Source organism: Megascapheus bottae, chromosome 24 (genome assembly GCF_031878675.1).
Source record: "Megascapheus bottae isolate mThoBot1 chromosome 24, mThoBot2.hap1, whole genome shotgun sequence".
NCBI lineage: Eukaryota > Metazoa > Chordata > Mammalia > Rodentia > Geomyidae > Megascapheus > Megascapheus bottae.
The window spans coordinates 842,456-895,920 of record NC_143532.1 but is presented as its reverse complement, the minus strand read 5'-3'; the positions used below and the strand labels follow the sequence as shown (position 1 = coordinate 895,920).

Sequence of the window (53,465 nt, the reverse complement as noted above, 5' to 3'; positions counted from 1 at the left end):
TCCTCTCTAGTGCCAGCCAGCCTCATGAAGCCTCCGACCCAGGCCTGCCCACCCGGGTGCTTCTCATACAGAGGACATTGTCCAAGACCCCCGCCCCTCCCTCCTCCAGGCTGGTCTGTGTGGCATCTCTTTCAGGTTGCTCACAGAGCCTCTGCCTGACACTGGCACCTGTCCTCACCCCATCTCCTGCCTGCTCCGTCCCCAGAAGGACTCAAATCCTGGCCCTTAACTCCACCCCCCCCCATGAGCCCAGGACACAGGGCAACACTCAGGAACACAGCAGACCCGAGTTAGGGGCTGTTTATTACCCCACAGCTATTCGGCCCGAAAGAGACGTCCGCAGGCCACCGTGGGCCAGCTCCCATGTCTCTGTAGGTCAGGTTCTGGAGGCTCTGGCTCTGTCTCAACCACTACCTACTTTTCTCCTGGCCCTGCTCCATCTAGAGGGAGTCTAAGGAGGTGAGAACGGTGTGTGGTGTGTGGTGTGTGTGCCTGTGCTCACGTGTGGCCGGAGACAGCTTGTTCTGGACCCCAAGCCAAGGGCAGGGGAGGCCAGCAGAGTGGTAGCTGAGCCTTCTGAGGTGAACGCGTGCTTGCTTCCATTGCACAGGAACGATCCGGCTGCCTGTCCATCAGTGTGGCGCAGAATTTGCCCTGTGCCAATGACCGTCTCCTCCCAGATCGGATGGGGCTCCCTTGGAAACAGGACCACCGTTCCCCTGCCAGGGAAGCTCCTGCTGGGAAGCCTGCTGCGTGGGCCTTCCTGGTTCTGGCTGGGCCACAGCAGTGGGCTAGGGTCCTCCAAATGCCCAGGAGCCTGCCCACTGCCGGCTCTGGAGAAAGGCCCTCCAGGCTCCGCCTGTCAGGGACCAGGGCAACAGCTGGCTTCTTCGTGCCGGGCCAGGAGGGACATCCGGGAGAAGGCCTTGGAGCAGCCCTTGCACTGGTATTTCTTGGTGCCCAGGTGGGTCTGCAGGTGGGCCCGCAGGTTGGAGCGGTCAGCAAAGGCCCTGCTGCAGTGGGGGCAGGCAAAGGGCTTCTCACCTGCGGGAGGAGGAAGAAAGCAGGTGACTGACTGCAACCAGGACCATGCCACAGACGGCAGCCAAAGGCACAAGGTAGGCACCTGTGGTGAGGGGCCCCTTGCCCCCCAAAGGCTGAGCCCCCTACTCCCCATCTTCCAAGGGCCGTTGGCCCAGCGTGGTCCCCTCGTGTCCAGTCCTCCGGCTTCCTAGGGGCCCAGGGCTCCTGAATCCCCACTAATGGAAGCCTGGCAGGTTCATGGCCTTCTCCCAAATGGAGAGCCTCTGCCTCTTCCAGGCCAGGTGCCCGCTGGCACCACAGTGGTCAGGCTCTCCTGTCTTCCCTCCGCTCCAGTCCTGGAGCTGGAGAGGATGGGCCGAGTCTTGACAAGGTCCTGCATGTTCCAAGCCTTGCCCAGACACGGGAGTTTCGCCCCCCCCCCCCCCCCGAGAACACTGTCCACACTCCAATCCCAGCCTGTGGATGGGGCCCTGTGGAGACAGAGGCAGAGAGGGGAGCGACGGGGAGACAAGCCAAGGACTGAGGCAGGAAGATGCCTTCCCTGCAGCCTGCAGGGAGAGCTCAGACCCGATTTCAGGCTCTGGCCTCTGGCCTGGGAAGGACATGCCCGCTGTTCAAGTTCCCATCTGTGGGGCTCATTCTGGGAGCCCCCAGAGGTACGTGCCACTGGGGGCTGGGGGGTCTATGAGCAGCCCTGTCATGGGTGAGGTCATTCCCCGCCCCCCACCCGCTTCTCCTGAACCCTGGTCCTGCCTGCAGGCCGGCGGCTGGTGGCACCTACCTGTGTGCGTGCGCGCGTGGCCCTGGAGCAACCAGGGCCTGGAGAAGGCCTTGCCGCAGACCTTGCAGACGCAGGGCAGGGTGTGGGTGCGGATGTGCATCTTGAGGGCACCCAGGCTGGCGTATCCCTTGTCACAGTATCTGCAGGTGAAGGTGTGCCCTGCCGGCAGGGGGCAGTGCAGCTGCTGGTGCCTGGCTAGGCCAGCCAGTGTGTGGTAGGGCCTGTGGCAGTGGGCGCATGCAAAGCCCCCTGGGACTCGAGGCATCCCCTCCTCCTCCAGGCCTTTGTTTGGAGCCCCAACCCCATCGGGACCTAGGGCCGGGGGCCACCGAGTGGGAGGCGGCGGCGGCAGGGGCAGGTTGAGGTGGTTCAGGCTGGGTCTGAGGGGCACGCTTGGGCCGTTGCCAGCCCGAGGTCCCGTCCAGCTGGCATCCAGGGGCTCTGGTCTAGACGCCCCCAGAGCCTCCTGGTGGCACGGGAGGAGGGGCAGGGCGATGCGGGTGGTGGTGGAGGTGCGGTTCCAGGGCTCTAGAGGGCGGCTGGGCGTGAGAGCTGCCTCTCCATCCTGGGAGTGGACGGGCACCACCAGTGCCCTGCACTCAGAGCAAGCGCCACAGGTTTCTGGAAGAGCGGAGAAGAGAGAGAGAGCAGAGCTACAGGGCTGAGGTCCTGGGGCTGGCAAGCTTCTATGTCTATCTTCTTCACAATGGCCACCCAGCCGCCATGAAGGAAGACTTTTAGAGACCCAACTTCCGCCATCCTGTAAGAGGCCGGAGAGCCTGCCACCCAGGGCGATGGCATAGCAGCTGAGGACCCGGGTCTGGAGGCTGGATCTCAGCTCCTTATCCACAATGACAACAGCCCAGCAGCATAAACCGTTCCTCACAGGGAGGCCCGGTAGAGCTCACTCCAGCCTAGCACTCTGGTCCTGAGGCAGGTGGAGCTGAGTTCAAAGCCAGTTTGGGCTACAAAGCAACACCTTTACTCGGAATAAAAATGAACAGTGTTCACCTGGCTGGGGCAGGCCTGCCTGCAGAGATCCCATCACCCTAGCGCAGCAGCATGAGGTCAGGACCCCAGGTGCCTGGAGTGAAGCCAGCCCCCTCACGCCCCCTCAGTAATTAGCCTCCTAGCCACCCTGGCGTCCCTTTGTGTGCGTCATGGTGTGCTGGGCTTCAGGGCAGTGCACACTCACCGCCCCTGGAAGGGCCCTAGGCCAGCAGCACCAGACCTGGTCTTGGCTTGGCTAGTTATTGGGCAGTGACTCCTGAATTTGTGACCAGCACGCGATGTGTTTGAACCAGATAGTACTGGTAGTCCCTCCCCACAAAAACGGTCTGTGGACAGATGCGAAGCAAATTCGGGGCACCCCACAGCCCCACTCACTGAGCTTTCTTCCTTGGAAGTGTTGAATTAAATCTCTGGCCCTCGGGCTGGGAGTGGGGCTTAATGGTGGAGTGCTTGCCTGGCATGCATGAAGCCCTGGGTTCAATTCCCCAGAACCACCTACACAGAAAAAAGCCGGAGTGGTGCTGTGGCTCAAGTGCACAGTGGTAGCCTTGAGCAAAAAGTGTCCAAGGACAGTGCCCAGGCCCTGAGTTCAAGTCCCAGGACTGGCAAAAAAAAAAATCTCTGGTTCTGTTTCCGCTGTTGTACTGAGGCTATGGGGAGAAAAGCAACACAGAATACAGAAAATACCACACATTTGCTCAGGAAATAGATCTCAAATATATAAAGAATGTGAGCCAACATCAAAACACGAATTTCAAAATTGGGAAGAAAAAATGAAAAGTTGGAAAGAAATAGAGAAAATTATTTCTCCAAAGAAGGAAGATACAGCAATTATTAACACGCATATAAAGATATATAATATCGCCGGGCACCAGAGGCTCATGTCATCCTAGTTACTCAGGAGGCTGAGCTCTGAGGATCGAGGTTCACAGCCAGCCTGGGCAGGAAAGTCTGAGACTCTTACCTCCAATCAACCACCAGAAAACCGGAAGTGAAAGTGGTGCTGTGGCTCGAGTGGTAGCTCTGAACTGAAGAGCTCAGGGGCGGCACCCCCACCCAGAATTCAAGCCTCATGACTGACAAAAAAAAAAAAAAGACATATAATATCTTAACCAACAAGACAATGCCAATCAAAACCATGGTAAGGCAAAACTTTATGTTCACTAGGCTGGCTATAATTAAGAAAGAGAGAGAGAGAAAAAAGGACAGGAGCAAGTGCTAGTGAGGGTGTGAAAAACAGGAACAACAAAGCCAAAGAGCCTCCGACATCTCCTGCCCTCACCTCTGCTCCCCTAGTTTCCTGCACTGAGGATCAGGTTTCTTAGGCAGAGGTGCAGTTCAGGTGGCAAAGGGACAAGCCAATGACTCCCAGGTCCCACGTTCAAAGCCCTGAGACTGCCAACCACCACAGAACTAGGATTCTGTCCTCGAGAAAGGGTGTATGGCGTGTGGGGCTGTGTAGGTAAAAGATGGAGTGTGCCTGGGCTCTGCAGCCTGGCATAGGGTTCTCCCAACGCCCCCCCATCTCCACTCCAAGACCTGGCTGCCCCCTACCCCTAGGCGTCACCAGAGCTGAACTCCATCTGAGGCCCGTGGTCACCAATGGAATAAAAAGGGCCAATATACACAGGGGGCTAGAGACCATGGCTAGTGCTGGCAATGTCTTGCTGCATGTCTCTGGCTTTTCTGCATATTCTGCAACCTAGGTTTCTTTGGGAAGAGGCTGCAAGTAAATGCCCTCTGCCGTAGTGATTCCTGCACCCTCACAAGGCCTTGTGTGTATATGTATATGTATGCGTGTGCCGGTACTGGGGCTTGAACCTCAGAGCCTGGACACTATCCCTTAGTGTTTATTGTCAAGTCGGCACTCTACCACTTGAGCCACAGGTCCACTTCTGGTTTCATGATGAGTTGGAGATAAGAGTCTCAGGCATTTGTCTGTCCAGGATGGTTTCACACCTCGATCCTTGGAGCTCAGCTTCTGAGTAGTGCCCCACAGGCACTTATGAAAGTGAGGGAACAGGGGCCATACACCTCAGCATCCAAGGCCAATTCTAGGGTGATACTCCAGTGGAAGGAGCCCCACCAGGCCCCTGGAGCACGGGGTGCGGGGAGGGGAAGCCAGGAGGGAGAAAGAGGAATGCTGAAGGAAGAGTGCTTGTCCCGTTTCTACCAGGTGCGTCAGGAGCTAGATCTCAACTCTCAGTTTAGGGGAGGTCCCTAAGGCTGTGGCCTGGAGCTGAAGGTATCCAACGCACTGTGACACCCACTTCCACCTCCAGCACTACAAAAATAAGATAAAGATAGCCAATGGGAGGGAAGGCACGGGACAGAAGGAGGGCACAGACGACCCTGTGTGAAAGCAAATGTAAGCTAGATGTAATTCTACTCAGGACGCTGAGATCTGAGCATCGTGTTCCAGGCCATTCCAGGCACAAAAGTCCTTGAGACTCTTATCCAGTTAACCACCAGAAAACCAGACGTGGTGCTATTGTGACTCAAGGGGTAGGGTGGTAGCTTTGAGCTGAAGAGCTCAGGAACAGTGCCTAGGCCCAGAGTTCAAGTCCCACAATGGACAAAAAAAGGGAGAGGGGATTGTAGCGTAGTGGTGGAGTGCTTGCCTAGCATGCATGAAGACCCAGGTTTGATTCTTCAGTACCACATAGAAAAAAAAAAAACAGAAGTGGTGCTGTGGCTCAAGGAAAACACTCAAGGACAGTGCCCGGGCCCTGAGTCCAGACCCCAGGACTGGAAAAAAAGAAAAGAAAAGAAAAAAGAAAGGACAGGTATTGATTACCTGACGTATGTAAACACCAGCCCACCGTACATCACCTCTAAAATAACAGTAAAGTCAACAGAACTAGCCAGGCCTGTGATTAGCAGCAGACAAACGAGGACACCAGGGCTGTGGTGTGGTGGTAGAGTGCTTGCCTGGCATGCAGGAAGCCCCGGGTTCCATTCCCCGGAATCACACGCACGCGCAGAGCCAAAGACGGCGCTGCGGTGTGGGTGGAGGAGCTCTGGCCTTGAGAATCGCCAGGGCAGCGTCCCGGCCGAGTTCAAGCCTTCGGTAGCAGCGCAGGGACACCACCCCACCGCGCCAGAACCAGAGGGACACCACCCCACCGCGCCAGAACCAGAGGGACACCACCCCACCCCGCCAGAACCAGAGGGACACCACCCCACCGCGCCAGATCCAGAGGGACGACACCACCCCACCGCGCCAGATCCAGAGGGACGACACCACCCCACCGCGCCAGATCCAGAGGGACGACACCACCCCACCGCGCCAGATCCAGAGGGACACCATCCCACCCCGCCAGATCCAGAGGGACGACACCACCCCACCGCGCCAGATCCAGAGGGACACCACCCCCACCCCGCCAGAACCAGAGGGACACCACCCCACCGCGCCAGAACCAGAGGGACACCACCCCACCCCGCCAGAACCAGAGGGACACCACCCCACCGCGCCAGATCCAGAGGGACGACACCACCCCACCGCGCCAGATCCAGAGGGACGACACCACCCCACCGCGCCAGATCCAGAGGGACGACACCACCCCACCGCGCCAGATCCAGAGGGACACCATCCCACCCCGCCAGATCCAGAGGGACGACACCACCCCACCGCGCCAGATCCAGAGGGACACCACCCCCACCCCGCCAGAACCAGAGGGACACCACCCCACCGCGCCAGATCCAGAGGGACTACACCACCCCACCGCGCCAGATCCAGAGGGACGACACCACCCCACCGCGCCAGATCCAGAGGGACACCATCCCACCCCGCCAGAACCAGAGGGACGACACCACCCCACCGCGCCAGATCCAGAGGGACGACACCACCCCACCGCGCCAGATCCAGAGGGACACCACCCCACCGCGCCAGATCCAGAGGGACGACACCACCCCACCGCGCCAGATCCAGAGGGACGACACCACCCCACCGCGCCAGATCCAGAGGGACACCATCCCACCCCGCCAGAACCAGAGGGACGACACCACCCCACCGCGCCAGATCCAGAGGGACGACACCACCCCACCGCGCCAGATCCAGAGGGACACCATCCCACCGCGCCAGATCCAGAGGGACACCACCCCCACCCCGCCAGAACCAGAGGGACACCACCCCACCGCGCCAGATCCAGAGGGACTACACCACCCCACCGCGCCAGATCCAGAGGGACGACACCACCCCACCGCGCCAGATCCAGAGGGACACCATCCCACCCCGCCAGAACCAGAGGGACGACACCACCCCACCGCGCCAGATCCAGAGGGACGACACCACCCCACCGCGCCAGATCCAGAGGGACACCACCCCACCGCGCCAGATCCAGAGGGACGACACCACCCCACCGCGCCAGATCCAGAGGGACGACACCACCCCACCGCGCCAGATCCAGAGGGACACCAGAGGACCAAAGCAGGCCTGGGGCGGTGGCTCGGCGGGAGCCCCTCCCGCAAGGCGGGCTGCCGTGTCGCCCGTGTCGCCCGTGTGGCCCCGTGTGGCCCCGCACCCGCACGCGCTGGAACCCGGTCAGCACCGCAGCTCCGCAGCTCCGCTGTGCGTTACAAACGCCCGGCGGTGTCTCACCGCGTGGCCTGGACGGTCTCCGAGCGGCCTGGCCCGCGGCCCCCGGAGCGCCTGGCGGGGCGGGCGGGGTCCCGGCCGCCCCGGGAGCGCGTTAGCCAGGGCGGGGCCCGGAGGGCCGGGCGGGAGGGCGCGGCGGGTCCCCCGGGGCAGGTGCGCCCGCGGCACAGCCCTACCTACCTCTCCGCGGCTCCAGCCGCCCGTAGTTGGGGACTCGGTGGCCGAGGTGCGTCTTCACCAGGAAGGAGCGCGGCATGGTCCGCGCCGGGCGGGCCGGGCCGGGGCCGGGGCTGGGGCCGGGGACGGGGACGGGGCGGCCGGCGAGCGCGGGCTTCGGCGTCCTCGCAGCGCCCGGGCGGCGCGGCCAGCAGGTGCGGGAAAGGGTCAGGGTCATTAGCATAGCGCGCCGCCTCGGCCAACCAGCGCGCGGTTCGGCGGGGCGGGACCGCGAAGCCACGCCCAGGACAGGTGCGCGGGAGGGGCGGGGCCGGGGGCGGGGCCGGCGGAGGGGCGCCAGGGGGCGCGCGGCCGCGGGTGTCGCCCGGCCCGGCGGGGCTCGGCCGGCGCCCCTCGTCGCGCACCCGCCCCGAGGCGCGGAGGAAAGGGCGGAGGTCGGGGTTGAGCGGAAAGCGGCGGGGGCCGCAGTCGGCGTCGCGCTGCCGGTCCCCGGAGAACCGTCCGCGGCCCCACCTGCCCGCCGGCTCCCCCGACGGCTGGGAGGACGCGCCCGGGCCCGGCGCGGGGCGGGCGCGGCGCGGGCGCGGCGGGCCGGGCCGCCCGAGCTCAGGAATCCCCTGACCTGTCCCTTCTATTTATAGGAAGGGCCGCGGCCCAGAGGCCCCGCTCCGCCAGCCCTGCGGCACCTCCTCCGCCCCGGCCGGCCCGGGTGCCTGGCGGGCTTTGGCTGTCCGGGCCCAGAAGGATGGGAAGGCAGAGGAGCAGACGCAGGCCACGGGAGCCCCGAGATGGGGTAGACCCGGGCCCCCAGCACCGAGGCGCTACGGGCGCAGGACGCAAGCAGCGGGGACAGCCTGCCCCTGCGCTGCACACGAGAAACCCAAGCCTCCGAGAGGTCAGTGGCAGTAGAATGGGGGCCAGCCATGCTTCCGGCAAGCTCGGCACACGGGAGGCAGGGAGGAGGCAGGAGTCTCCTGCATCCATGACCTCCCGTGGGGCTTCTGAAGGCGTCCAGGGACCCAGCCCGCCTGCTGCCCCTCACCTGTCCCTTGGCCATCTGAGGTTTCTGTTTGTGGCTCTTCGGCTCTACCCCGCGTGTCCTCCCTGCGGCCTAGATCAGGCCTGCAGACGCCTGCAACCTCTGCCTGCACCATCCTCACCTGCCACTGTGTGGCCACTGGCCAAGCCCAGCAGGTCACCCCCCTGCTGGCTGATGAGCTCTGAGGAAGCGGTGGTAGCACACCTGTGCAAACCTTACCTGGAGACCCACAGGAGGGTTCTAGGCCCAGCGTTGGAGGAATCAGAGGTCCCTGGACAGCCACGACACTCAGCCCAGCGGGCTGAGCCCACGTCCTCACAGTGTCCTAGAACTCCCCTCCTAGTGGCTGTGGCTGCACAGGTTCCTCTGTCAGCTGTAACTCCGGGCCCAGTTGAGTCTGGATGAGTAGAGCTCACAGAGGAAAATCCAGGCCTCTGCCTCGTCCCCCCACTTGAGGCCCCGGGCAAGGACAGAGACCATCTCCATCTTCTGGGAGTCCTTGGTGAACATTCTCTTTTTACCAGTGGGGTTTCATGACCCGAATCTTGGCAGCCCCTGCTAGACAGCCGGAGAGATGGGCCAGGCAGAGCTCAGGCCTCGTTAAGTGCATCACAGCTTCCTGTGGCCAGATCCACAGCGGCTCATCCACGCTTGTTGAACTGGAGGGAAGAGAATCAGCCTTCTGCTCCCAGATATCCCAGGTTGCCTGGAATGCCTGCCTGTGCCCGGGAGTGCCAGGGCCCTCAGCTCTTCTCTGAGCTCTGCAGCAGGAGCCTGTGGGTGAGGGGGCCGGCAAAGTGGGCATGTGAACCTGCCAGCTTGGGGCTCAGTTGTCTTGGCCCAGTAGGGCAGTGGAGCCCGTGTCTGTGGGCAGAAAGAACGGTATAATTCGACATGCCTGGACTTGGGACGGCCACTGGAGCCGAATGACTGGATCCCACGACCACTGCGTCAGCCACTGAAGGTAGCTGACAGGGCTCCTGAGACCTGTGAGAGGTCATGGTGGCTCCCGGTGAAGTAAGCCTTTCACAAAGCTGAGCAGAGGAGGGATGCCTTGGCTGGCACTGAGGAGGGGTGTGTGGGGTGGGCCGAGCTTGCACAACTGAGCTGGGAGCTGGTCCAGGAGGCCACACGTGTCTACACACGTCTGTACATGTGTGTATCCACCGATGCTTGTGTGATGGTGCAGGAGTGATTGGTACAACATGCAGAAAGCCTGTCAGGGAGAGCCTGTGGGGCTCAAAACATGGTTCTAGGCATCCTCTGGGCCTTGGGTGCGAAGCATGGCAGAACTGACACCTGCTCCCACACAGGGTGTTGGAGAGCCTGAGACATCTGGAGATGTCCCAGGGGACTGTACTGAGGTTCAGTTACTCCACGTCCTGTGCTTCTCTAGTCCAGCCACAAGGGGGACAAAAGCCTCCCTGTCCTCTCAGCCCATCTGTCCCCCATGGTGGCAGAGTGGAGCTTTGTGGCAATTTAGACCCTAAGGCTCACTTGCAGAAGCCAAGCCCTCTGGCTGGGTGGGTGGTATAGCTCAGTGGAAGAGTGCTTGTCCAGCAAACGCAAGGCCCTGAGGTCAATCCCCAGGACCACCAAAGCTGGGCACACACGCACTCAATCACCCAAAACACTCCTGCAGGAGACGTGTGGCCTGAATATGCCAGGCCTTCCGCCAGCCTGCATGCTGGTCATCTGCCTTGTTCAGCAGGTGACCCCAATCCTGCACTAGGTGGAAGTGGGCCACGCTCAGGCCGCTGCAGTGACCTCTGCCCACAAGACTCAGGACATGCCCCTGAGCGGCCAGTGCCCTGGCCAGCGGGAGAGACCCCATGCATCTCTCGCCTATCCCTGTCATGTGCCCCCAGGTAGCACCCACTGGAGCCTCCTTGCTTCACGCCTTGGGGGAACCATGCCAGCTTGTCCACCTCTTGGCCTGGGAGCTGGCAGACAGCGTCTGGGTGAGTTTCTTCCCCTGGAAAGCGGCGTGGTCCTACCCTTTGTGTGGACCTGGTTGAAGTGAGGGCCTCATGGACATTACCAAGCCAAGAGGAGGTCATGAGGGTGAGCCCTGCACTGGAGACGGGGGACCTCATAAGAAGGCGCCTTGGCACAGACACAGGGAGGGGAGAGGATGTGAAGGGTGCAGTAGCCAGGCCTAGGTGACCCTAAGAGGCCTGAACTCCAGTCACTGGGCAAGTTGTGCCACCTGCCCCCACAGCCCTCCACCCCTTGGCTGGCATCCCAGGGAGGGCGGGTGTTTGGCCATGCCTCAAGGACGACCTCTCCCTCCGGTGCTCTGGGGCCGGGTGTGTGCCCCTTTGCCTTTCTGTAGCAGGCTTTGGGCAGGTTCTATGATGTGGGAGCAGAAACTTCTACTTCCGAGGCTCCCCACCTCCAAATGAGGTACCAGTGTCCAGCGGGTAGCAGGCACCCCCTAAATGTGCCTGAGGGCCTAAGGGAGGGCGAGGCAGCTGGGGCCAAGTGTGCTCGATGGATGAGGTGCGGGTAAGGACGTCACACGAGAATTCACATTGTGCTGTACCCATCCTGTGGGTGGAGGTCATGATGAAGGAGAGGCGAGGGAGGGGGAGGAGGGGGGGGGAGGAGGGGGACGAGCACCTAGAGTAGAAATAGGGAAGGTTTTTTTGGAGACTGTGGGGTCAACCAAGGGAGTGAGGCCAGGGGCTGGAGAATCTCTCATGTCTGCCTCAGGCTGGCCGCCTGACTCCTGCCTAGTGGATCAGGTCCCAAGTACCTGGCAACTTTGAGTGCTTTCTAAGAAGTAGGGTATGAGCTCACAACCTGAGACCCAGGGTGCGTCGTCACCAACCTGAGCGTCTGGGTCCCTGGACTCTGCAGGGCCCACGGGCTCGGCCTGGGGGTGGGTGGAAGAGTGAGGCCCGGCTGGCTCCCCATGGCCATAACTCGAGGTAGATGGAGACTCTGGTGTGCAGAGCTTTCCTCTCCAAGAGTGGGTCATGGCCGAGCATCTCCATGCCCACTGCACGCCCACTGACACAACTGGGAACCTTATGGCTGTAGATGCAGGCTGCCCGCTCACCAGGGCTAGAGAGAGTTCTGTCCTCTTCCTAACGACCCTTGGGAGGGGCTGGCTGTGGCCAAGGGTGCAGTCTTGTCCTCTGCAGAGGACATGGGTGTGGTGCCACCCTGGCTCCCACAGAGTTGTCAGGAAATGGGGAAGCTGACGGCTTTCCAGAACCTGAGGCCTCCCCTCCAACGTGGAGGAGCCTGCTGCCTGCCTCGCTGGGGTCTCCTTTTCCCTTGGTATTTGCTATGGATGTGATGTCGCTGAGAGGTGCCATGGCCAGCGGAGGGGAGGAGACTGAGGCCACATCCTCAGCGGGATGCAGGCCCGTGGCCTTGGAGGGCCCCAGAAGCACATGCGAGCATAGACACGCATGGAGGGGAGAAGGTCGGCCCATCCCAGAGTCTCGAAGGGTGGTCTCTGGGGTTCCAGACAGCCCCAAGGGCGGCTCCAATGGCAAGGGCGGTGTTCAGAATAGGGCAGACAGGCTTGGGGCTGAGCTGTGGACATGGCTTCTCTGATGCATGCCCCGTGGGGCCTGTCGAGACCAGGAGGTTGAGGCAGCAGCTCCTCCAGGAGTGCTGCGGCCCTGCTGCACATGACGGTGGCCACAGAGCAGGCTCCCTTCTACCCCAACTTCTGGATCAGTCGGCCCCATCTGGGGACAGGTTCTCTTTCCCACTCCTCCTGGGTTCCATGAGAGATCGAGCCAGACCCCACGCGTGCAGGGATCCCCCTGGAGCCCACATGTACTGTGCTCGGCAGACACCGGGCCTCCTGGGCAACAGCAGTGCCACGGGGTCGCCATGACCTTGACTCCTCCCTCCCTCCTCTGCGGCCATGGCACTCAGGCTCCACAGCTCCAAGTACAGCAGCCTTAGTGCCTCAGCTACTGTGGTTTCCACAGGGGTCTGGAACTTGGGCAATGTCTCCCTGAGGGCAGACGGAAAGATGAGGCGGCCGCTGAGGTCAGAGTGTGCTGAGTCAGGGCCCCAAGCTGCCTCCGGGGCCCTGGACACCAAGAGCCATGCCCGTGCTGGCACCCCACCCCCATCACTCACCATCACTTGTGGGCAGGTCTAGGCCTGCAAGGGCACCACTGGGCAGTGAGCTCCCACCCAAGGGTGACAGGCTTGGCCAAGTGCCAGGAGGCAGCTACAAAGCCTACTGGGCCCTGGCAGACAACCAGCATGGGTGCTATCTCAGGTCTCTCAAAGGCAGTGGGGACGCTGCAGAGCTACAGGTTCCCAGCCACAGCGGCACACAAGCGAGTTGGGGCCTGGCAGTCTTCCAGGAGGTGTCTGCAGGCACCCGTGCTCAGAGCTCAGCCCCCTTCAACTACAGCTAAGGGTGACCTGGCTGGGCCTGGTCCACAGGTCTTTTTTTTTTAACCAGTCCTGGGGCTTATACTCAAGAGCCTAAGCACTGTCCTTGGGCTTTCTCAAGGCTGCAGCTCTACCACTTGAGCCACAGCACCACCTCTGCCTTTTTTCTACATATGTGGTCCTGAGAAATCAAAATGTGTCTTCGTGCATGTTAGGCAAGCTCTCTACCACTAGGCTAAACTCCTGGTCCCAGGCCCCAGGTTTTGTTTCCCTCATGGCAGCTTTTGCTGAAGAAGCCTCTTCCCCTTAGAATAAACTGCCCAGAAGAGAGACCTGCCTCCACTCCATCTGGTAAGAGGGACAGTAAGACAGGTGACAGCAAGGATTGGCCACCAGGTGACTTCCACGGGACCAGGGTACCTGGGGGCCCTGGGGAAGCTTGAAGCAGTGGCCTCAGGCACAGCACCAAGAACCCCAGGCCCTGGTCAGCAGAGACAGGCTCCCCCGGCCGTCCCGGGACCGAGGAGGAAACCCACTTCCAGGCCTGCACAGATGCTTGGAAATATTTTATTTAAACTTTTTTGAAAAGACAGCAATAATTTATGCCATGAACAGAAAAGGAGTGCTGACAGGGTTTTCTGGCCTGCCCCTCTCCAGCTTGGCCACTGCTGGGGGGACCCCTGCTTGAGGAGTGCACTCCCAGGGCGGGGGCCACCAGAGCACCCCACCACTGGTGCTGGGGGTCTTCCTGGATGACAAGACCCACAAGAAAAAAGAAAACACCCCAACAACAAACACAACCCCCAAGGGCGGCCGGGGCTTCAGCCTCTGCACTGTTCACAGGCACAGGCCGGTCTGCTCAGGCGGGTCTGGTGGTCCTTCCCTCTAGGCGCTGATCCCAAACAACAGCTTGTTTTTAAGGTTTTGTTTTGTTTTCTTAAAAAATATAACTTTGTTAATGTTTCATAAAAATACTATTCGTCCTAGTCAAACACAGATATTGCAATATGAAGAGTAACTGCTTTGTCTTCGCTCTATAAAATGTGAAAAGATTATCACATGGGGTAAGATAGAAAAAATGCCAGGATTCCTAAGTATCACAAAAGCCAGTACCAAAGGCGCCAGGGAAGCGTAGCCAGATGCTGGCTGCGGCCTTGGGTCCTCCTCCTCCCTCTGGCAGGGACCCATCTTGGGTATCCTGGTTGCTTTCCCTTGTGGCTCGGAGGAGATGGCCACCTGCTTTAACCCAGTGGGCCAGCACGGCCCCTTGAAGCACCGATAACCCTGCTTCTCTCTGGTAGGCAAAGACTGGCCTGCCACGTCCAGGCTCCAGCGGCCCTGACCGACTCTCCTCATGCAGGATAAGACTCCACCTGGCCCACCAAGGTGCTTCCTGTGCAAGTACCAGGTTCGGGCTACAGCCCTATCCTCAGGTGAGAGGGCATCCTCGGCCCCAGGCTCGGGGCTGGCAGCTGGGCACGCCTTCAGTTCTCAGAGAGAGACAGTGCCAGGGCAGCCTGGAAGGCAGCTTCTTCATCAATGCTGTAGTCCTGGAAACAGGAAGTTGAAATGGACTGGGCGTGCCCCACCCCATCTCCCTGCCAGGTTTACCTCGTCCCTTCAGCTCAGCGCCTTTCTGTGCCCCGGCTGGGGATCCTGGCCCCGTCCACATCAGGCCCCTTTGTCTTCCCCTTTCTGCTGAGAGGCCCCATGGCAGTGTGCCTCCACCAGGGCCAGCCTGAGGGGCAGGCATGGGCTGGAACAATGGGGATTTCTTCTTTTCTTTTTGTCAGTCCTGGGGCTTGAACTCAGCCTGGGCACTGTTCCTGAGCTTCTTTGTTCAAGGCTTGCACCCTACCACTTGAGCCACAGCACCACTTCTGGTTTTTTCTGTGCTGGTGGTACTGAGGAATGGAACCAGGACTCCACCACTAAGCCACATGTCCAGCCCCAAAGGTGGGGATTTCTAAGCAAGAGAGCAGACCAAGCAGAGGTCCAGGCAGCCAGAGGCTGTGAGGAGGTGATGAGAAAGTGAGGCTGGGGGTGCTGGGCTGGCAGCAGCCCCTCCTAACCCCGGCAGGTTGGGGAGGGGATGGAGGCAAGAAGCCAGAGCACGCTTTGCTTCAAGTTTCTCTAGCTTCTCTCAGAAGCATGTCAGAAATGTGTGGCCAGCGTGTGCAGTGGCTCACACCTGTAGTCCTCGCTATTCAGGAGGCTGAAATCTGAGGACAGTGGTTCAAAGTCAGCCTGGGCACTAAAGCCTGTGAGACTCTCATCTCCAATTAACCACCAGAAAACTAGATGTGACACTGTGGCTCAAAGGGTAGGGTGGTAGCCTTGAGCTGAAGAGCTCAGGGACAGCGCCCAGGCCCAGAGTTCAAGTCCCACAACAGACCAAAAAAAAAAAGGAACATGTGGCCAACCGTAGGATGCTGCTGCGGAGGCCACGGCAGGCCCCCTGAAGACGGGCCCAGCCCCCGGCATCCCGGGGCCCAGCACAGCTCAAAGGAGCCGGGCACCCCTGCCTTCTCAGAACAGTTGGGCCTTTCAAACTGGAGAGGAACACAGAAGCTGTGGGGGAGCCCCAGGGTAGGAAGAGGACGTACCACAAAGGTGTCGTAGGAGAACTTGTGCCGGTGCAGCAGGTGCTGCAGGAAGTTGGCGCTCTTGTAACTGGGGTCTCCCCAGGGCATGGCGGAGCAGATGGGACACACCTGCAACAGAAGGCAGCGCGTGTCAGGGCCTCCAGGCCTCTGCACAGCTCCTAAGGCCACTCCAGCCTGACCTGGGTCTCCAGGGACACCGCTGCACGGGGTCCACTCTGCTCCTCCAGATGCCGGGACCGCACCAAAGGCTCGCACAGCGGCATGAGCTCCGGTGCTCACCACGTGGAGGGGGACAGGCATGGACTCTGGAGCTCACCACGCGGTTGGGGTCACTGCGATGACTCTCCACACAGTGCTTCACCAGCTCCTGCTGGTCCAGGTTGCGGGCACCGCAGTAGGGGCAGGTGAATGTAGATCTGTTGGGGATGTTGCTGGTGGGGTGGGAAGAGAGTGAGTAAGGCCGGGTGCTGCCATCCTGTCTTTCTCCCACACCATGTACCCTGGCCTGCAGAAGCCACAGAGTTGGCAGGCAGGAAGGAGGCAGAGCTGGAGCTCTGATCCAGGCTGCCCCAGCTGGTTCCCACCTTGGGTACCCATCTGCTCACCCTGAGCAAAGGGCTTGCAGGCTGCTGGCCTGCCAGGGAGGGGACTGTGCAGCCCACCCTGCTGGAGCTGGCCCTGTCTCCACTGGACTTCCGCAGACAGGGAGCGCCTGGCTGCTTCCTCCCCGGAAGGCTGCCTACCTGGGGACAGGTTGAGACGTGGGTACCACAGGAACAAACTTGGGGCAGTTGGCCATTTGCTCCTGGACCTTCAGGCAGGAGGCAACATGGACCCTCATCTTCGCCAGGGTCACCTGGGAGACAGACCGAGGAGGAGGAGGTGCTGGGACGGCTGGGGCCTTGGTCACGAGGACAGGCCACAGCCAGCAAGTCACCTGCAGCAGCGATGACCTGCCCCTCCTGCTCCTCACAGCCAAAGGCGCTAGCCCCGCCATCACGTACAGACACCAGTCCCAGCCACTGAGAACAGGGTGGGCACCCCGCAGGCTGCAGAGAGGAGCTGCAGCCCAGCACTCACTTGCAGGAAAACATTTCTCCTGATGGGAACCAGGGAAAACTCTCCTGACAAACCCTTGCCCTGGGCAAAAGCCAAACACCAGCCCAGCAGCACTGCATGCTGGCCAATCCCAAGTTATCAGGCACAACCTGGCTGAGGGCAGAGACTTGGTCTGGGCAAAGGGGGAGAACGGGGCGGCAGAAGTGGTGTCTGAACAAGGATCCAGTGAACAACCCAGGAGGAAGAAGAGCTAGGGCCAACCTGCCCTTCAAGGTGGGTCACAAGGCACAGCCAGGACAGCCATGGCCATGCCCAGGGACCAAGAGGGTCCCACAGAGGCCAGGAATGGCAAGGACCAGTAAAGACACCTTCCTGCAAATGACACTTCCAGCGTCGGTCCACGGCAACAAGCCAGCCCCAGTAAGGTATTCCTGGGGCAGGGGTTCGCCCTGACACCGGGCTGCTGGACACAGGCGGCCACGCTGGCAGGAAGCTATGCAGACCCAGGGAAGAGGGCTGAGGTGCTGGATCTTGGGGCAGGCCCAAAGAGTGAGCAATCACTCCTATCTCCCCAGGAGAGTCTTCCCGGAACAGAAGCAGGCGGCCCCTGACTGCCACCAAGGCCCACAGAGCAGCTCAACTCAGCACCGCCAAACATAGAGCATCCCCCAGGACCGGCCACAGGGCCGACGCCTCCTGTGACAGGTGAGCACGTACCAGGCAAGACACAGCAGTGTCTGGAATGGGCACTCAAAACAGCTCCTCGCTGCTGCCTCCACAGCCAGCTGAGGAAGACAGGGTGCACTGGGGCTTGGCACCCTGGGCTGCAGATCAGCAGTGCTGGGGGCACGGAGAGTGGGAGGTGGGCAGGGACATGGTGGGGACACTGTGGGGGTGGGGGGCACGGTCGGGCTTGGTGCTGCTTAGCACTGTCCACCTGAAGCCCGACTCTGGCTCCACAGAGCGGGAAGGCAGAGGAAGGAGCTAGCAGGCCTCCTTGTGCCAGCAGAGGGGCCGTTTCTCAACAAGACGTCCCTCCCTCTGCCGCCAGCGGACACCACCACCCCAGCCCAACCCCCAGGCCGCAGTACCTTCTTATTGCAGCCTCGACAGGGTGCCTTGTAGGACGAAAGCTGCTTGTCCACATGGGTGGCCTTGTCCACTTTCCTGGGGTCGAAAGGCAGCCGGCAGAGTGGACACAGCGGGGAGGGCACCTGCAGGCATGGCTGGAGGCACTCCCCGCAGAACCTGCAGGGGACACGGGCCTTAGGCCTTGTGGCGTGGGCTTTCACAGGCCTCAGAGCGAAGCTGAAGGACTAGCACATGCAAGGCGGCTGCGGTGCTGGTAGTCGTCCTGTGCCCCTACTAGACAAGCTCGGGCTGTCTGGGCCCCTCCTGGCAGCACGGCGCTGCTGCTCCATCCACATCTTCATCCCTGAATCCCCCAGCCTAAGAGGCCAGACTGCGCCCCGCAGGCTCGGGTGGCTGACGTGTGGATGACGTGAATCAGGAGGCTGCGCAGTAAGGCTACCGACAATCCTAGGAAAGATGCCAGGCTTGGGGCCCTGGATCTAGCTGGCCAGCTCCCCACAGGAGCAACTCTTGTGCCTTGAGCCATGGTTTGGTGGAAGGGCAGGGCTTGGGTGGGCTCTGGTACCAGGCATTCATTTGGGACTCTGAAATCCCTACAAGCACCATCATCCAGAAAGAATGAGTTGAGCCCCCATGGGCTCTGGGATGTCAGAGCAAGGTGTCCTTGTGGGCCCATGCTCCCAGCTGGTGTTTACACCCCCTCCCTCCTGGCAGCTCCCGCAGAGGGGAGTAAGAGAAAGAAAGGAGCATGCTCACAGCCCCTCCCTGGGCACAGGACAGAGAGGAAGCCTTCACTCCAGAGGTAGCACCCAGCAGGAGGGGAGCTGACCAGCCCCATGGCCGGATGGCCACCTTGCAGACCGTAAGGAGGCTGCAAAGCAGAGTGCATTGTTCTGCCACTCTGCTCCCTGCACAGGCTTGACAGGCTGACCATGGGATGGGATGAAAAAGCACACTGGACAGAGGGCTAAGAATGCTCCTGAGCTTACAGATGACTCAGCTGAAGACAAGGGAGATCGCTGTTCTCATCCCCCCACCTCCCGACGAAAGAGGAAGGAGGCCTCAGCTTCCCGCAGAGCGGCTAAGGGCCTCAGGTCCCTTCTCTTTTTGCCCTCAGGTTTCTGGGAAATCCTGTTCTGCCACATGGAGAAAGGAGCAGTTACCCAGATACCACCTGACTTGAAAGGACCCTAACATGCTCTCTCTGCCCACGAAGAAGTGTCACTCACCTTGCCCAAGAAGGCAGTGTCACCAGGAACCCGAGCCCTCAGCACCCCAGCAAGTATCCCCAGGACAGCCCCGGCCCCAGGGTCCATGAGCCAGGGGGGCCTCCTGCATTACCTAATCGCTAAGGAAGAGGCTGGAGAGCCGACGCTGACAGGGAACATCAAGACCTGAACAGAAGTGTCCCTGGGACAACGCGGTGATGGCCAAGGTGTCCGCCCACAGATGGACGGGTGAACAAATGCGCTGTATGCATTTGGTTATGAAAATGAGCAAAACCTTGAGACCAAATAGGCAAGCCTCACCAACATGATGCTAAGTAAAAGAAGCCAAATAAAAGGGCCATAGGTCGTACAACACCATTTCTATGCAATGCCCAGCATAGCCAGACCCAAGGACAGACAGGGTTAGTGGCAGCCAGCAGCTGGGAGAAGGGGCGAAGGGTACTGGGTTTACTTTTAGGGTGGAAGCTAGAAATCACTGGACTCTACACCTGGAATGAATACGTTGCGGGCACTGCATTCTTTCTCAATGAAGTGATTAAAACTGCACAGAGCAAGGCCTCACACACAAGGCCAGGGTGTCATGGACACTTCACAGGACAGAGGAAGAGGGTCCCTGTGGGTCTCTGAGGAACATGGTGGTGGAGGCCAGAAGGGCTTGTTCTACTTCCTTTCAGAATGCAAGGAAGGCTGGGGAGGCATGCGGCTCCCGAGTCCGGGAGTGGGACACAGAGGGGGACAGACGTGCGGTGCTTCTCCTGCGGGAGGGCCTGCCTGAAACTGCACAGGGCCTGGGGCTGAGCTGCTCCTCAGCGAGGCGAAGACAGGCTCGGGGCCCAGCCCCGGCCCCGAGTTCAAGCCCCAGGATCTGCACTATAAAAGAGGAGAGAGGAAGTAAATTCTGACCGAGGCCGCTCGTCCAGGCGGCCCTGCTAGGTCCGCAGTGCCCTGCTTGTGACCGGGCGGTGCGCCACCCGACGCGGTGCCGCCGGCTCGGTGGGGCCCCGGGCGCACGCAGCCCTCCGCCGCCCCCCTGACCAGCAGGCGCCCACGGGGGCGGCTGCTCCTGTGAGCCAGGCGCTCCAGGGCCTTCCAGCAGCCCGGACCCCGCGGGGAGCAGGGCGCCCCGTCCAGGCTCTGCCTCCCAAAGGCCGCGGCGCGGCGGGACGCCCGGAGTGTGGGTGCCGGGGCCCTGGGGGCCCGCCCACCTGGCTGCTCCGGTGCGCGGCGGCCGAGTCCTCCGTCCCCGCGGGCCGCGCGTCCCCGGCGGTCCCGCGAGCGGGCAGCGGGCGGGGAGAGTCGACAGCACAGCCACGAGTCATTTCTTCTCCGCCGCCCGCCTCGGCGCGCCGCCCGCCGCCCGCCGCCCGCCGGCCGGGGTGGGGGGCGGCGGCGAGGGGCGCGGCGGGGCTGCGGGCCGGCGGGCGGGGGCGGCGGACCGGGCGCCGGGTCGGCGGGCCCGAGGCCCGGCCGCGCACAGGCCGCGCACAGGCCGCGCACAGGCCGGGCGGGCGCCGCGGGGCCCCGCGCCCCGCGCCCCCGGCGGACCCCTCCCGGCCCCCCGGGCGCGCTCACGTGTGGCCGCAGCTGCCGATGGCCACGGGCCGGTGGTAGACCTCCAGGCAGATGGGGCAGCTGAACTGCGCCTCCAGGCCGCCGTCGCCGCCCGCGGGCCCGGCCGGCGGCTGCCGCTGCTGCGCCGAGGCGACCAGGCTGCGGAACATCGCCATCCCGGGCCAGGCCGCGTCCGCCGCCGCCGCCGCCGCCGCCGCCGCCCCCCGGCCCGGCCCGCCCGGCCCGGCCCGCGCGTCCCCGCCCGCGCGTCCCCGTCCGCGCGTCCCCGCCCGCGCGTCCCCGCCGGGACGGCGCCGCGCTGACGTCACCGCCGCCCGCCCCGCCCCGCGCCGCCGCGCCGCCGTCGACGTCATCGGAGGGCGCAGGCGCGCCGCGCGGGGGCTGCGGCGGGGCCGGCCGCCGCCATGTGCCAGGCCGGCGAGGACTACGCGGACCCGGGGCCCCGAGAGCCCGCGCCCGCGCCCAGGCCCAGGTAAGAGCGGGGCAGGCGCCGTCCGCCCTCCCCGCCTCCCACCTCTGCCCGCTGCCCCCGACCCGACGACCCTTCCCTGTCACCCCATCTGCTGCCCCCCGACCCGACGACCGTTCCCTGTCACCCTCACCCGACGACCCTTCCCTGTCACCCCGACCCGACGACCCTTCCCTGTCACCCCCACCCGACGACCGTTCCCTGTCACCCCCACCCGACGACCCTTCCCTGTCACCCCGACCCGACGACCCTTCCCTGTCACCCCCACCCGACGACCGTTCCCTGTCACCCCCACCCGACGACCCTTCCCTGTCACCCCCCACCCGACGACCCTTCCCTGTCACCCTCACCCGACGACCCTTCCCTGTCACCCCCACCCGACGACCCTTCCCTGTCACCCCCACCGGAGGACCGTTCCCTATCACCCCCATCTGCCGCCCCTCACCTGATGACTGTTCCCTGTCACCCCCCCATCTGACATCCTCCATCTGCTGCGCCACCTTCTCCCCACAGGTTCTCTGCCTGTTGCCTCTCCTCCACCTCTTGCTGTCCCGGTCACATGGAGGCCTGTCCCCTCTCCTCAGAGACCCCCACATGTCCCCTAGGTCCGCTTTCCCAGGCTACACCTTCTCCACCTTCTCCCAGCCCACCGTCCTTGAGCTGTAGATTAGGCAGAGCATAAGCCCCAGGCTTGTGCCTGTACCAGTGTGGTTCCCCTGCTATCTGTAGCCTGGGCTGAGTGCCCCTGCCTGCTGGGGCAAGGGCACCTGGCGTCCAACTGCTTGTTCTCTCTTCCCTGCCCCTCAAGGGGTGAGCAGAAGTGCATGAAATGCAAAGAAGGCCTGCCAGTGGTGGTCATCAGAGCCGGAGATGCCTTCTGCAGGTGAGAGCCTGCTGCTGCGGCTGGCTTTTCTTCCTTCCTTCCTTCCTTTCTTTTTTTTTGGGGGGGGGGGGGGCTTGAACTTGAGCCTGAGCACTGTCCCTGAGCTTTTCAGCTCAAGGCTAGCGCCCTGGGCCTGGGCACTGTCCATGAGCTCTTCAGGTCCAGGCTACCACCCTACCCTTGAGCCAAGCCCCACTTCCTGTTTTCTAGAGGTTAATTGGAGATAAGAGTCTCAGGTCCTTTTGTGCCCAGACTCCTTTTGAACCTTGAACCTCAGCTCTCAGCCTCCTGAGTAGCTAGGAGTACAGGTGTGAACCAGCGGGCCTGGCTTGTCTCCTTTTAAAAGCATTGTTACTTTGGGCTTGATTTTCATGTTGCCCTAACTTGGTGACTGGTTGAAGTGGAGATGGGTGACATTGGTAAGAATGGCCCAGAATTATCCAAGGGTCAGCTGATAGAAAAGACAGGGGCAGGGGTCCAAATGGGACCGAGTTAGGAGGAATGGGCATTCGGGGACAGCTAGGGAACATCTGAGGCTGCTCTGAGCATCCTGGGACCTTGTCAAATATCCTGTGTGGAAGTTGTCTATCTCCTAAGACATATGTTTGCTTGTTTGTTTTTGTCAGTCCTGGGGCTTGAACTCAGGACCTGGACACTGTCCTTGGACACATTTTGCTCAAGGCTATTGCTCTGCCACTTGAGCCACAGCACCACTTCCAGCCTTTTCTGAGTATGTGGTATTGAGGAATCAAACACAGAGCTTTGTACATGTGAGGCGAACATGCTATCACTGGGCCACATTCCTGGCACCTCTGGGAGAATTTTTAAGGCAGATATTTCTTAACCTCACCCCTAGAAATTCTGATAACTAGTCTTTGTGATTCTATCATGCAGCCAAGGTTGAAAACGTTAGGCTTAGGGCCGGGAGTTTGGCCTAGTGGTAGAGTACTTGCTTAGCATGCATGGAGATCCGGATTCAATTCCTCGGTATCACATACAAAGGCTGGAAGTGGTGCTGTGGCTCTAGTGGTAGAGCTCTAGCCTTGAGGAAGCTCAGGACAGTGCTCAGGCCCTGAGTTCAAGCCTTAGGACTGGCTAAACATAGAAAAACAATAGCAAACAAAAAAGAAAATGTTTGCCTTAGTAACCTGAGAGTCAGTTGAAATGTTAAAAGACTACAGCTTCCCAGACCTGATGGGACATTTTGACCATGGGCATTTGTTTGGTGAAGATTCTCAACCATTTCTGCCCTGCTAGGTCTAGGTGCGCTGCAGCCTTGGGTTGGCAAGCCTGGAATCCCTGGCTGCTGTGTCTCTCGGTAGCCTGCCTAGTGTTTCCTGTTTCACTCCAGAGAGGTGGTACTTAGCGGCCGATCATCAACAAGTTTTCTTTGGGGCACCAGGCCTGGCTTCCTCCTGTACTAGCTTGAGTCTGCCCTTGCCACCAGCTAAGGTGCATTGGCCACGGCCCCATGACTTGCTCTACTCACCCAGCCCCTCACCAGGCTGTGGCAGTCACTCAGAGATGCTGTTGCCCAGTGTGCCTTGGGCTGCGCCCCCTTGGTGGGCCAGAACAATCCTGTTTGGCTGTTACAGGGACTGCTTCAAGGCCCTCTATGTGCACAAGTTCAGAGCCATGCTGGGGAAGAACCGCCTCGTCTTTCCTGGAGAGAAGGTGGGAGTGGGGTCTGCCCCTCCTGGGGCTTGAACTCAGGGCTGGACTCCGGGGTGGGCTGAGGCACCTGTGTTAGAAGGCACTGTTGGTCCTTGCTGATGTTTCCTCTTCTCCAGGTGCTCTTGGCGTGGTCTGGGGGGCCTTCCTCCAGCTCCATGGTCTGGCAAGTCCTTGAGGTGCGTTCAACCCCAGAGTGTCCTTCTCCTCCGCCGGTTCTGAGGGCCTCTTATGCACTGGGACGGGTCAGGATGGGGTGGGGGGGGGTGGAGGAGGGTGTGGAGGGAGGGTGTCTCAGAGGTGTGGATGACAGGAGCTGAGGCCAGAAGCCACATCCTAGGTACCCAGCTGGCCCCACTTTGTTCTGTTCACTGCCCAAACCTACATCACCATGGTGAGGCAGCTTGACCAAGTATAGCTTGTGGGGAGATGGAGAGCGTTTGCCAGAAGGGGCAGAGGAGCTCAAGCCATGTATGCAGGAGGCGTGTGGACCCCAGGGGCCCTGGAGCAGGGATGGGGCCCATGTGCTCCTGCCACACTGAGGGGCAGGCGGCCCAGAGGGCTCCGTGTGTGGAGCCTGGCACTGCTCAGGCCCAGCCTCCTCCACCTTAGCAGGTCAGTTCAATTCTTTTTTTTTTTTTTTTTTTGCCAGTCCTGGGCTTGAGCTCAGGGCCTGAGCACTATCCTTGGACTTTCTCAAGGCTAGAGCTCTACCACTTGAGCCTCAGCACCACTTCCGGCTTTTTTCTATGTATGTGGTACCGAGGAATCGAACCCGGGTCTTCATGCATGCTCGGCAAGCACTTTAACCACTAGGCCAAACTCCCGGCCCCAGGTCAATTCAATTCTTGTTGTTGGTGGTCATGGGGCTTGAACTCTGGGCCTGGTGTTGTCCCTCAGCTCTTCAGCTCAACGATAGTCGAGCTAGTGCTCTACCACTTGAGCCACAGCACTACTCGGGATTTTCTGGTAGTTAATTGGAGATAAGAGTCTCATGGACTTTCCTGGCCGGGCTGGCTTTGAACCACGCTCCTCAGGTCTCAGCCTCCTGAGTAGCTAGGACAGGGGTGTGAGCCCGGCCACTCTGTTCTATAAAACAGAACCGCAGACTGCCGAGCCCTCCCGTGTGCTGTGCAGCACGTGCGGCTGCCCTCCTTGTTTGCAGGCCTGCCTTCCCCTGCGCCTCGGCAGCCGCTTCTGCCACCTGCAAGAAACTCTTCTTCCTTCCGGCCGTGCTTTCAGTGTTGAAAGCTCTCGTACTTGTGACCCGCTGCTTCTCCCTTTAGGGCCTAAGTCAGGATTCCGCCAAAAGACTGCGCTTCGTGCCGGGAGTTGTCTTTGTGGATGGTACGCGTGCCTGTCGACCACCTCGAGCTCGAGGCTTGGTGTCCGCCGGCAGAGCCTCCTTTTGGTGAGGTCGGCTCAAGACGGCTGTGCTGGCTTTCTTTGAGGCCCTGGTGGGGACATTGGGCACTGTTGTCATGTAGTCTCAGACTGCCCAGATTTGGGGTGAGGGACAGAGTGCAAAGTGCCTGCCCTGCCCAGGGCTGGTGTTGGCTCGGGTGTGGGGGGCTGGGTGGCCTCTAGCTCTGAGGAGGAGCCTGCCGAGTTCTGGAAGCCCTCAGAGAACCCCCCAGGCGTGGAGTCTGGTCGTACAGCTTCTCCCTGTGGAGCTGGTTCCTGCCCTCCCCACCTCCTTGTGGGTTTTGCAGAGGGAGCAGCCTGTGGCCAGAGCCCCGAGGAGAGAGCCCAAACCCTGGCTGAGGTGAAGCGGATCCTGCACCGAGTTGGCTTCCCGTGGCATGTGGTGGCTTTAGAGGAGGTGGGTGGACTGGAGAGCCGCGGGCTTACTCATTCGTGGCCCCAAGCCTGTGGTCCCAGCTTTGGGCCTTAATTTCCCCAGCCTGGGTCTTGAACCCCGTGCCCTCTCCTGCGTCCTGGCAGGTGTTCAGCCTGCCGCCATCAGTGCTTCGCCGCTCTGCCGAGGAGCCAGGAGGGACTGAGGGGACCTACAAGGTGGCTGTGGACACCTTCCTGCACCAGCAGCATGCGCTGGCCTGCGAGGGCGGCCCCAGCCCGAGTCACGGAGAGGAGCCGCTGTGCCCGCCCAACACCCAGGCCTCCTCACCTCACCCAGGCCCCGCCCAGCCCCCGACGGTTGCTCACACCGCCGCCCTGTCCAGACTGTTCAACTCAGTGAAGTCGCTGACCACCAAGGAGGAGCTTCTGCAGACCCTGCGGTGAGCCTGCCCCTGGGCCCCCCCACCCCCGGCCTTGGGGACCCCCAGCCTGGCCTGGACAACAGGGTCCTCATGTCACAGGGCCCACCTGATCCTGCACGTGGCTCGAGTCCATGGCTACTCCAAGGTGATGATGGGAGACAGCTGCACCCGCCTGGCCATCAAGCTCATGACCAACCTGGCCCTGGGGAGAGGAGCCTTCCTTGCCTGGGACACGGTAGGCGGGGCCGGGGACGCGGGGCCAGGGAGAGGCGCCCTCCTCGCTGGCATGGACAGCTGCTCCCCCCCCTTCTCCCACCCGTGGAGGGAGGCCTGGACTTGGCCCTTGGCCTCCCTGCTGCTCCACCCCAGGGCTTCTCGGACGAGCGGCACGGGGACGTGGTGGTGGTTCGTCCCATGCGGGAACACACCCTGAAGGAGGTGGTCTTCTACAACCGCCTGTTCGCTGTCCCGTCCGTCTTCACGCCGGCCATAGACACCAAGGTGGGTCTGCCCGGCGTCCCCCCGGTCGGCACGCATCAGAGCCAGCTGGCCCCCAGGGGACCTGAGCTGGCCATCTGCACTGCTGACCCCGCGTCCCAGGTGGACCTCTGAGGCCTTGGTCCCATAGGTTGCCAGTTGGTGCCTTCAGGTAATGGCAGCTAGCAAACCCCGGAAGGGTGTGGGGAATCTGGAACCACAGTTGGCTGCAGGCCATGTGGCTCTCACGACACTGTGGTCCTTCGTGATTGGGCGTACAGCTGGTGAGGACCGCGTACGTCCTCTCGTACCAGATAGAGGCCGTGGGCTGCTGTGGCGGTGCAGGCAGGCCTGTGCAGCCCTGACCTCTGCCCCACCCCAGGCACCCGAGAAGGCCAGCATCCACCGGCTGGTGGAGTCCTTCCTCCTCAGGCTGCAGACCCAGTTCCCCTCCACGGTCAGCACGGTGTACAGGACGAGCGAGAAGCTGGTCAAGTCCCCCAGGGAGGGCTGTGCTGCCGGCCCCCCGGGCCCCCACTGCCTCCTCTGCCTGTGTGTGCTGGACATCGACACGGATGGTAGGGGCGGACAGGCGGGAGCAGGCCAGCCAGGGAGCCGCTGGGGGTCAGCAGCCTCGGTCCCCTCAGCCCCTCTCTGCTTGCAGATAGTGCCACTGCCTTTGGGGCTCAGACGTCTTTGCGCCTCTCGAGAACACCACAGGCTGAGTGTGGGACTCCCTCGTCACCCTGCTGCGCCCCAGGCAGGGGCCAGGCCTGCTGCGGGGCGACCTGTGGGAGGTGAGCCCCTGCCCCGTCTCCCTGTGGGCAGGGAGGGGTGCGGAGATGCCAGGTCCTCGCAGGGCCTCTTCGCTAGCCACGGGAGCGGCTCTGCAGGTCTGCTCTACTCCCCAGGGAGGAGGCCCCAGCCAGCGTCATTGACCAGCTGTGCTACAGCTGCCGGGTCACCATGAGGGACGTGGTGAGTGCAGCAGCCTGGGACGCCCTCCCGGCATGGGCACAGGCAGGCTCGCAGCCACTCACCCCTACTGGCTTCTCTTCTTGCAGCCCTCCCAGGATTCGCTGCCCCCCTACATCTTGGCTGAGGCCCAGTTCCGCAGGCAGAGGTTAGTGGTTCCTGTGCTGCTGGAAGCCCCTTGTCGTGGCCCCCGCCCCTCCCTACCCAGCCTGGTGCCCACTGTGCACTCCCTGCAGGGACTTGGCCATGCGAGAGGTCCAGGAGTATCTGATCGTGGACAGTGACAGCGAGGCTGAGCTGGGTCAGAGCTGAGCCTGGCCGGCGTGGGAGAAGGGCAGGGCGCGGAGGCATGGAAAGATGGGCGTGGCCTGTGATTGTCTATTTGTATAAATAAAAACATTTTTTAATTAGAAAACGCTACAGTACATGGGGAAGGTGGGGCTGGATCTTCCAGCCCAGCTGGCTGGCCACGGACTACACTGGGCCACGGGGCTCGGGTGAGGAGGACACAGCGTCCTTCTGACAGCAGCATCAGGGCTCAGGTAGGCCAAGGAGGAGGTCACAGCTGCCGGCCTTGGGGCCGGGGCACAGCTGCCTGAGTCCAGGGGTGCCGCCTGCACCGGCGGCTCCTTCATTCCCGGCGCCCGGTGCGGGCTCACTCCTTCTCCCGCGTCCACTTGATCATGGTCTCTGGCGAGCGGTACAGGAAGATGAGCTTGGCATACAGCTCCTCCTCTAGCTCCAGCTCGCCCGTCTCCCGCACCAGGAAGATGTCCTGGCACAGCTTGAGGATGCGGTCCACGCAGGGCAGCTCCTCGAACATGATGGAGTGTGAGATTTCGCCAAAGAAGCCCCGCACAAACTTCCCAATGACCAGCACGATGGACACGTACAGCCCCACGATCCTGCCAGGAGCGGAGAGTGAGGCCCGGCCACTGTCCCGCCCGCCCGGAGCCTGGGACCCCGGGAGTGGAGAGTGAGGCCCGGCCGCTGTCCCGCCCGCCTGCAGCCCGGGACCCCGGGACCCCGGAACCCCCGGGACCCCAGGAGCGGAGAGTGAGGCCCGGCCGCTGTCCCACCCGCCCGCAGCCTGGGCCCCCGGGCCCTCAGGATGCGTGCTCACCCATAGCCGGCCAGGAAGCCCAGGCTGGGCGGGCTGGCCTTGTCACTGAATATGACCATCGGCAGCAGGGTGCAGCTGGTGTGGCAGTCCTGCAGCTCAATGACCCACCACTCCAGGAAGCCAGCCGCCCCCACGCCGCGCTCCCTCCGCAGCTGCATGCGGATGCCCAGGTAGTCGGCTTCTTCCCCTGCATCAGAGCCGGGGTGTGGTTGGAGGGAGCCATGGGCCCCTGCTCCAACCCCCGAGGACGGAGGCTGAGCCCATCCCCATCCCCCAAGTCCAGAGGCCGCACACTCACTGGGCTGCAGCTGCTTCACAGGGTTGGCCTCCGGTCCGTTGGGGGCCCGGATGTACTTGGGGAAGAGGTGGGGGATGACCCTGTGGAGGAGCCGGCAGGTCAGTGCCAGCCCTGCCCGCCCGCCCGCCCCTCCGCCCACGGGGCCCTCGCTCACACTGGGTGGTCAGACGAGCCATCCAGCAGGCGGGCCAGCTGCTGGCGCTCTGTGCTGTTGGGGGCCAGCTCCAGGGTGTGCTTCTCATTGGTGTACTCCACCCTGCCCCCCTTGGCCAGGTCCCTGAGGGGGGGACACGGCGTGAGCACCGCCCGGCAACCCCGCCCCCCGGCACCGCCCGGCCCCCCCCCCACCTCTGGAGGTTCCAGGTGAAGCGCAGGGTGATGTCGGCTGTGCCGTTGTACAGCTCCCGCGTCATCTGCTCACGGCTGGGCGGGCTGATGCGCCACAGCGCCCCCGAGTTGCCCTCGATCTGCGCGGTGACGATGTCCTCGGGGCTGTACTGGCTGATGAACTGCATGGCCAGCTGCAGAGGCCGGGGCGCGGGGCACACCTCAGCGGGCAGTGCCCTCCCGGCCCCCCACCCCCCGCCCCAGCCAGGCAGAGGCCGGGGCGCGGGGCACACCTCAGCGGGCAGTGCCCTCCCGGCCCCCCACCCCCCTCCCCAGCCAGGCAGAGGCCGGGGCGTGGGGCCACTCACTGGGTGGGCGTCAAACTGCTGGCACAGCTCCTCATAAGCCTGGGGTGTGAAGGGCTCGATGGACGGCTGCTGGGCACTCATGGTGAACAGGGGCTGGGGGGAGCACACGTGTGCCGTGAGGGAGGGGGAGGGAGCACACACAGGTGTACCGGGAGGTGGGGGAGGGGCACACGTGTGCCGTGGGGTGGGGGAGGGGCACACACTTGGCAGGGGGCTGCACGTGCAGTTGGGGAGGCGGGGACAGCCTCAGCTCTGCTCCCAGGCCGGGAGCTACCCACCTCGTAGCCCCCCAGCTTGAGGGTGACGGTGACGTCGATGGGCTGGTTGACCACGCCCACCACGGAGTAGACCAGAGACATGAAGAGCAGCGGGAACCAGATGATGGCGATGAGGAAGATGATGATCAGGCCGCCCATGCCGTACTTGACGATCTTCTTCTTCTTCTGCCCTTTGGGCTGCGGGTATTTCTAGGGGCAAGACTGGGGTCACTCCACCCTCACACACAGTGCCGTCTGCGTCAGGCCCTGGTGTTGGCCTGGGAAGACACCCAGCAAGTCCAGAAGCAAACCCCGATGTGGTCCCTGGGCCCTGCACAGGTGCTGGGAGTGTTTGGGAGGCTCAGCCTCTTCCACTAAAGGGCTGAGTGCTGCACACGGCAGAGAACACCTCCCCCCACACACACATGGACCACGGACAACAGGTCAGAGGAGTCTGAACCTCAGCAAGACAGGTGCAGGGTGGCCTGAATTTGGCCAAAGTTGCAAAACTGCGGGCAAAACTGGAAGCAGCCACAGTGTGGCAGAAACCATGTGACGGCCTCGCTGGGAGCTGGGGCTCTGGCAGCTGGTGTACACAGAGCCCCTGCCAGTCAATTCCACCACGGCCGAGGAACGGGAAGCGGGTCGGTGCACAGCAGGCAGCGCAGGGCAGCTACGTGGAAGCTGAGCAGCGCCTCAGCACAGGCCCACGGCAGCTCCACGGCAGCCGAGGGAGCACGGCTGGAAGGAGCCTCTAGGACGAGGTCAGAGGCCAGGCAGGCAAGGGAGTGGAACGCCGACCCGTGAGGCCATGGGGGAAACCTTGCAAACACTGCTGAGAGGGCGAGGGCAGGTGCTGGAAGCATGCCGGACTTTTTCTTGGGCCTGGGTAGCAGCTGGTGATGGGGCCAGCCTTGCCTTGTGGAGTGGACTGGCAGTGGATGCAGCTTCGTGAATGCACCACGCCACTGGACCGCACTTAGAGAAAGAACTAAGGCTCCTCCATCTCCACCAGGCTGCCCTCCCTCCTACTCTTCTGGGAGCTCCCCAGCTGTCCCCTGCCCGCCCCCCGCCAGGAGTTTCAGGAAGCCCCTCCCCTGGCGGCTCGTACCCCCTCACCTTCTCCGTCTCCCGGCTGCACTTGATGATGAAGACGCTGGCAAAGATGTCCTCCACACACATCCAGTTGGACAGCGACAGGGTGGTGTCTGTCCACACCCAGTCCATGACTGCCCGCAGCTCTACCAGGAACGGCACCAGCCGGAACCTGGCAAGGCCAGGATGCTGTCAGGCCGGCCCCTCCCGCTGCACAGCGGCCCGCGGGCCCGGCCCGGCCCCACTCACCCCTGGAAGAGGAAGAGGTTCAGGTGGTTGTACTTCTTGGTGAGGAAGTTGCCGAGGATGCGGGTCGGGTAGCCACAGCGGATCTGGTAGGCAGACAGGGCGAAGTAGATGCACTTCACGAAGTACCACAGCTGGGCCACCGCGTTCTGGCTGAACATCCTGGGGTGGGGGCAGCGCAGGCCGGGTCAGCAGAGCCGGCGCGGCCCAGGCGGGCCCGTCCGCCCGGCCCGGGGGCCCCACCTCTCGGTGACGGCCGGCAGGATGAAGAACATCCACACGTGGATGCCCAGCACCAGGACCACCTGGAAGGCCAGCTTCCCCAGCACGGTCTTGCGCAGGTAGAGGGCGCGGTCGATCACCATGGTGCTGAACTGGATCAGCAGCATGACCAGGAAGGCCTCGGGCACCTGGTCGTCCGACAGCGAGGACGTGATGTCCGTGGCCGCCGAGTGTCTCTGTGGCGGGAGCGTACAGGTCAGGGACGTGGACGTGGGGGCCGGGCGGCTGTGCCCTCCGCCCTGGACGGGTGCGGGGCGCCGGCAGGCTGGCTTACCCCAAAGGCCCAAAAGCCGAAGATGATGATGATGAAGTCGACAACGTCGGCCAGGAACATGAGCACATACACGTCTGTGGCTGCCCGGTACTTGGTGTGCAGGATGTCATGGAAGAATTGCCTCAGGGGTTGGGACACGCTCCGGGCCCTGGGGGTGGGGGTGAGGGTGGGGGGTGTGACCCCAAGGAGGTGCCCGTCTGGGGGCCTCCCTGCCTCCCTCCCTCTCCTCATTCACAGGGACAGGCAGAAGGAGGTGCCTGCCTGCAAACCTCTCAGCCAGCCTCCATCCCTCCCTCCCTCCCTCCTCCCTCCAGTCACTCACAGGGACAAGCAGAAGCTCCGCAGCTGGCGCCCAGCTGCCTTCATTCTTTCTCTGGAGAGGCTTGGCTTCTTTCTCCCTGTGACTTGCGTCTCCTCCTCCTCGTCCTCCTCCTCCCTGTCCTCGCACTCTGTGGGAGAGGCACTGCTGACCCGGCCCCACACTACCCAGGAGAGGGCATCACGCTGCCTCACAGACTCTCCCGCTGCAGGGCTAGCCCGGAGGTGAGGGGTGGGGTAGAAGGACAGCTCTGGGCTGGACATGCAGGGACAGACCTGGGTGGACACCTTCCCCTAGAAGGCCAGTCCCCCCCATGCTGGGCTGCCGTCTCTAAGGGTGGGCGAGCCTGTAGCCCCCACCCTCCCAGGGCTGACTGGCCGGGCTTGGTGTGGTACCTGCGGCAGGCGCTCCTTTGGGAGCTGGGTGCGCCTTTCTCCCTCGGAAGCGCAGGCTGAGGTGCCGCGAGTCCTGGGCCTGGGGGTCCACTTGAGGCTCTGGGCTCCCACCCTTGGCTCCCACACTCGCTACTCCCTGGATGTCGGTGGCGGCCCCAGCCAGCCTTGGCCCCTCGGGATACCCTGTGCCCGCCTCGGCCTGGGGTTCCAGTGGGGTCCTGGGCCCCTCCTCGGCCCCCAAGCCCTGCGCACTGCTCCTGCCGTGCTCCTTGGTGCTGGAGTGCTCCTCCTGGTCCCAGAGGCCGTAGCACTGCGGGAGGAGCAGGGAGGACCGTGAGGAGCAGAGCCCGGGCCCCGGCCCCCCTGGACCGCGGCGGCTGTGGCGCTCACCAGGAGCTGGGACCGGTGGAAGAAGAGAGCCATGAGCTGCACCAGGTCGTACTTGATGTAGCCGTCCATCTTCTCCAGCCCCAGGATGCGGGGCGGGAAGTACGGCTTGTTCTCGTGGCGCCTCAGCACCGCATGGCTGTTCCAGGGGAAGAAGCTGAACTGGAACAGGTACTTGGTGACCACCATGACCTGCGGACAGAGCGCTCAGCACGGGGCCAGGCCCGCCCCCCTGGCTCCCCCCGCCCGCCCTCGGGCCGCACCTCCGTGAAGACGATGGCCGTCATCCAGAAGCGCTTGCTGGGCCTGGGGATGGTGAGCATGGCCCACAGGAAGATGAGCACGGGCAGCACCAGGGAGGCGGCCGAGGCGGTGACCATGTGGTTGAGGATGATGACGAAGTAGCAGAGCAGCTCGGAGTGCGCGGCCACGCACTGGTAGAGCGCCTGCAGCAGCCGCAGCGCCCGGCCCTGGGCGGCCGCAAACTGCTCGGCCTCCTCCAGCTCCGGGATGCGAAGACGCCTGCAGCAAGAGGACCCGGGAGCTGGGGGCCAGCGGGGGGGGGGGGGGGGGGGGGGGGGGGGGGGGGAGCCGAGGGGGGGGGCCGCAGCTCCCCAGCACGCCCCTCCCTCCCGTGCCCGCTGGCCTCTCAGCCCATCCAGCGGGGACACCGCCTCTCCTGCCTCCTCCCTCCCAGGCCCCACCTGTCCAGGAGCAGCTCGCTGGCTGTGCGTGTCCGGGTGCGGGCGTGGGCCGGAAGGTCCTGGGAGCTGTGCAGGGGGCTCCCGGCCTCCAGGTCCCCAGCCCTGGAGACGACCTCTTCACTGCCGCTGCGGGTGCTGTAGCCCGTGCTCAGGGGGCTGCCGGCGTCCTCCTCTGTCGCACTGCTCGGCGGCTCCTCCGCGCCCAGCCCGCTGTGGAGGCAGGGTCCCAGGTGGGCTCAGGAAGGAGGGGAGGGTCCTGGCTCACGCCCACCCCTGGACCCATGCCCACCTGGACGCCGTGCTGGGCCCATCTCGGCCTTCCGGGGTGGCTGGCGGCATGGTCTCGGCTTCGCCCAGGTAAAGTTGGTCCAGCACTCCCGCGTGCACCTCCCCACCCTGCAGGACACAGAGAGGGAGCTCGGCTGGGGCGGGGCCTGGCCGTGGTGTGGGCGGGGCCTGGCCGTGGTGCGGGCGGGGAGGCTCGGCTGGGGCGGGGCCTGGCCTGGTGTGGGCGGGGAGGCTCAGCTGTGGGCCTGGCCTTGGCGGGGAGGCTCCAGCAGTGGGCGGGGCCTGGCCGTGGCGTGGGCGGGGCCTGGCCGTGGCAGGAGGCTCAGTTGGGGCGGGGCCTGGCCATGGTGCGGGCGGGGAGGCTTGGCTGGGGCGGGGCCTGGCCTGGTGTGGGCGGGGAGGCTCAGCTGTGGGCCTGGCCTTGGCGGGGAGGCTCCAGCAGTGGGCGGGGCCTGGCCGTGGCGTGGGCGGGGCCTGGCCGTGGCGTGGGCGGGGTTTGACCGTGGCAGGGGCGGGGCGTCTCAGCTGTGGCCTGGCTGTGGCGTGGCGTGGCGTGGCGGGGAGGCTCACCCGCAGGAGCTCCTGCGTGAGCAGGTAGCGCTCAGCCCGCAGCACGTCACTCATGGTGTGGTGGTGCCTGGTGAACGCCAGCAGCCAGCGTGTCAGCCCGTCGACTGTGGCCTGGCCCAGCACCCACAGGAACTGCATGGTGTTCAGCACACGCTGCAACATGTGGCTTCGGCCTGCGGGGAGCGGACAGGGCTCTGGAGGAGTGGCCAGCCCCGGACCCCTGCCCTCCAGCCCGTGAGCTTACGTACCTGCCACCCCGTCCTCCGGCTCCTCCACGGGCTGCTCCTCCTGGCTGAGGCTGCTTCCTGGGAACGGAGTGGCGGGGCCGGGACCGGGCGGTCAGCAGGCGGTCAGCAGCCGGCGGCCAGGCAGCCCCTACCGCAGCCCCTTCCCCACACCCACCTGTAGGCAGCTGCCCTGCCTGCTCCCGCCGCTGCCTAAGCACCGTCCGGGCATTGGTCACCCACGCCTGGTACGCCATCTGCCGGCCATGGAGCAGTGAGTACCCTCATTCCCAGTTAGAACTGCGGGTTCCCATCCAGCCCGGGGCCAAGGAAGAGGACTCGGGGCCAGTGGGGCTGGGCACGGGGCCGGGCATGGGGCAGGAGCTGCCTGCAGGGTTAGGGACCTGGACCTCCTTGAACCTCCAAGGGCTACAGTGGGTCCCAAGCTGCAGCCACCCAGCCCGGGACTCTGGTGTGGCCGGTAGGCACACAGCCCATCTCAAGCAGCGAGGGGACCGTCGGGGTTTGAGCACCTAGCTGGCTGCCCCTGGGGGTCAGAGCTGGGACTCTGGGAGACAGGGAGGGGGAGCAGGGCCAGGGGAGCATGTCCTCCCAGGAGGCCTGACCCTCCCTGGTCTGAGGCTCCACGAACAGCTGATCTTCCCCACTGCCTGGCCAGGGAGGGGACAGGCAAAGGCACACACATACCTGGAAGGCGCTCTGTTCTGAGGGCCTGGGGTCCTCGGGCAAGGCCTCCTCTTCCTCCTCACTATCAGACTCAAACAGGAAGTAGTCCCCGGAGTGAAGGACTGTGGACAGGATGGGGGTAAGCTAGACCCCCAATCAGGGGTCCCCCCAACCACCCTCGGGTTCCTTTTCAGTGTAAGGTCAGCTGGTGACAAAGCCATCGTGCCACCCAACTGTTCCCTCTCCACATTTCCCTCCCACGTGGTCTTGCCCAAGTGTCACTGTCCCCTGGGGACCCCATGCAGGGAGACCACGAGGACAAGGCATGACCAGGACTCAGGCCAGAGCAATAGGACGAGACCAGACGGGACAAGAAGGCAGTGAGGCGAGGGGCAGTCAGCAGTGAGGGCTGGACGGGGGCCCAGCCAGGGTACCTGTGGCATGGTCCAGCCAGGGGCGCCACCATTGTCTCCGTGGTGGGGAGGAGCCCCCTGGACTGACAGGCCCTGTGGAGGGGCGGGGCAGGCGTGAGGCCACGGGGAGGGACCAGGCAGGGTGTGAGGACGGCCCACCCGGGGACGGAAGCAAACACAGAGCTCCAATGACAGGACGCTATGCGGTGACGTGTGGCGCAGGGGGTGCCAGCGTGGGGTTGGGGCTGCAGTGCAGGTGGACAGGTGCAGGGTGGCCAACAGCCTGCTGGGACAGAGACCGCTTCACACAGACAGGCAGGCAGGGAGACCCATGGGAACATAACGTGGCACGGATGCAAGCAGGCTCTGGGGGGCACAGACCACCCACACCCACCTGGCTCCTGGTCGAGGTCCCCAGCACCCAGGGACGAGGGGCGGCCTCGGCCCGCGCGGCCCTGTCTGTACTTCTCCTGCTTGGCACGGATGTGCTTCATCCTGCGAGGGCACAGGGCTGAGCGCCAGGCAGCCTAGGGGCTGCTCTGCGGCCCAACCCGGCCCGACCCCACGGGCACCTACTGTCTCTTCAGCTGGGCGAGGGACTTCTCTTCTGCCTTGCGGTGAGACTCGATGCTCTTGAGGCTGGCCGCATTATAGAGGGCGAAGCCCCTGCCGGAGAGCGCGAGGCCCAGGCTTCAGGTCCAGCCGCACCACCCTTCCCCCACTGCAGGCGTGGCCAGGCCGAGACCCCCTCGTACAGGGCTTGCTCGGGCCTCTGGTTTATACCGAAGACCCTTGGGGTGCATGCTGGGAGGTCCCTGCCACCCCCAATGCCATGCTGTGTGTGGTGAGAGGGCTCCTGTCCCCTCGCCCCAGCACAGAAGCCCACCGGAGAGGAGGCCCTGAGCCTCAGCTCAGCGCCCGGTGGGCTGGCTCCCTGGGGACTCCCCGGGGGCCGTCACTGAGCTCTTGTAACCAGCTCCCTCTTAGCCACCCAGGCCTCCACGGAATCCCGAGGCCACCGGGGCCGGCTGACCTGGAGGCCTGCAGGGCGGTGGCCCGAAGGTCCATGCAGACATGGAGGAAGTAGTGACTCAGAAAAACCCGGCGCTGCAGGAGCAGGAAGAAGAAGCAGATGCTGTCCCAGATGACGCCGGCCTCCTCCACGGGCAGCAGGCAGTCCTGGTCCCTGCTCATCATCTCTTTGGCTGTGCACAGGGCCGGCACAGGCAGGTCAGGGCCAGAAGCCACCCAGGTGGATCCCTGTGCCTGGCCCCCCGCCCACAGGCCCTGGCCACTCACGGTCGTAGTAGCCTTTGACTGTGCACACCAGGCTGAAGAGCTGGATGACCCAGCAGAAGTGACTCTGCATTTGCTCCACAAAGACACAGGACAGGAGCTGGGGACGGGAGGGGAGTCAAGCCGCCACCGGGGTAGATGCGGGGGGCGGGGAGGGCGGGGCGGGCGACAGCTCACCGAGAGCATGTTCTTGGAGACGATGACGGTGACGTTGTACAGGATGAGGCAGTCCCACAGCACGAGCTGGGCCCGCGTGTCCTTCTGCAGCAGCGAGGTGCCGAAGAGCAGCAGGTAGAAGCAGGCCAGCAGGTAGCCCATCCCGAAGATGCTGACCCGGGTGGCTCCGGTGACAAACACCACCACCAGCACCAGCCAGAACAGATAGCGGAACACGGCCACCTTCAGCATGTCCAGGTAGGACCTGCGGATGGGGGCCTTCAGAGGGCGTCCCTGGCCCCCTCCCTCCCGCAGGGCCCCCAGCCCACCTGCAGTGGATGAAGTTGGGCACAGGGTTGGGCTCCCCCCGCAGCGGCTGCAGCTGGTCGGTGTTGACCCCGGCCATGCCCTGCCACTCCTCGGTGCGCTCAGCCGAGAACACCTGCCACTGCTGTGCGGCACAGAGCAGCAGGAGAAAGTCACCTGTGGGGCGGGGGGCGGGAAGGGCCCGTGAGGGCGTGCTGGCACACGCAGGGCATGCGCTTGTGAGGTACGCCCGCTGCCTCTGAATGTGCTCGGGGAGCCCAGTCCACCCCAGAAGGAAGCCTGCCGGCGGCAGGATGTGCACGGCCCGCCTGGGGCCGCCGGGCGCCCCGGGGCCGGGCACTGGGGTGGGTCCTCCACAGGCCACTCACTGATGAGGTTGGTGGAGTTGGGGGCTCTGAAGAAGTCGGGCAGGTACAGCCACTTGATGAGGGCCGAGTTCACCGGGATGGCTTGGCTCCAGCGCCACGGGTAGTCTGCAGGGAGAAGGGGCGTCAGGGTGGTCTCAGGACACCCCCCTCCCCCAGAGGCCGAAGCCACTGATGGGAGGGACGAGATCTGCAGTAGGAGCACCAGAGTCCCAACGACCCGGTAAGTCCGGTGGGCGATGTGGAGGGAGAGCTGGGACATCGGCTCAGTCCCCCAGACCAACAAGGAAATACAAGCTGCACATGGAGAAGCTGGTGGACCCAACTCCTGAGTGACAAAGGACACAGGCCACCTGTGTGAAGCTGGCGCCACCAGAGGCTCCCTCAGGGCTAAGGGAGGTGCCTCAGTGGGTTCCACAGACAGCACTGAGAAAGCCATCCAGAGCTCCCCAGGGAGCCTGGGGGTCCCCAGAGAGCGGGAGGACGAGGACAGGCTACAACACGGACTCTGGGGACCCCAGACGAGCATCCCTCCAGGAGTCACTCTCGGGCTGTGTACGAGGCTGGCCACGATGACCAGACAAAGAACAAAACCACAGAGGCCAGGAGTCCATCCCGGAGGGGCCGGGAGCTGTGATACCGCCTGTGACAGACCCCACGGGGTGGCCTGAGTCTGTGTACTGCACGTGGGGTGCACGTGCTGGAGCTGGGCTTGGAGGATCAAGCTAGGAGGAGGCTGGGGCACAGACCTCCACGCAGACAGACAGACACACGGCCGACTCTGCCTCCTCCCACTCCTGGCTTAGACTTCAGGGCCCTGCCTGTTCCCCGGTGCACAGGGCAGCGGGCACACGGTGGCCTGAGCCCTGCGTGCTCACCGATGCACAGGGCGGGGGGCATGCCCAGACACAGCAGGTACTGGTAGAGCAGGAAGAGGGTGAGGAACAGGCAGTAGTTGGGCCAGAGGCAGGCGATGGCCTCTCGGCGCCGGCGCGTGAGGATGGCCACCAGCCAGCAGCCGTGCAGGAGAACCATGAAGTTCATTCGCTGCCCGATCACGTTCACAGCCATGAGGAAGCAGACCTGGGCGGAGGAGGGAGGCACGGAGGCCGGAGGTCTGCGGAAGCCAGCTGTGTCCCCACCACTCTGGGAGGAGACTGGACGGCCTGAACCCCCCCCCCCCCGCGGGGCCTGCGCACGCCTTGCGTCTGCCCCGGAGAGCCCCGAGCCGCCGCCCCGGCTCCCGCCGCCCCCGGTGAGTGAGGCGGGGATACCCGGCTCACCTCCAGCCCAAATTTGTAGAAGAAGAAGTTGACGAAGTACTTGAGGCAGCTGAGAAGATCCTGGTCGAGCCGCTGGCGGCTGCCGTCGGCGCACACGGCCTGCGCGGGCAGTGGGGCCTGCTGGTGCTGCCGGCGGTAGTGCTCCTGGCGCCGGTACACCATGGCCTCAAACACGAGCAGCAGCAGGATTTGCAGGTGGTTCTGCGGGAAGAGGGGTTCAGAAGCCACCCCGGGGGACCCTAGGAAGTCTGCAGGACGGACTGCCGGCCGCCAACCCCTCGGCTCACCTGGATGTAGCCCAGGTTGGGGAAGCCCTTCCGCACCCCAAACCAATTGGCCGGGTCGACGGGCCCACGGTACAGCAGGGACTGTCTGACCTCGGTGGCCAGCAGGTTGGTGCTGTTGAGGAAAGGCTGTAGGGGCGGAGGGGGGGGGCATCAGCACCCAGGACCGGCCACCACGAGCCACCCTTACAGGGAACCAACCGGGCATCTGGGAGATGGGTGGCGCCGGAGGAGCAGAGAGGCCCGGGAGGAGGGGGGCAGGGGAGCAGAGAAGGCCCTGGACCGGGCTGGGCCTGGCCTCGGGATCTGGGGTCCCTTCCTTTGCCTCTGCGCCGCCACCCCCAGCCCCTGCTGGGCAGCGGCCGCACCTCGGTGCAGTTGCTGGAGTACTCGTGGGGGTTGACGATCTTGAGTTGGTACAGCATCTTGCACACGATGATGACGCAGGTCCACACGGTGGACAGGCAGGAGGCCATGGGCCGGAAGCGGGGGTAGGGCACGGCGAAGGCCCACAGCGCCAGCAGCAGCAGGTTCATCACCGACACCTGCGTGGGGGAGGGCCGCGGGCAGCGGAGGCCAGCCACACCCGGGGGGGGGGGGGGGACAGCGCAGCCTCCGGACTCACCTCCTGCAGGGCCACCCAGACCGTGTACAGGGCCACCAGCTTGACGATATGCAGCTCCAGCAGCCGGCGCACGAATACTTGCACACGCGTGAGAACGTCCGAGAAGCTGGCCGCGAGGTCCAGCAGCCGCTCGGCCACCAGACCCCACTTACTGACTGCGCCTGCGGCAGGAGGTGGAGGGCGGGCAGTTGCGGGAAAGGAGGAGGGGGCACTGAGGGCAGAGGGGGCGACTGGGGTTCGCAGGGCACTGTCCGCCAGGATGTGGTGCGGGAGACCCCAGGCCCACGCCTCGGGAGTGGCTCACCTTCAGGAGTTTGTGCAGTTTGGAGGGGGCGATCGTCCCCAAAGGCCACCTCCTCGTCCTGCTGCAGCAGCGGAGTCTCACTCATCGTGTCCTGCCTGCGCAAGAGTCCAGAGCGCAGCAGTCACTCCCTGGCCCTGCCCCCGCCCTGCCTCCCGCCTCCCCCCCCAGGTCCTGAGGCAGGTGCGAGGACGGCTGCAGGGGCCCCGACGTGGTGTGGCTTCTGCCTTGACCGAGCAGTCGCCGCGCCCACGTCCCTCATCCCGCCCACGGCGGCGAGTGCCCCTCGGCCCTCGCCCGGCAGATCCTGGTCCCCGTGGCGGCGCAGGGCGGCACCTGTGAGCCCAGCGAGCCCGGCGGGCGTGGGGCGGAGGCACGTGCTCCAGGTCCGTGAGCTGCATGAAGGGCTGGTGGAAGTAGTGCAGCTGCAGGATGCAGGCCAGCAGGAAGAAGCCGGGGATGAGGATGCTGGAGAAGAGCTCCGACACGCTGAACTGCTCCAGTCCCAGGTCCCCCAGCCTGCAAGGAGAGGCCCCGTCAGAGACCCCGGCTGGCCAGCCCCGGGGTCCCCCCCCCCCCCGGCGGCTGCCGTGGGCCGGCACAGAGGGCCCAGGAGGAGGGGAGCTGCTGCACGGACAGCGGGACGGGGTGCAGGGACAGCGGATGGGCCGGGGCCCCAGGACCCACTGCTCGTCCGTGAAGCCGGTCAGGTTGCGCCAGTACACGGGGAAGTCCTGGAACTGGAAGGTGTACACGGCGATGAGGACCAGCATGGTGTAGGCCACCACCAGCCACCAGAACACCCGCAGCAGCTTCCGCCACAGGCTGTAGTACACCTGCAGGCAGGGTGGGGAGGGGTGAGCGGGCCTCGCCCTCCCCCGCCCCCGCCCCCCCCCCCCCCCCCGGCGGCCCCGCCCCCGGGCACCTGGAACAGGGAGAGGCACAGCAGGAAGAGGAACATGTAGACGATCTTGTAGACCACCAGCCGGCCCGCGAAGCTGACCACCACGAACATGCCGGCACACACGTAGATCCAGTACTTGGCGTAGAAGCCCGTGACCAGCTCCCCCAGGCTCTGCAGCAGCGTCTGTGTCCTTGTGGGCTCTGTGGGCCGAGCCGGAGGAGGAGGAGGATGGCCTCGGGCGACGAGGGGCCCGCGGGGGCCACCTGCCTCGGCCCGCCTCTCACCTGTGTCTGCCACCGTCACCTCTGACAGCGCGGCGGCCGGCTGCGCCTTCTTTAGCAGCTTCTCCTTCACAAACTGGCGCAGCAGGAGCCAGAAGGTCAGCATGTAGAGCAGCTGCAACCAGGGCGGCGTCACCCCGGGGCCAGGCCTCGCCGGAGAGCCCGGCCCGGGGGACGGGCACAACCCCCCCCACGCAGCCAGGCTCTCACACAGATGACACACTCACCCTATCACATCTGTACACAAAGCCACACACGGGTCCTCAGGTGGCTGGGCACAGAACCATATGCACACGCAAGGGCACACACACAGTTGCATCTGACACGCTTGCAGAGATGGACACATGGTTCACAGACAATCACGCAGGCTCTCACGTTCAGTGTCATATACACACTCATTCCTAAGTGTGCAGGGAGGCTCACAAGTCTCAGGATGGAGTACGTTAAGATCAGCTGGCCTGGTGGAAGGCTGCTGTCCGGGTGGCACCACCGGGCACGGGCCCCAGGCCCGGGGTGGCACTCGGCACCCCCACACAGAGCTGGCGCTCCGGCACACAGCAGCACTCCGCACGCGACACCCATGGCCATGCGGCTACAGGGCCTGGTGGGGACTGTGCCACAGGTGACCGCCGGACACAGCTCACTCGCCTGGACTTTCTACCCACCAAGCAAGCGGGCCGGAGCGGACCTCCCCGTGGGCACACTGCTCCCCGATGCAGCAACGTACCATGGCGCCAAGGTCCAGGCAGGGGTAGCGTGTGTGCTGCAGCCCCAGCTGGCGGAGGCTGACAGGGCCCAGGGCGGCGGGCAGCTCGGGTTGCAGGTCCATGGCCCACACGTAGCGCAGGCCGCAAAGCGCCAGCCCGTAGAGCAGGAGGAAAGGCGAGCAGAGCATGGCCAGCTGATGGCGGCTGCGCACTGTCCAGATGAGGCAGGCCCAGAGCAGCAGCACGAAAGTCAGCCAGCTGTGGTAGGTGATGCTCCAGACCTGGGCACAAGGGCCAGTGGGCAGGGGCTGCCTGGGGCAAAGTCCTGAGGCAGCTCTCTCTGCACTCCCCCTGCCCCCTGCCAAAGGAGTCATCTGAGTCCTTATCCCCCCCACCGTGGGGAGGGGCAGTCCCGGGCCTGGCCCTCACTCCCCCCCCCACACCCCGTGGGGAGGGGCAGTCCCGGGCCTGGCCCTCACCATCATGGCGATCAGGGCACACACGTAGCTCTGGTCCATGAGGAGGTGGCCCAGGCTGTGGAGTGGTGACGTCTCTCTTGGCCGAGCTGCCCTGGGGGATACTAGGGGTGGGGGCAGAGGTACCTCAGGGTCCACGCCCAGAGCCCTCGGGGCCCTAAAGGGCTGCCAGCGGAGCAGGGTGGCCAAGGCAGCACGGGGCCCAGCACAGGGCCACGGCGGAGCACTGGGCAGAAGACGGCCCTGCCGCCCTGGCCTCACAAGACCACCGCCCGCCTTCCCGCGGGGGCCAGCGCCCTCCTGTGCTTCCTCACGGGAGAAGGCCCCAGAAGCAAAGCCTCTCACAGCACTGCTGCCCACACCACGATCCGGGCTGGGAGCCCTCAAGCAACAGCTCCCCATAGCCACTTATCAGCGGGGCCAAGTGGGGGGGGGGGGAAGGCCAGAGACCCCAGAGGGCGCCAGGAGCACGGGAAGGATACAGGGTGCAGAGGGCCTGGTGGGCACCAGGGGGCAGCACCCACCTTCCCACAGGGGGAGCACGGGGCCTCCAAGAACATCCACTCACCTGGGTGCTGCCGGACTGGGCTTTGGCCGGTCAGGTCATGCACGATGCAGTTGCTGGCGAGGCAGTCGGGCCCAGTGGGTGTGGGTACCGTGCACTGCGGAGGACGGGCGGGTGAGCGGGCGACAGCAGGCAGCTCCCACCCCCCTGGGGCTCCTGCTCACCTGGCTGGCCTCCCCATCCTGGGTGGCTGTGTAGGGCTGGCCCTGGGGCCCCTGCTCCAGCCGGTCCAGCTCCAGCTCCTGCAGCTCATCCTCTCTGGCCAGGTCCTTGCCCTGCAGGTCAGGCCTGAGCTCAGCTCACACCTCCCCATGGCCTAGACCCTGGCAGGCCAGCCCGCGGGAAGGCGGGGCTCACCTGGTGGGAGGGACGGTGCCGGCGGAGCTTCAGCAGGGAGATGACCACGTAGTAGAGCAGCAGCACCACGCCGGGGCTGACGTAGACCGGCCAGTCGTGGCTGGTGTTCAGCGCCAGGGCATTGGGGCTGGAGCAGTTGGTGGGGCCCACGAAGTCCTTGAGACCAAACAACCTGCCAGGAGAGGGCGTGCCACTGACTGCAGGCCCCCAAGAGGCGGCAGCCAGACCCAGCCAGGCCAGGGCAGGACCCAGGCCCGGGGAGGAGCCCGCACCTGGCCCAGAGGCTGGCAGGAGGGAGGACGGCCTGGACGTTGGGCGTCTGGTAGCAGTAGAGGCAGAGGAGGTGGCCGGCGCTGAAGCAGCCCACCATGACGCAGAGCGTGCTGAAGCCAAGGGTACTGATGGGGAAGTGGCAGGCCCACCATGTGCAGACGGCCAGGAAGACCAGCAGGTAGGCCCCGGAGAAGGCCGAGGGGTGGGCAATGCCTGCAGGGCAACGTGGAGACACGCTGGCCAGTCACCATGGGCATGGCCAGCACGAGGCGGTGCAGAGAGCGGCCAGCCCAGCCCCCGCGCCCTGCCCGTGGGGTACCTGCCAGGGCCAGCAGTATGACGGCCAGCGTGCGCCCAGCGGCCACGAGCAGCCAGTGGGCTGTGACCCAGAACCAGGTGGCCAGCCGCAGCCTGTGCTGGGGTTCTGCTGCAGAGGCTTCTTGGGTGCCCGCTGGCGAGGCCGTGTCCACCCCCCTCTGGTCATCGTCCTGCCGGTGTCACAGGACGGGTCAGGCTTTGGCCCTCGGGCGGCCCCACCCCACCTGCCCCTACCCCGTCAACAGGCCTACAGTGGCCCCGGGCCCTGCCAGCCCCAGAGCAGCTCCGAGCCGGGAGTTTTTAGGGAGACGGAGGGAAGCAGGCAACTGTGCACATGCACGCCCAGGCACACGTGTCACCCCCACACCCACCCCGTGCATCGCGCTTTAGAGTACAAAGAACCTTCAGACTTGCCACACTCAGCCCACTGGGGTTGATCGGATCAGGGATAACAGGGGTGCCCCAGATCAGAGCTAGGGAGCAGAGGCTGATGGTGGGGCCTCCGCAGAGTCCTCCCTTCTCCCCCCCCCCCCCCCCCCGAGGAGGCAGCCATCACAGGGGAGCGGCCACCACTCTGGAGGAGGGCAGCCCTTACCTGGGGCTGAGGACACACACTTGCCTGGCCCGGCCAGGGCTCCCCGAGCAGAACTGGCTATTTCCCAGACCTCGGGGGAAGCCAGGGCATAGTGGGAAAGTACAGAACTTCTCAGCTATCCTGCCTCTGGCCGGCAGTGGTGGCCCAGGCCCCCACTGTGCCCTTTGCAGTGAGGTTGTGCATGCGGGCGCCCAGGCTGAGTGTGCAGGCTCCGGGGCCACATGGCCTGGGCCCCACAGCGATGTCGGGGGTGGAGACTGGGCGGGCTGTGGGGGCCTGTGGGAGCCCCAGGAAGGAGCTGTGACTTGGAGGCCAGACCAGACCAGAGGGCCCAGCCCTGCATAGGCAGCAGGCAGCGGCGAGGCCGGGCCTCCTGCGCCACTGTCACACTGCGTAAGGAACACAAGGGCCGTCACGGCCACACTTGTGGTGGGCGGTGGGGGTCAGGGCCAGAAGAGACGGACCTGCCTGCGTTCCCCGGCCCACAGCCCGGCTCCAGCCCTGGGAAGCCTCCCAGAGGAGGAGGGAGCTGTGACCAAGGAGCCATTCCAGTCCTGGAGACAGCAGTTGCCCAGGCCACCCCAGCAGCAGGCAACCAGGCCCACGCTGCCCCTGACCTGCTCTGCGAGCCTCCTCCCCGCTCCGGACTTCTCTGGAAATCAAGGCCCAGCAAGTGTCAGCTGTAGATAAATGGGGGCTGGGGCTTGGGGCCTGATGCCTGCAGGCCGAGAGCCCCTGTGCCAGGACACCTGGAAGGTCATAAACCCTGGTGGAGTCCTGGCCACCCAGCCCTACAGGAAGAGAGGAGGCTGCCGTGGGCTGGGGGCACAGCCCACGGCAGGGCCCAGGGCCCAGTGTGCAGCCTGGGCCAGCAGAGGCTCCAGGTCTCCTGGAGTGAGGTTGGCCTTGCCTGGCCCTCGGGGCCTTGGCTCTTCAGTGGCTCCAACACCTGTCCCCATCTTCCAGCTTAGCAATCCCCGAGTGACATTTCCCACAAGCAGTCTCATCTTGGCCTCTATGTGAACTCTGACCAGAGCTGGAGCCCTGGCAGGAATCGGTACCAAGAATGAATCACCGCACGGTGGGGCCCAGGTGGGGGTGCTCTCCTCCTCTGCACCCTCTGCAAGCTCAGCGCCCCACCTTACAATGGTCTAGTGCATTTTAGGAGACAATGTGACCAGTCCTTGGCACTGCCCCGGGCCCACCACCTCACCAGTTCCTGGGCAGGCCGGCTCTGCCGGGCTCTCCTCGCGAGGCGCCCACAGACGCCCAGGCAGACGGAGGAGACCACCAGGATGCCCAGATCAGGGGCCACCAGCCGGACGACGTTGGGAATGTCCTGCAGGTCCAGTCTGTGAAGGGCGGGGGGCTGTGGTCAGCCCAGGAAGGCGGGGCCAGGGTGGGGAGTGAGGCGCCCGTGAGGCGCCCGTGAGGCGCACGTGAGGCGCCCGTGAGGCGCCCGTGGCTCCACGCGGACGGAGAAGCCCGGGCAGCTCGCTGGGAGGTCTTACCTTGTGACCCCGACTTGTCGAGAGATGGTCTCCCAGCTGCTGCCTGCAGAGAAGAGAGGGCCCCAGTCAGGCCGGACACCACGACTGGTCTCAGATGCCCAAAATCCCTGCCTTTACTGACAGAGCAACAAGGCCCAGCCAGGGAGGCAAAGACTGCCCAGATGGCCAGGAGCACTGAGGCAGGACAGGGGCACAGGGTGGTGCCCCAGGCTGCGTGGCAGAGTGAAATGCTGGGGTGGAGACTCAGAGCCCTGGGCTCCATGTGTGAAGGAAGCTGGACAGGTCTGGCATCAGGTCTGTCTTGTCTGGCCACCGAGGCACGGTTCACAGGTGGAAGGAGGTACTGGGATCCCTGGGGAGGCCTCGGCGCTCCGCCCAGGGGCTCAGGAGGGACATGCTAATGGCCCAGGGCACGAGGGAGCAAGAGCTGCCCCAGGCCTGGCTCATCCCACCTCAGCCCCCAGGAAGCCTGGACCGTCTGGGCTGGACATGAATGAATGCCAGGATGATGGAAGGCAAAACCCGGGCAGCCTGGCGGCGTCAGGGCGGTCTTCCCAGCAGACTCCAGGTCCAGCCGAGAGCAGCACTGGCTACCCCCACCCGGATGCCCCTCCCCCCCCACACACACCTGCCCTGTCCCAGGCAACTCACAGTTTTGCCCCAGGAGCTGGTCCAGGCGGGGCAGGGTGTGCAGACAGATCTGGAAGACTAGATGAGCCACCAGGAAGAGGAGACTGAGGCAGATGAGGGCACGGAGGAGGCGGCCGGTGTGACCTGGGGCAGAGCGGACAGTGGTGGGGCTGGAAGGGCAGCCAGGGACACTGTACATAGAGAGGCACAGGCAGGAGCAGGAGGGCCAGGCCCGCGGCATCTGAAACACAGCTGGTGTCTTCCATGACCAGGCTGACTCCATAAGCCCTTGGGCACTGCCAGTGTCAGCCGCCCGGGGATGAGCCATGTCCAGACCCCGGCATAGTGAGGTCACAGCACACGGTGGGAAGTGACTGGCCCCAGGTCACACAGTGAAGGAGGGCAGAGCCCAACCCACGGGTCTCATGTCTGCTCGCGTTCCCTGGGAGGCACAGGGGTGACAAGGCCCTGGGCTCGGGAGACACACGTGCTTTCACTGACCCCGCCAAGAGCCAGGAATCTACCTGTGACCACGAACTCAAAGACAGCCTCAGCTACAGAGTGAGATTCTGTCTCAAAATAGAACTCATTTTAATTTAAAAAGGGGGGCCGGGAGTGTGGCCTAGTGGTTAAAGTGCTTGCCTAGCATGCACGAAGACCCAGGTTCAATTCCTCAGTACCACATACATAGAAAAAAAAAGCTGGAAGTGGTGCTGAGGCTCAAGTGGTAGAGCTCTAGCCTTGAGAAAGTCCAAGGACAGTGCTCAGGCCCTGAGCTCAAGCCCAGGACTGGCAAAAAAAAAAAAAAAAAAAAAAAAAAAAGATAAAAAAGGGCTGGGGCCAGGGGCCAGCAGCTCCCACCTGTCTTCCTAGCTACTCCGGAGGCTGAACTCTGAGGATCACAATTCAAAGTCTCCAACAGACTACAAAAAAAAAGCCACAAGTGGAGCTGTGGCTCAAGTGGTAGAGTGCTAGCTTTGAAAACAACAGCTCAGGGACAGAGGTCAGCCCCCCAGTTCAATCTCAAGGACGGGCAAAATAAGACAGAGGCTCAGTGGTAGAGTGCTTGTCTAGCATGTGTGAGAGCCGGGTTTAACCCCCAGCACTCAGTACTAGACAGGGAAAAAAAACCAAAAGAGAAACAAGAGGGGTGAGAAGCCAGTTCCACTCGCAGAGACGGAGCCTCAAGGCGCCAGGGCAGGGAATGCCTCAGAAAAGGGAGTCTGGGCAGCGGGAACCAGGTCAGTCAGAGAAAAGCAGGCGAGCAGTTACCTCCGGAGAGGGTGCTGCGGGCAAGGGTGTCCCACAGAAACCGACAGTGTCCCCAGTCCCTGGCCCTGCCTGTCCCCACATATCTTGCTTTGAAGCTAGGACCTGGCCAGAGGATGCCCAGGGCAGAAAGGTGCTTCCATGTCTGCGGACCGTGCTCACGCCAGGCTGACCCACTCTGCCCCACCCCCCAGGGATGCTTAGGGCCCTGGTGGCCTCTGTCTCCTGCCAGGGCCAGCACCAGGCAGTGCCCACTCCACAGTATACTGCCAGCCAACAAGTACTAGGCCACCAGCAGAGACGGGGAGAGGCCAGCAGAGCTGCGTGACCAAGGAGGACTTTCCTTCTGGGGTCCGGTGCTCTCAGAGCCAGGGTCTGCTCCTCCGGCTGCTTCTCAGGCACCACTCAGAGCTGCCTTCCGGTCCCTGCCCTCTCCCTGCTCCCTCCGGTCCCACCCACCTCGGAGGTCCAGGCTCGCTCAGCCAGGGTTTCCTACAGCTGCCTGCCTCAGCGGTGACAGTGTGTCCCCGAAGGCCCTGCCTTCTCAGGTCGTCACAGGAAGATGTGACTGCAGGGGCGGGCCCTGCACTGAGGAAAACGCGTGCCGGGGCCTAGAGGGTCAAACAGCCCTGCCAAACCCTTTCTCCAGGGGCCCAAACCCCACTTACGAGCTGCCACGGGATACAGGGCAGAGACCCTGAGGACTCCGTCCTACTAGGCAGACTGTCCTGTCACGAGCCGGCACACCCAGCCAGTGCAGGGACGGCAAGAGTGGGCTGGGCTGGCTGGGGTCGGAGGTGACCACGGGATGAGCACTGGAGGGAGGTGGCACTGGCCACAAGGGGTGGGAGCAGCCTTGTACAAAGGCACTGTGGCAGGAGGGCAGTGGCTCAAGATGGGGCAGGGGGAAGGGTGGGGTACTGCAACCCCCTTGTCTGCAGTATGCACCCCAGTGAGGCAGGAACCATCACAACGAAGAGGCGGCGTGGTGGTGACAGCCCCTGCGCAGTGACCCTGACCAGGAGAGGCCAGGGCGGGGGAGAGCCCCTCCTCTGACGGTGACGAGCAGACTACCCCCAGGCTTGCACCACGTGCCATGGCTACTGCCCTTCCCATCTACACACGGGCAAGCAGAGCACTACAGGCGCCTTCCCTTCCCTTCCCTTCCCTTCCCAGGGCGGGACCCTGGTCTTCTCGCTAGCACCAGACCAGGGGACAGAGCGCCTGTCCTGGGCACACAGGGAAGCTGGCCCTCCCAGCCCAGCAGGCTTTATTCCTGAACTGCTGGCTGGCCAGCTGGGTGGAGGGGCTGCCCTTGGCCAATCCCTTATACAACACAGCAGGGGCTCAGCTGAGAAAACAGATGGAAGGGATGGGTGGCTGCCTAGAGGAAACAGGAAGTGGGCTGGGGCAGGCCCTTCTAGCAGCCAGTCAGGAGCCTCGCTGACCCGGACACTGCAGGCCACAAACCCTGCTCAGCAAGCATGCACCCCCAACACACCCCAGGAAATCACAGCGGTCCCATCTTCCGCCATCACACCCCCTTCCGGGCAGAGCGCCACGTTGGGCTCCCGGGCCTGTGGGCAGGTTTGCCCCTCCCAGCATGTCCTGGCTGGGGCCCGGCTGCTTGTTGTCTGTACATGGGAGGCAGATGTGACTTGATGGTGTGCAAGTGACTGCAGGAGGCCCAGGCTGGGAAGGAGGTGAGAGGGGAGCAGGGGCCAGAGCCGCCTCTCACTGTGGGCCTCAGAAGGGGAGGAGGCCGAGGAGGGAGGCACCTGCCCACTCAAGCCACCCCATGGCCATCCCAGAGGCCAAGGCGCCGCTATGGCCCCAGCTCCTGAGCTGCAGTGCCAGGGGCCAAGCTGTGCCTTGGCAGAGCCCTGCGGGCCGGGGCTCAGCTCACAGAACGGGACAGCTGGGTTTCCACGCTGCTGCGGAGCCCAAGCCAGTGCCAGGACCCCCGGGGCTCACACAGGGCAGATGGGACGGGAGGGGCACGTGCTACGTTCCAACACAGCATCGGTAAGGGGGGGCGCGATGAGGCTGGGCAGGGTCCCCTGAAGGATGCAGGGCCCACGCCGGCCCCCGGCCCAGCTCTGCCCCCGGACATCAGGGAATGGCCAGGCGATGTCAGTTCCTCCAGCACCGCCGCTGCCAAGGCTGCAGCTGCAGAAGTCATAAACGCACAGGGCCCACCGCACCTCTCTGCCTCACATTTTCCTCTCTCACACCCGGAAAAACCCGGCAGCGTTGTGTCCTCAGAAGGCCTGAGGCTGGGGAGCTGTGCACAGACAGCACGGGGCAGCAAGCCCAGGTCTCCCGGGACGCCCCTACCCGGGCGGGCTGAGCCTGCCACCGGACGAAGGACTTTGCAGCCACTCACACGGACACGAAACATTTAAGGACGGGCCAGCAGGGGAGGAAGGCAGCCCGTGCCTGCGCCCAGTGGCTCCCAGCACACTGCTGGACCCCAAAACGTCCTCCCTCTGTTCTCTGCTCCCAGAACCCCATCTGGACTACAAAGCACCCCAGGTGTGGGGCCTGAGGGATGGCCAGGCTGGGAGGTGACCTCTGTCATGGCCAGTGGAAGGACGCCACGCCCAGGCCTCTGAGACACATGATCTCAAGAGGGTCGAGGCGGGGGGGGGGGGGGGCGCCAAGGCTGTCCCTGCGGACGACGGCGACAGCGGCTCTGACCCTCTGGCACGGAGTTGTGTGATCTCAGCATGTTAAGAGAAGGGAGAGGACTTAGCCGGCCATCTTGAAGGAAGGAGTGTGTATGCCTCCGGCAGAAAAGACGAGAAGGCCGGGTCCCAGGCCGGGCAAAGGGCTCACACCTATCTCAGCTACCTCAGAGGCAGAGTTTGGGAGGGTTCCAGTTCCAGTTCAAGGTCAGCTTTGGGTAAACGTTAATGAAAGACCTCATCGCAACCAATAGGTTGAGTATGATGGCAGGTGTCTGCCATCTTGGCTACAGGAGAGGCTGCCAGTAGAAACACACACACACACACACACACACACACACACACGCCCTATCTGTAAAAAATAACAGAGCACAAAGGGCTGGCGCAGCTGGACACAGGTACAGGTGCTGGTCAAGCCTGTAATCTGAGCGACTCTCAGGATCAAGGTTCCAAGCCCGCCAGCAGGAAAGCTGTGAGACTCTAATCTCCAGTGAGCCACCAGAAAACCACAGTGGCCCGGGGCTCAAAATGATAAAGCGCTGGCCTTGAACAAACACACTTGGGGACAGTGCTCAGGCCCTGAGTTTAAGACATGGGACGGTGTGGGGTGGTGGGGGAAGAGGAGAGGGAGGAGGAGGAAAGGAAGAAGGAAAAAAAAAAAAAAGAGGCTGAGGGAATAGGTAGGGTAGGGTACCTGCCGGGCAAATTTGAGGCCCTGAGTTAAACCTTAGCACAAAAACAAGCCAGGTGTAACGGGGGGGAGGGAAATGGGGACAAAAACATGAGAAGGAGCATCAATGTGTGAGAAGCAATGCACCTTCTACCTGGCAAATATAACTGTAACCCTTCTATTACAATAAAAATTAAAATAAAAAAAACACCAGGTGTAGACGACTACTCAGAAGGCTGAGATCTGAGGATCACAGTTTGAAGCCAGTCTGTGTGACTCTTATTTCCAAATAATCACCAAAATACGCCAGAACTGTAGCTGTGGCTCAAGTGGAAATGAGCCTTGAGAAAAACAGTTCAAGGGGAGTGCCCAGGACAGGGACAAAAACGAATGAAAAGCAACCAAAGAGAGGTAAAACTGAAAGCGAGCCAGTCCCCACCAGGGGGCCAGTCCCCGCCGGGCGGCCAGTCAACACCCTGGTCATACACTGCCTCTTGCCATGACCCTCTGAGTTCCACCAACCGAGCAGAGTCAGGGTGTAGCTCTCAGCCCAGGGTGGGGTGACTCAGCCTGGAAGCCACAGGAAACCCATTCACCAAGGCACTGAGGTGGCCACTGTGCCGTGTCCACCACCCACGAGAAGGGCAGTGCCGCAGGCCTGAGTGTCCCCAGTGAGTCCTGGCGTCCCCTGCTGACCTCAGCTGCTCCAGGACAGCTCTGCCTGGGGCAGGGTCTCTCAATCTGACACTCACTCTCTCCAGGACCCTCTGTAAGCGGGAGGCCTCACCCCACCACAAGCCCAATGGCTAGCTAAGGACTCTCCACCAAGGGTGGGTATTCGGGGACAGGTTTTTTGCTGTCATCCGTAAGGCACAACAGGGACACCAGATGTGTACAGTGCAGGCAGCAAGAACCTGGGGACCAAGGGCCCCCAGCTCTGGCCCCACCCCCGGGCACAGCAGCAATGGCAGGGACACCTCCCGGCTGTGGTCCCCCCACCAAGGACAGACCTCCCACTTGTGTGGAGACACAGAGCCGTCCCTGCCCAGTTCACACCTAGCTGAGGCGTGGATGTCCGGTGGGCATCAGGGAAGTGGGGTGCATGGGGCAGCCCGTGGGCTGCTGGCTGGCCGAGCTGGCCAGAGCCCCCTTAGGCAGAGCCGTGGTCAGAGTCCCATGGGGAAGGCACCCCACGGTCCAGTTGCAGAGCAGGGGAGACCCTGGTGAGCGGGCCGGGGGCTCCTGTCTGGACGGGGCCCACTCCCAAATGTCCTGTGACAGGCAGGGAATTGCCTTGCCACACCCCACACGCCTGTGGTGGGCTGTCGGAAGGGCAGACGGGAACAGCCACGGTCCACGGAGGACCCCCGTCCGCACGTCTGCCGGGTTCCCCCAGCGGGGTGCGCGGTCTGCTCCTCACTGCCCGGTCTCTGCCATGGCCCAGCCCTCCCAGGAGCTTACCTTGGAGGCTGTGCCCGGTGGGGCCCGGCAGCCAGGGCAGCAGCAGCAGGACCAGCAGGTAGACCAGGGAGAGGACATTGACGCGCACCAGGGCAGCTGGGGAGGAGAGAGGCGGTTAGCACGGGCAGGCCCGAGGGACAGCGGCTTTCCTCTGGGCAGTGCTGCTGCTGTCCCTCCTCCCCACAAGGCCCCACCGTGTCCCCGTGTGTTCACTGTCCCCGCATCCACGCACAGCCAATCCATATCCCTGCTGCCACACGCACGGCTGCCAGGGTGCCAGGCTCATCCCATCCCCACCAAGGTGGCCGCTGACGCACGCACACAGCCCAGCTCCCCATGGGTCAGACGGGCACGCCACTGCCCACCCCTGCCCCTCCCCAGACTCCCCCACAGCCTCAGACGCGCACACGGCTGCCCCCAGCCACCTTCCTAGCTTGCTCCCCTGCGGTTGTGAAGTCTCACTGGCCGGGCAGCGCCAGCGCCCTACCTCCACGGCTTCCCTCGGAGACCACCCGATGCCGTAGTGCCCACGCCATCATGCCCAGGGCACCTGGGGCGGAGAGTGGCCCTGCCTGCCGCCAGCCGGCTT

At 63.7% G+C, this 53,465-nt stretch overlaps 4 protein-coding genes across 7 annotated transcripts; 1 reads left to right on the top strand and 3 right to left on the bottom strand.

Moving 5' to 3' along the window:
• Positions 1-330: 330 nt before the first annotated feature.
• Positions 331-7,729, bottom strand: Snai3 (snail family transcriptional repressor 3). The gene is made up of 3 exons (XM_090356992.1): positions 7,614-7,729; positions 1,826-2,446; positions 331-1,044 (listed from the first exon to the last, which is right to left on the bottom strand). The coding sequence occupies exons 1-3, from the start codon at positions 7,687-7,689 to the stop codon at positions 863-865; spliced, it is 879 nt and encodes a 292-aa protein (XP_090213118.1). The 5' UTR covers positions 7,690-7,729; the 3' UTR covers positions 331-862.
• A 5,845-nt stretch (positions 7,730-13,574) lies between these two features.
• On the bottom strand, positions 13,575-20,770 carry Rnf166 (ring finger protein 166). Its single transcript, XM_090357132.1, has 6 exons — positions 20,582-20,770; positions 17,780-17,936; positions 16,373-16,485; positions 15,946-16,060; positions 15,630-15,737; positions 13,575-14,573 (listed from the first exon to the last, which is right to left on the bottom strand). The coding sequence occupies exons 1-6, from the start codon at positions 20,734-20,736 to the stop codon at positions 14,508-14,510; spliced, it is 714 nt and encodes a 237-aa protein (XP_090213258.1). The 5' UTR covers positions 20,737-20,770; the 3' UTR covers positions 13,575-14,507.
• A 176-nt stretch (positions 20,771-20,946) lies between these two features.
• Positions 20,947-27,693, top strand: Ctu2 (cytosolic thiouridylase subunit 2). Of its 4 annotated transcripts, XM_090357131.1 has the most exons (14): positions 20,947-21,053; positions 21,859-21,933; positions 23,529-23,607; positions 23,724-23,783; positions 24,891-24,951; positions 25,317-25,426; positions 25,549-25,844; positions 25,926-26,061; positions 26,196-26,327; positions 26,686-26,881; positions 26,968-27,100; positions 27,215-27,281; positions 27,368-27,426; positions 27,515-27,693. In XM_090357131.1, exons 1-14 carry the CDS (start codon positions 20,986-20,988, stop codon positions 27,588-27,590), a joined length of 1,548 nt encoding a protein of 515 aa, XP_090213257.1. In that variant the 5' UTR covers positions 20,947-20,985; the 3' UTR covers positions 27,591-27,693. The 4 variants fall into 4 exon arrangements, with proteins under 4 accessions (XP_090213257.1, XP_090213253.1, XP_090213254.1 ...); XM_090357127.1 differs by having other exon boundaries at positions 27,368-27,693; XM_090357128.1 differs by lacking the exon at positions 27,515-27,693 and having other exon boundaries at positions 26,951-27,100; positions 27,368-27,435.
• Positions 27,650-53,214, bottom strand: Piezo1 (piezo type mechanosensitive ion channel component 1 (Er blood group)). The gene is made up of 51 exons (XM_090356982.1): positions 53,109-53,214; positions 52,877-52,972; positions 46,811-46,933; positions 46,160-46,202; positions 45,862-46,000; positions 44,055-44,223; positions 43,735-43,948; positions 43,463-43,634; positions 43,270-43,380; positions 43,109-43,202; positions 42,544-42,644; positions 42,085-42,345; positions 41,361-41,472; positions 41,098-41,276; positions 40,860-41,008; positions 40,509-40,691; positions 40,176-40,270; positions 39,872-40,032; positions 39,615-39,791; positions 39,250-39,375; positions 38,963-39,163; positions 38,558-38,762; positions 37,683-37,787; positions 37,317-37,470; positions 37,009-37,252; positions 36,835-36,931; positions 36,569-36,740; positions 36,112-36,201; positions 35,930-36,030; positions 35,557-35,628; positions 35,144-35,244; positions 34,614-34,692; positions 34,460-34,516; positions 34,212-34,384; positions 33,643-33,749; positions 33,354-33,563; positions 32,913-33,171; positions 32,653-32,841; positions 32,270-32,572; positions 31,871-31,977; positions 31,549-31,696; positions 31,236-31,450; positions 30,996-31,154; positions 30,771-30,918; positions 29,673-29,861; positions 29,395-29,487; positions 29,048-29,220; positions 28,854-28,976; positions 28,700-28,779; positions 28,402-28,588; positions 27,650-28,183 (listed from the first exon to the last, which is right to left on the bottom strand). The coding sequence occupies exons 1-51, from the start codon at positions 53,212-53,214 to the stop codon at positions 27,934-27,936; spliced, it is 7,602 nt and encodes a 2,533-aa protein (XP_090213108.1). The 3' UTR covers positions 27,650-27,933.
• Positions 53,215-53,465: the final 251 nt, after the last annotated feature.

Coding starts and splice junctions, on each gene's coding strand:
- Rnf166 (XM_090357132.1), bottom strand. CDS start 20,736: ATGGCGATGTTCCGCAGCCTGGTCGCCTCGGCGCAGCAGCGGCAGCCG. Junction 16,061..16,372: donor ACGTCTCAACCTGTCCCCAG/GTAGGCAGCCTT, acceptor CCACCCCACCAG/CAACATCCCCAACAGATCTA. Junction 15,738..15,945: donor GCAGTGACCCCAACCGCGTG/GTGAGCTCCAGA, acceptor CTTCTGTTGCAG/GTGTGTCCCATCTGCTCCGC.
- Snai3 (XM_090356992.1), bottom strand. CDS start 7,689: ATGCCGCGCTCCTTCCTGGTGAAGACGCACCTCGGCCACCGAGTCCCC. Junction 2,447..7,613: donor GCGGCTGGAGCCGCGGAGAG/GTAGGTAGGGCT, acceptor CCGCTCTTCCAG/AAACCTGTGGCGCTTGCTCT. Junction 1,045..1,825: donor CCACGCGCGCACGCACACAG/GTAGGTGCCACC, acceptor CTCCTCCCGCAG/GTGAGAAGCCCTTTGCCTGC.
- Ctu2 (XM_090357127.1), top strand. CDS start 20,986: ATGTGCCAGGCCGGCGAGGACTACGCGGACCCGGGGCCCCGAGAGCCC. Junction 21,934..23,528: donor GCCGGAGATGCCTTCTGCAG/GTGAGAGCCTGC, acceptor TGGCTGTTACAG/GGACTGCTTCAAGGCCCTCT. Junction 27,101..27,214: donor TGCGGGGCGACCTGTGGGAG/GTGAGCCCCTGC, acceptor TCTACTCCCCAG/GGAGGAGGCCCCAGCCAGCG.
- Piezo1 (XM_090356982.1), bottom strand. CDS start 53,214: ATGGGGAGCTGGGCTGTGTGCGTGCGTCAGCGGCCACCTTGGTGGGGA. Junction 41,009..41,097: donor TGTGCCTCTCCCTGTTCCAG/GTGCCCGGGGGC, acceptor CCCTGCCTGCAG/GTGTACTACAGCCTGTGGCG. Junction 31,978..32,269: donor CAGCTCCCAAAGGAGCGCCT/GCCGCAGGTACC, acceptor GACAGGGAGGAG/GAGGACGAGGAGGAGGAGAC.